The sequence below is a fragment of the Glycine soja genome, chromosome 14, assembly GCF_004193775.1.
Source record: "Glycine soja cultivar W05 chromosome 14, ASM419377v2, whole genome shotgun sequence".
Lineage (NCBI taxonomy): Eukaryota > Viridiplantae > Streptophyta > Magnoliopsida > Fabales > Fabaceae > Glycine > Glycine soja.
Window position 1 is genome coordinate 16,913,502 of NC_041015.1, and position 72,089 is coordinate 16,985,590.

The following is a 72,089-nucleotide window of genomic DNA, read 5'->3' on the forward strand; positions in this document are numbered from 1 at the left end:
GATAGGGTGCAGGTGACGACGTTAGTCACTGCTTGCAAACTTAAGGATAGAAAATGAGACTTTTTCGTAGTGTCGATCGAAAGACGTTGACATCTCCGGATAGGGTTCAAGTGACGATGTTAGTCACTACTTGCAGTCGTGCTTTAAGTCTTACGGATAGCAAATGCGACTTTTTCGTATTGTCAGTCGAAAGACGCTCACATCTCCGGAAAGGGTGCAGGTGATGACGTTAGTCACTGCTTGCTATCGTGCTTTGAGTCATATGGATAGCAAATAAGACTTTTTCATAGTCTCGGCCGGAAGACGCGGACATCTCCGACAACGGTGCAGGTGACGACCATAGCCACTACTTGCTATCGTCCTTTGAGTCTTACGGATAGCAAATGAGACTTTTTCATGGTGTCGGTCGGAAGACGCTGACATCTCCGGAAAGGGTGCAGGGGACGACATTAGTCACTGGTTGCTATTGTGCTTTGATTCTAACGGATAGCAAATGAGAATTTTTCGTAGTGTCGGTCGGAAGACCTCTGACATCTCCGGAAAGGGTGCAGGTGACGAAGTTAGTCACTGCTTGCTATCGTGCTTTGAGTCTTATGGATACCAAATGAGACTTTTCGTAGTGTCGGTCGGAAGACGCTGACATCACCGGAAAGGGTGCAGGTGACGACGTTAGTCACTGCTTGCTATCGTGCTTTGAGTCTTACGGATAGCAAATGAAACTTTTTCGTAGTGTCGGTCGGAAGATGCTGACATCTCCGAGAACGGTGCAGGTGACGACGATAGCCACTGCTCGCTATCGCGCTTTGAGTTCTACGGATTGCAAATGAGACTTTTTCGTAGTCTCGGCTGGAAGACGCTGCATCTCCGGAAAGGGTGCAGGTGACGATGTTAGTCACTGCTTGCTATCGTGCTATGAGTCTTACGTATAGCTAATGAGACTTTTTCATAGTCTCGGCCGAAAGACGCTGACATCTTCGGGAAGGGTGCAAGTGACGACGTTAGTCACTGCTTGCTATCGTGGTATGAGTCTTACGGATAGCAAATGAGACTTTTTCATAGTGTCGATCGAAAGACGCTCATATCTCCGAAAAGGGTGCAAGTGATGATATTAGTGTCGCAACCTACCCTTCGGCGGGAGGGCGACGCGAGACTCGCGGGATGCGTGTTCCATGAAAGGAATACGCGCGGAGTCGCCACCAACGTTTATTTGAGGAAAACGTCGGAAAAACCGGAAAAGACGCGATCTACGAACTTTTAAGTGAAAGGCTCGGGAGTTGTATTTACGCGCGGGGAAGGTATTAGCACCCCACACGTCCGTCCCAAGGGACGGCAGCCTTTAATCGAATGTGCAAACATGACTTTAATTTTTTATGTTCCCTTTTTATGTCTCTATATCCTTTATACCCTTTTTATATTTTTCTCTTTTTGTGGTCGACAAGGGTGTTTCCCTTTGCTCCTATGTATTCCTCATTTGGGATGAGAAAATCAGACCTACGTAGTTCTTTCGGAACAAAGTGTTTGGTTAAGTTGTTTTTGTCTTTTTTGCAAAATATGATTTTATTGAACAAAAGGTCATTTAAGGTGTTGGACCATTAAACGGTCTTTTGATTTTGAAAGGAGAGAAACGTTAAGGCGTTGGACCATTGACGATCTCTTGTTTTTGAAACGAGAGAAACGTTAAGGCATTGGACCATTACCGATCTCTTGGGGTGGTCGACAAAAGCGGGGCTTTTGCTCCTACGTATCCTCAATTGCGATGAGGAAATCAGACCTACGTAGTTCTTTCTTATCAAGTAATTCTTTTTTTTTTTACCTAAGAGGTGATCATTTTAAGGCGTTGGACCTTAAAAATGATCTATTTTACTTAGCAAGAAATTGAAATGACAAACTTCAAAAACCTATTTTTATGGACGAGCTTGACTAGGCGAGTTAATTTTAGCCTTAGTTTCACTTTAGTTATTAGTCAATTCGGTTTAAGAATGAGAAATCCCAAAGAGAAAACGTCCGATTGATTTTCCGCTTTATTTTACTAAAAATATGTTTTTTTTATTATTATATTATTTTTTACCTCTTTTTGATTTCCAACGTGGTTACGGCACGACCGAACGGTCGGAATTCATTTTAACCGAAGTTAACGGATAATACAATTCAAACGATCGGTGGAAATTTATTTTATTTTTAGTTTAAGCGAGAAATGACTTAAATAAAATGGCTTAAGCACGTCAAAAGGGGGTATAAAAAGTAAACGAAACGAGAATAAAAATACACGAAACACAATGTGGACCACCACGGGTACATAGAATGAATCGAAAAGCTTGGTTCGAGGTACTTACCCGTTGAAGATCGAAGAACGATGAAGAACGAATGAAGAACGTCGAAGAACGGTCGAAAACCTTCGCGAAATTCCTCACGGAAAACGTTACGGAAACGTTTCGGAAGCGCCTCGGCTTAGATTTTCTTCACGGAAACAATTTTTCCAAGCAAATTCGAAAGAGAGAGAAGTGCCTAAGGGGCTGAACCCTTTTCTTTCTCACTTCCTCCCCTATTTATAGCAAAATAGGGGAGATGCTTGCCGCCCAGCTCGCCCAGGCGAGCAAGATTGCTTCCTCCAGAAGCAACAGCCTTCTGGAGGAATATTCTGAAGGGCCCAAGTGGGCCTGGGTGCTATTTGCACCCCGATTTTTACTAAGTACACCCCCCTCTGCTTTTTTTTGTGATTCTTTTTTCGTAAAGTTACGGAAACTTACGAATTTCGTAACGATACTTGTTTTCCTTCCGTAATGTTACGGAACCCTGTGGATTACATAATCATTCCCTTTTTGACTTACGGAATGTTACGAAACCTCACTTAATTGTGCAACGATGCTTCCATTTGACTTCCGGTGTGTCACGGAACCTTACGGATTGTGCATCAATATTTTCTTTTGTTTTCCGGCATGTCCCGGAATTTCACAAATTGCCTAATGATGGGTGCCAAGCACCTTACAAGGACCAAATAAAAGTCGCATGTCATCAAGCAAAGGTCCCCAGACGAAATTAGGGTATGACAGTTGCCCCTCTTTACTTGTCTTTTATTGGAGATAAAAGGAAAGTAAAGATAAGACACTAATTTCGTTCCTCTCGGTTGACGAGAGTCGCGGGTGACCATAAAATCTCCACATGCAAATGACTTGTTGTTCCCGAGGGAACAAAAGGTGCAGAAGACGATGTCAGTCTCTGCATGCTATCAAGCGTTCTGTCTTACAGATAGCAAAAGAATGTTTATACGGATAACCACTCGGGTATTTCCGCCCGTCAGCGTGACTCAAAAGTCAGTATGACAGATCTTGTGAGTGCGGAAGATGATGTAAATCTCCGCGTGTCAACGGGCTTGTCGGCCGCGATTGGCGAAGGGTGCAGAATGACCAAATTTTGTCTCTGCGTGCCATCGGACACGACTGTGTCTGAATGGCAAAGGGGTGCGGAATGACCAAATTTTGTCTCCGCATGTCATCGGGCCCGCCGCCTCTGGATGACAAAAGGGTGCAGAATGACCAAATTTTGTCTCTGCGAGCCATCGGACACGACTGTGTCTGAATGGCAAAGGGGTGCGGAATGACCAAATTTTGTCTCCGCATGTCATCGGGCCCGCCGCCTCTGGATGACAAAAGGGTGCAGAATGACCAAATTTTGTCTCTGCGAGCCATCGGACACGACTGTGTCTGAATGGCAAAGGGGTGCGGAATGACCAAATTTTGTCTCCGCATGTCATCGGGCCCGCCGCCTCTGGATGACAAAAGGGTGCAGAATGACCAAATTTTGTCAGCGCATGTCATTGGGCCCGCCGCCTCTGGATGACAAAAAGGTGCATGTCACATGACCTCAGGGTCAGTATGACAAAGATTATGGGGCGGCCGACAAAAGCAAGGCTCTTGCTCCTACGTATCCTCCAATGAGGAACTCAGACCTACATAGTTCTTGATAACTTGTGAGACTTGAAAAAGTCTCCACCGGAAGATGTTGACATCTCCGGAAAGGGTGCAAATGACCACACTGGCCTTTGCTCATCAATCACACTTGGGGTCACTGAATGACGAGGTGCGGATAACCGTAAGGTGTCTCCGCGGGCTACCAGCTCTTGGGTCAGGGCAACAAAAGGTGGTGTGGGCGACAAAAGCGAGGCTCTTGCTCCTACGTATCCTCCAATGAGGAACTCAGACCTACGTAGTTCTGGATAACTTGTGAGACTTTAAAAAAGTCTCGGTGTTTTCTCCACTAAAATGCAAACATGCTTTAGCAAAGAGACAAATATTCCAACCGATTAGAGCAGCATATGCTTTTTTTTTTTTGAGTGAAAAACAATGCGTCTACCAGGGAAAGAGAGTCCGCTGATGGAATCCCCCATAACCATAAATGAGATTTTGGATGTTAGCATTTCGTTTCTAAATGACCATTTAGAGGAAACACTGGGTTCGACAAACATAGAAGAAATCCACTCAAGGTGTATCAATCTCGCACAGGTAAGTGTTTTATCCTAATTCCGAACCATAGATATGTCATGACTTAACCTTGCAAATTATTTCCTATCAAATCAAAAATTACATGCGTGATCATGGATCAATAGGGCTTCCCTTGGGAATGGGTTCTTTTGGTGGGTTTTTTCGGCTTTTGGTGTGTTTTGGCTTTTCCTTTTTGGTTTTGTTTTGCGCGGGGCGAACAAGTCACCGACGCACAGGATTTTGGTTGGTAATCAGAGGGAGAAGACCACTTTAGGTCATGGTTTCCTTTCCTTCTTTTTTGTTCATTTGGTGACAATTCTGTATATGTTCAGATATTGTCTGGTCCAAAGACCTTTCTGCATATTTCTTCTGTTTTCTTTCGATCCTTGATCAGGAGCTTTCTTCCTTTTTACTTTCTCCCATTCTTTGGTTGGGAATTTTCTTTCTTTTCTTTTTTCTTTCTCCCACTCTTTGATTGGGAATTTCCTTGCTTCCTTTTTTCCTTTGATTGGAAATTTTCCTTCTCTCCTTTTTTTGGCTTTCTCTTTGATTGGAAATTTTCCTTCTCTTTTCCTTTGATTGGAAATTTTCCTTCTCTTCTTTTTTGCTTCCGAGGGTAAGGATTAACATTCTCACCCTGGGTCAAGGTTTATGGTGAGTCAGGATTTTGGCTCAAGACTTGTAGAATGGCTAGGCATGATACATGTCAGGGTTTGGTTTGGTTCAAGGATAAAAAGGGATGCCCCACATTATTTCCATGACACAAATGCAAAAATGATGATTTGGAAATTTTATGCAAAACTGGTCATGCATGCACCTATGCGGACGCTCAAGTGTCAAATTTTTATGGTCATGTGATGCTAGGGCTCAGGATTCATTTCCTTTATTTTAAATCAACCCAATGTTTCCAAAATATGTTCTTTTATCAATTTGTGCATTCATCCGAGTCCATTTCGGGTACTCGGGAAAATTTCACAGCATTCACCCTTCAGGTGTACACACATTTTTTTTTTCAAAAACTAGCTATGATCAGCGAATTTTCTTTTCAAACAAGAGTTGGAAGTCATCTCTTTTCAAAAGCATGTTGGTTTTTCAGCTAGACAACTTATTTTTCTTTTTTTCTCTCTTTTTTTCTTCTTTTATTTGTTTATTTCTTTTTCTTGTTTGTTTTTTTTTTCCTCTTTTTTTTCATGAGGTATTTTGCTACCTAAACATGTGTATATTTTTGTGAGGTATTTTTGCTATATACATGCATATCCAAGGTATCTTGCTACCTAAACATACATATATATATTTTGTGAGGTATCTTTTTGCTACATACATGCATATCTAAGGTATCTTGCTACCTAAACATACATATATATATTTTGTGAAGTGTGTTTTTGTTTACATACATGCATATCTAAGGTATCTTTCTACCTAAACATACATATATATATTTTGTGAAGTATTTTTTTGTTACATACATGCATATCTAAGGTATCTTTCTACCTAAACATACATATATATATATTTTGTGAAGTGTTTTTTTGTTTACATACATGCATATCTAAGGTATTTTCACTACCTAAACATACATATATATATTTTGTGAGGTATGACTACCTTCCGAGCTTGCGCTTGTTTTATTTAAATTCCCAGGATCATGAGCAACTAGGTGCGTCCTACTATAAAAAGTGATCAAATAACAAGCATAGATTCAAAAGGTACTAGGTTGCCTCCTAGTAGCGCTTCTTTAACGTCTTGAGCTGGACGCCTAATGATTTGTCGGTCATGGACCTTGTACTTTGCTTACCTTTGGCTTTGGACTTGGTCGCCTATTGGTCGGCCATGTGTCGTAGGCAACGCTCTAACCTTTTTATGGATGAGCTGAGGTGAACTTTAGAGGTGGTGGCGGTGTGTCTATTGCCCGCTACCGGCCATCCCAATGCTGCTGTGGTGTTTCGCCCTGCGCCTGCCTGGAGACACAGTACTTCTTGATGAAAGATCGATTAGTAGGGGGCCTGATGCCCTTGCTGGAGGTGACAGGTACTCCGTAGAACTGACAGAGACCCGTAATTAGAGCTTGACAACTCCAAGACCCTGTTGGACTTCTTCGGGTCCACTGGGTGTCTTGCAGGCGCGATCCCTGCAAACAATAGATGAAATCAGAAATCAGTTGAGCGATGTGCATACTTACCTATGATGACGTGACCTTGCCGGGGGGGTACGGGCACCCTGTAGGACTGATAGAGGCCCGTAACCAGAGCTGGAAACCCCAGGGCCCTGTTGGACTTTTCCGGGTCCACTGGGTGTCTTTGTGGGTGCAATCCCTGCAAACAATAGATGGTATCAGAAATCAGTTAAACCATATGCATACTTACCCATGTCGGGATGACACAGACCAACTGATACTTTTGCAGGGGGAGATTGGCATTGCGGTTGCTGGGCAGAATGTTGCTAAGTAGCAATGTCATCTATATCTGTGTAAGAGTGGTCATATTGGTGCGCATGATCCGCACTCGTCTCTTTGCAGCGGCACGGGTGAAATCTTGCCCCGGTATGCATAGTAGTTGTGTGATAGCCTCCCTCTCTGGTTGTGCTCGCACAGTTGGCCCTCCTCCAATATCAGGGGGTGGCCCAGGAACCGTTAAAAGGAAACTACTGGTCCCTTAACCGGGAGTGCAAGTCTCGGTTAAGCATTTAAGGACAGAGGACCTTAAATTCTCTTAAGGTGCAGATGTGGAGCACACTGAAAATGAGGACACGTAGCCCTCTAAAGGTGAGGGCGTGCAGCCCTCTCAAGGCGAGGATGTGTAGTCCTCTGGAGGTGAGGGTGTGCAGCCCTCTGTTGGCGAGGACGTGTAGTCCTCTCAAGGTGAGGGCGTGCAGCCCTCTGTTGGTGAGGACGTGTAGTCCTCTAAAGGTGAAGGCGTGCAGCCCTCTGTTGGCGAGGACGTGTAGTCCTCTCAAGGTGAGGGCGTGTAGCCCTACGAAGGTGAGGACATGCAGTCCTCTGATGGTGAGGGCGTGCAGCCCTCTGTTGGCAAGGACGTGTAGTCCTCTAAAGGTGAGGGCGTGTAGCCCTACGAAGGTGAGGACATGCAGTCCTCTGATGGTGAGGGCGTGTAGCCCTACGAAGGTGAGGACATGCAGTCCTCTGATGGCGAGGGCATGTAACCCTACGAAGGTGAGGACATGTAGTAAATGCAGGCTTTGTATGCAATAATGCAATGCTATGGGAAATTGTACAATGTTCATGACATTCTTTCCCTATTTTTTGATTTTGATTTTGATTTGATTTTTTTTGGAAAACACAAATTGACTGTCCTTTTGAAAGAGGTGATAGTCCATGCAACCTTATCCTATCTTTTGCAAATCTCTCCGAGAACTCCCTCAGAGTGTGTGTTCTGTTTGATTTAGTCATTTGACCATTTTGGAGTGACTGCAATGGAGTCGTTTGATGTTTAATCAATCCATTGAAATCCTAGGGTTTATCCCCCTTATTTTTGTTGAAAACATCGATGGGTGAGAACTTTTGATCGGCCCCTATGTTCACTTGAGGCTCATGCACGGTGCCCCTCATTGCCCCAGTGTAAGGCTTTGAGGTACCAATCGTTGTCTTTCATCATGACCTTGTAGGAGGGAACCTATTGGGGGAGAACTTCTAATCTGCCCCTAGGTTCACTTGAGGCTCATGCACGATGCCCCTCATTGCCCCAGTGTAGGGCTATGAGGTAACCATCATTGTCTTGTTTTCACAACCTTGTAGCAAGGGAGAATGAAAGAAGCAATTGATTTTTGCAAAAAGAATTTTCCAAGGACGAGAAATAGTTGAAGGATTTTTTTTCAGTTGATGGATTAAGTCAAATGACTCCTATGTAGAAGCAAGATATTTTGATGTTTTGATGATGCCGAAGGATCAAGTGCTTCTAAGTTTTATTCGAGACAAGAAATCAAGATATATGATCAAGTTGATCTCTAGAATCTTAGGAAGAAGTTTCCAAATTGAAAACAAAAGGTTTGACCAAAGAATTCTATCATTTCAAATTGAGATTTGCTCTCTGGTAATCGATTACCAGCAGTTGAAAATGTTTTAATTCAAATTTTTAAAACCTGTAATCGTTTACACAAGTCTTGTAATCGATTACTAGAGGGGATTTTCGGAAAATAATTTCTAAGAGTCGCATCTATTCAAATGGTTTATGAATGGGCATCAAAGGTGGCTTGGAAGCACGAATTTAAAGAGAGTTTTCATTGCCCACAAAGTTTATCCTCTCAAAAGATTAAGAGTTTTTCTGAACTGAACTGTCTTATCCTGTCAAAAAGATTCCTTGGTCAACCACTTGCATATTCAATAAGGAATTTTGATTGGTCTTCATTGTACAATCTATCCCTTTTAAGAGAGATTTCTTCTTCTCTTCTTCTTACTTCTGAAAAGGGATTAAGAGACTGAGAGTCTCTTATTGTAGAGGATTCTTGAACACAAGGGAAGGGTTGTCCCTGTGTGGTTCAGACTTTGTAAAAGGAGTTTTACAAAGAGAGTGGAAAATCTCAAATGGGTTTCTTGAGGACTGGACGTAGGCGCGGGAAGTGGCCGAACCAGTATAAATCAAGTTTGCATTCCTCTCTTCCTTTAAACTTCTTTTATTGCTATTTATCTTTTGCTTTAAAGAAGTTTATTTTGATTTGTCTTTTGAGTAATTCATGTTAAGGGTGCATTGTTAATCCAAAAAGAAAGAGTGATAGTCCAATTGGGGAATAGTCTTTGTATCTTAATTCAACCCCTTTTTTTCTTAAGGTAACTGAGGCCATTTATCCAACATCCTATTCTTGATAACTCACTTCTCTCTAAAAAGACAAACTTTCCGGAATGATATAATGAGGTCACATGAATGTCTTGAAAACACAGTCAATCAAATGCTTTTTTTTTTCTTTTTGAACTCCCTTTTTTATTTTTAATTTGAAACTTATTTGTTTTGAGCTTTATTTGTTGTTTTACGGCAGCCCCGCCAACGTGCAAGACGAGTAACCTCTGATTGAATGGTCACAGGTCGCTTGAGCAAATAGACCAATGGCTTGCACCCAATTCCGGTGAAAGTTGAAAATCCTGGTGAGTCATTAGAGACATCTAACAACAGCTTTCAAAATTGCCCCATGTGAGGCATCTCTTGTCAATGTCAGGATTTACACACGATTCTCCTCAAATTTCAGCCAGCATCAATTAGACCTCGCACCTTACACTTCATGGTCATACAGTGCTCAATGAAATGCCCCAGGGCTCCTCCACGATATGCACATGTTGCGTTCGAGTCGTATTCTCGGAGAAATGGAGGTTGATGAACCTTGACTAGGGTTATGGCTACCATTGAATTGTCGAGTGGATATGGGATCAAGTTTAGCATATGACAACGGAATTTGGGGTGAACCCTACAGGCTTTTTGCTGCAAAATTCCTTTTTGTTGGTGTTTTTTTGGTTTGTGCTAAAGGTGGTCTTCGTCATTGGAAGTGCGGTAGACAGACTTTGCGGTTGATTTAGGGATGGCCTTTGTGGATAACTGGGTGGTGGGTAAGGAGGAGGTTTGTTATTGGCTGAGTAATGACATTGTTGGGTTGGTGGGAAACTTGGCCGTATAGGAATGGCAGTCACAACATGGGTTTCTCCCTCTTTCTCACCCTCTTCATTTGCCCCAGTTTTCTCAGTCGTCCTAGTAGGATGATCAAATTTGCCTCTTTTCGGACCCACATTGATCCTTTCACTGGCGAAGACCAAATCTGCAAAGCTTGGAGGGTGCATAGCCCACCATCTTTTCATAGTAGAGTACCGATAATGTGTCTACCATCACGATTATCGTCTCCCTTTTTGCACATGTTTTGTAGTTGCATCCTATCCGGAACCATATCAGAATAGTACTGATACTGCCTAACGAAGGCAACCATTAGGTCCTTCCACGTATGGACTCGGGAAGGTTCCAAGTTAGTGTACCAGGTAACAGCTACCCCAGTAAGACTTTCTTGGGAGAAATGTATTAGCAGTTCCTCATCTTTGCGTATGCCCTTATCTTCCGACAATACATCTTTAGATGGTTCTATGGAACAAGTAGTCCCCTTGTACTTGTCAAAGTACAACACCTTGAACTTGGGAGGGGTGATGATATTGGGTACTAGGAACAACTCTTCTAGGTTAGCAAAGGCATAATCTTCACCTCCTTCAATGGCCCTGAGCCTTTCCTTTAGATGATCCACCTTTCCCTTTTCAGCCATAGCAGGAGGGGCTTTTCCCACCGCAAAATGCAAGGGTTATGGTTGTGGGCGAAACTGAGGGCCCTCCAAAGTGTTTGGCATGGGTATACCACCAAATGCTTGCCTTTCAGTGGTATATCCGAGGCAAGGCTCGAAGTCGGCTAGATTGTGGTGGGGCATTCCATGTGTCTCCTCCATGGGTCGAGAGACATGTGCATGATCAGATTGAGGTTGTTGGCTCTTAATGAGTATGAGAGTGGAGTTATTGAGATTTTCATTGAGAATGTACGCCACATTGGGTGGTGTATAGTTTGGGAGGCAAGCCATATGATGGGAAGGCGTGCTTGTTTTGAATTTGCACGTCATGGGGTCGTCCGTACTTCCCAAATCTTTGCCTATCATATTTGAGGTTGGATGATTCATTTGGTTGATGCCGGATGGGGACGTCGGGTTCACCTTAGCAACAACGTTGGTAGCGGCAACTGCAACCATATCGACTTCCCTTATCTTTTTCATGCTCATCATGGCCTCCATCATTGTGGCCATTTGCTCTTTCATGGCCTCCATGTCGGCCTTCATCTTCTCTTGCACCTCCTCTGCTTCACCCATTACTCTAGCTCTAGCACGAGTTCGGTAAGGGTGCCGTAAAGCGTGTCCTTTTCTTTTTGATAACAATGATTAAGTTCATTTTATTTTATTTTTCAAGGAAAGAATGCAATGAGCAATGCAACCAATGAAAAGCATAGATGTATGCGAATGATGTACAGTTTGAAGTATTGCGAATTTTTACGCAGGATATGAGGTTGAATCAATTTAGATTTTCAACATGGTCCATGACATCTTTGTCAAGGTGAAACTGGAAGTAACAAGGACATCAACAATCCTAAATATGTTTGGCAGTAGACGAAGCAGTGATGTGACTCGATTCATCTTTTGCCCCAATTTTGCAAGACGGTTACTTCCATATTTCAACTTGACTTGATGAACCTTTTTGTAAAAGCATGAGCTTGGTTCAACCCTATAATCCAAGGAATGGCAATTCTGATCGCCAATACTTCAACAACATCTCATAGGGATGAATGACTCGGGCATACTTTAAGCTATGCATGAAAAATGTAATTATGAAATTGAGATTCCCGAAGAAACATCCTTCTTAGTTAACCATGCATTAGGTACCATGTTCAATTATTTTGTTTTGTTGTTGTGTTTTTTTTTTTTTTTAGAAATGGGTTTATGATCCCAACATGGTTGGCTCATGGTACCGAATATATGCAACCAAGAATGCATCATGAATTTTCATGCTTCCTTTTTTGTTTTTGTTTTGTAGAGGAAAATGCATGGATCACGCATGAGCAAACATGAAAACAAAAGGTATGCAGTTTGTAGAACAAAAAGTATGTTGAACGCATATGCATGATGATGCAATGACTCATGCAAAATGTGATGCTGGAATATGATAACGGACAAATGCAGGAACGATATGTTCATTATGATGCCATGAAGAGATGCTTATGTCATGCATGATATGCATGCGTGCTAGAGATAAAATGTGGGAGTGATTTGATTCGCACTGATCTTTGGAGTAAAAAAAACGCGGGATACACTCATTTTATTCAGAAAGTTATAACTAGTCAAGATTTGAGCGACAATACAAACTTCCTAGCGTTTTCTAATCATATGGTCCCTTAAGTCTATCATATGCTGACAATAGCTGAGAAGTCCGTGGATCTCCTCGGGGGCGGAGTAGGTGTCCGCCACTGCTTTGGCCTTGGCTAGCAATCGGGAAAGTTCTTGGTTTCCGTTCAAAGTAAGAGCAAATCGGTCCATCCACATTGTCGCCTCTTGGTGCAATGAATCAATTACCCTTTCCCTTGCTTCCCTTTCTGCTGATATCTTAGCGTACTCATCCTCTAGCCTTTGCTCGTGAGTCGCCGCTAGATTTAGCTTCTCTTTGCACTCATCGATGATGGCCCACATATTCCCTTCAGTCTCACTTTAACTGTTGGGACAAATTTCTTTTCGACCTAAGGCAAGCCTTTAGCTCGTCCTTCAAGATCATGCCTTTGACCCGTGATGATTCCTTTCACCTCTTTGGAGCTTGAGCTCACTATTGCTGCCCTATAAAGCCCCTCAAAACTTTGTTTTGGTCATGTTCTTCCTTTCGGGCCTTCATGGTTTCTCATTCCAAGGCTTCAGCGGTGGCCATATTGACGTCCCTTAGTTCATCATACTCTCTTCAGACTTTGATGGCTATGGACTTGAACTTCTCTTTGACTACCCGGGCTCTTTCAAGCTCTGCCTTTAGGGCTTGTACCTCATCACTTTCTTCCGAAGCTTTAACCTCATCGTCTCTCACAGTCTTTAGATTTGGGAGCCAATCCAATCCTTGTGTCCGGACTCTCAGCCACTTATGATAGCCGCCGATGATCCCATTACTGCTTCGCCTAAGCTCTCTGTCCTTTCTTCACACCGCATCACATGCCTTGTGAACTCCTTGGAGTACCCTTGCATTGGGGTCACTGAAACCCCGTGTAATGAAAGGCGTGATGCTTTCGTCTAATGGCGCTCCTCTCATGGGGTAGCCAAGTTGTCTTATGGCGAGGACGGGATTATAATTAATACAACCCCTTGTTCCATCACGGGAACATTTGGACATCCTTCGTATGAAGATAGAATCCTAATTCTTCCTTCCTTCTTGGAGAAAAAGGTGTGAAACCAGCCACACATAGAGAGCTAGTGCACAACAAACAATTCTTGCGCCACTCTTTTCACCTCCCCGGTCGAACGTGTCATACATGGCCAAAATGGCGACGACCGGGCTTTCCTTGCCATGATGAAAGGCGAGGAAAGCGTCAATCATTGCTAGGTCCACTAACCCTTCCATATTCGGAAAGAGGACAACTCCAAAGATCAAAAGCGCCAAGATGTCAATAAAAGAAAGCCCATTTGCCTTGATTTTCCAAGGCCTTTGCCCTTTCCTCCAAATACTTCCTTGGTACTCCGACTACCCCATTCCTGTTTTGCTTTACCCGGTCCAACTCTTGTGCTGAGATTTTCACTACCTTGGCAACTCTTGTCGTGGAAGGATAGAACCTAGAGAAAAGATATGGCTTCCTTCCTCCCAGTGGGCATCCCAGGATTTCTTCAAACTCTTTCACAGTCGGCACTAGCTGGAAGTCCTCAAATGTGAAGCACCTTAGGGGCTGGTCATAATACTGGGAAAGGGATGCAATTGGTTCCATGGAGACTTCTACCATAGCTAGGTCCCAAATCTTACCGTAGGCTTTGCAGAAGGCTTGCCGTTGAAGTTGACCCATTAATTGCCCCAACTCTCGTAAACTAGTGACCTCTAAGCTCTTGATTTTGACTTGATAAAACCTCTTTTTAAGCGAAGGCTTTTGACTCGATCCCATGTTTTACTAAAGTGAAATAAAATCTAGTGCGAATCAAAACTCTGACATCTATCATGGGTGGAATGGATGAATGCATGAAGAAATGCATATGACACAGATGCAATTTACGAATACGGGAGCCCGAGAAATTGTTTCCTTCTTAGATACAACGTTTGGGCAGCATGGCACCCAACGTATGTTTTTAATAAGGCGACACGGACCCTCCGTCGGTTTGCTAAAGTGAGGGGATCAAAGACGAAACCCACGCATGATGCATATGCGAAAGGCACAACACGGGGATGTACATAGTAGGACAATATTCACAAAGAAATATAAGCAAAAGGGTATATGATATTTATGCATGGTAGTGTGAAAAATGGCACGCAGCGTGTTTGCTCCGTGCCCCTATTTAAGGGACCTATAAGGGAGAGAGCTAACTAGGCTTTTAGTGATAACCCCCAAGGTAGTCATATCTCTCTTGATGGTTTCTAGAGGTATCATCCCCTTTGAAGAACATACTGCAGCAGTAGGGACTACTAGCAACAATATGTTTTCAAAGAGAAAAACTCTAGATGAGGGTTCACTGTAATCAAGCAAGTCGAAGACCTAGCATGATCACGGATTCACCTCCACTCCCTATGTTCCCATGAACCCGGGTATAGGGCCCTTTTTCAACTCACCGTGTGTGCAAATAGTGTTAGTGTTTGTGTGCATTAAATGAATAAATATTTACCTCATGCATACAAAAATGCACTAAAAGCATCAAAGAGTTATATATACAAGAACATAATAAAGGGAAACCAAAAAAGGAGTAAGTCATGGCAAAACTTTGCACAAGATTAAATGGCCTAACTCTCTAAAAACAGTCCCCAGTGGAGTCGCCAACTGTCGCAACCTACCCTTCGGCGGGAGGGCGACGCGAGACTCGCGGGATGCGTGTTCCACGAAAGGAATACGCGCGGAGTCGCCACCAACGTTTATTTGAGGAAAACGTCGGAAAAACCGGAAAAGACGCGATCTACGAACTTTTAAGTGAAAGGCTCGGGAGTTGTATTTACGCGCGGGGAAGGTATTAGCACCCCACACGTCCGTCCCAAGGGACGGCAGCCTTTAATCGAATGTGCAAACATGACTTTAATTTTTTATGTTCCCTTTTTATGTCTCTATATCCTTTATACCCTTTTTATATTTTTCTCTTTTTGTGGTCGACAAGGGTGTTTCCCTTTGCTCCTACGTATTCCTCATTTGGGATGAGAAAATCAGACCTACGTAGTTCTTTCGAAACAAAGTGTTTGGTTAAGTTGTTTTTGTCTTTTTTGCAAAATATGTTTTTATTGAACAAAAGGTCATTTAAGGTGTTGGACCATTAAACGGTCTTTTGATTTTGAAAGGAGAGAAACGTTAAGGCGTTGGACCATTAACGATCTCTTGTTTTTGAAAGGAGAGAAACGTTAAGGCATTGGACCATTAACGATCTCTTGGGGTGGTCGACAAAAGCGGGGCTTTTGCTCCTACGTATCCTCAATTGCGATGAGGAAATCAGACCTACGTAGTTCTTTCTTATCAAGTAATTCTTTTTTTTTTACCTAAGAGGTGATCATTTTAAGGCGTTGGACCTTAAAAATGATCTATTTCACTTAGCAAGAAATTGAAATGACAAACTTCAAAAACCTATTTTTATGGACGAGCTTGACTAGGCGAGTTAATTTTAGCCTTAGTTTCACTTTAGTTATTAGTCAATTCGGTTTAAGAATGAGAAATCCCAAAGAGAAAACGTCCGATTGATTTTCCGCTTTATTTTACTAAAAAGATGTTTTTTTTATTATTATATTATTTTTTACCTCTTTTTGATTTCCAACGTGGTTACGGCACGACCGAACGGTCGGAATTCATTTTAACCGAAGTTAACGGATAATACAATTCAAACGATCGGTGGAAATTTATTTTATTTTTAGTTTAAGCGAGAAATGACTTAAATAAAATGGCTTAAGCACGTCAAAAGGGGGTATAAAAAGTAAACGAAACGAGAATAAAAATACACGAAACACAATGTGGACCACCACGGGTACATAGAATGAATCGAAAAGCTTGGTTCGAGGTACTTACCCGTTGAAGATCGAAGAACGATGAAGAACGAATGAAGAACGTCGAAGAACGGTCGAAAACCTTCGCGAAATTCCTCACGGAAAACGTTACGGAAACGTTTCGGAAGCGCCTCGGCTTAGATTTTCTTCACGGAAACAATTTTTCCAAGCAAATTCGAAAGAGAGAGAAGTGCCTAAGGGGCTCAACCCTTTTCTTTCTCACATCCTCCCCTATTTATAGCAAAATAGGGGAGATGCTTGCCGCCCAGCTCGCCCAGGCGAGCAGGATTGCTTCCTCCAGAAGCAACAGCCTTCTGGAGGAATATTCTGGAGGGCCCAAGTGGGCCTGGGTGCTATTTGCACCCCCATTTTTACTAAGTACACCCCCCTCTGTTTTTTTTTGTGATTCTTTTTTCGTAAAGTTACGGAAACTTACGAATTTCGTAACGATACTTGTTTTCCTTCCGTAATGTTACGGAACCCTGTGGATTACATAATCATTCCCTTTTTGACTTACGGAATGTTACGGAACCTCACTTAATTGTGCAACGATGCTTCCATTTGACTTCCGGTGTGTCACGGAACCTTACGGATTGTGCATCAATATTTTCTTTTGTTTTCCGGCATGTCCCGGAATTTCACAAATTGCCTAATGATGGGTGCCAAGCACCTTACAAGGACCAAATAAAAGTCGCATGTCATCAAGCAAAGGTCCCCGGACGAAATTAGGGTATGACAATTAGTCACTGCTTGCTATCGTGCTTTGAATCTTATGGATAGCAAATAAGACTTTTTCATAGTCTCGGCCAGAAGACGCGGACATCTCCGAGAATGGTGCAGGTGACGACCATAGGCACTGCTTGCTATCGTGCTTTGAGTCTTACGGATAGCAAATGAGACTTTTTCATAGTGTCGATCAGAACACGCTAACATCTCCGGAAAGGGTGCAGGGGACGACGTTAGTCACTGGTTGCTATCGTGCTTTGATTCTTACGGATAGCAAATGTGAATTTTTCCTAGTGTCGGTCGGAAGACGCTAACATCTCCGGATAGGGTGCAGGTGACGACGTTAGTCACTGCTTGCAATCTTAAGGATAGAAAATGATAATTTTTCGTAGTGTCGATCGAAAGACACTGACATCTCCGGATAGGGTGCAGGTGATGACGTTAGTCACTGCTTGCAATCGTGCTTTGAGTCTTATGGATAGCAAATAAGACTTTTTCATAGTCTCGGCCGGAAGACGCGGACATCTCCGAGAATGGTGCAGGTGACGTCCATAGCCACCACTTGCTATCGTGCTTTGCGTCTTATGGATAGCAAATGAGACTTTTTCACAGTGTCAGTCGAAAGACACTCACATCTCCGAAAAGGGTGCAGGTGATGACGTTAGTCACTGCTTGCTATCGTGCTTTGAGTCTTATGGATAGCAAATAAGACTTTTTCATAGTCTCGGCCGGAAGACACGGACATCTCCGAGAGCGGTGCTGGTGACGTCCATAGCCACTGCTTGCTATCGTGCTTTGAGTCTTACGGATAGCAAATGAGACTTTTTCACAGTGTCGGTCAGAAGACGCTGACATCTCTGGAAAGGGTGCAGGGGACGACGTTAGTCACAGGTTGCTATCGTCCTTTGATTCTTATGGATAGCAAATGAGAATTTTTTGTAGTGTCGGTCGGAAGACGCTGACATCTCCGGAAATGGTGCAGGTGACGATGTTAGTTACTGCTTGCTATCGTGCTTTGAGTCTTATGGATACCAAATGAGACTTTTTCGTAGTGTCGGTCGGAAGACGCTAACATCTCCGGAAAGGGTGCAGGTGACGACGTTAGTCACTGCTTGCTATCGTGCTTTGAGTCTTACGGATAGCAAATGAGACTTTTTCGTAGTGTCGGCCGGAAGACGCTAACATCTCCGAGAATGGTGCAGGTGACGACGATAGCCACTACTCGCTATCGTGCTTTGATTCTTATGGATAGCAAATGAGGCTTTTTCGTAGTCTCGGCCGGAAGACGCTGACATCTCTAGGAAGGGTGCAGGTGACGACGTTAATCACTACTTGCCATCGTGTTTGAGTCTTACGGATAGCAAATGAGTGTGTGCGGGTTACCGTCAGGTGTCTCCGCATGCCACCGGACTCTTGGGTCATGGTAAGAAAAGGTGGGGTGGTCGACAAAAGCAGCGCTTTTGCTCCTACGTATCCTCAATCTGTGATGAGGAATTCAGACCTACGTAGTTCTTGATTTTGTGATGTGTGAGACTAAAATAGTCTTGCTGTTCTTTTGCTAACATGCGAACATGCTTTAGTAAAGAAACAAAACCTCCAACAGATCAGAGCAACATATAATTTTCGTGAAAAACTATGTGTCTATCGGGGAAGGAGAGTATGCTAATGAAATTTTCTCGTAACCATAAATAAGATTTTGGATGTTAGAGTTTCATTTCTAAATGACCATTTAGAGGAAACACTGGGTCCAACAAAAATAGAAGAAAATCACTCAATGTGTATCAATCTCACATAGGTAAGTGTTTTATCCTAATTCTGAACCATAGATATGTCATGACTTGATTTTGCGAATCATTTCCTATCAAATCAAAGATTACATGCGTGATCATGGATCAATAGAACTTTTTCGGGAATGGTGTTTTTTGGTTGGAAATTTGGCTTTGAGTGTTTTGGCCTTTTCCTTTTCTGTTTTTTTTAGTGCGAGGCGAAAAAGTCACCGACGCACAGGATTTTGGTTGGCAATCAAAGGGAGAGGACCACTTCAAGTCATGATTACCTTTCTTTTCTAATTTTCTTGTGACAATTTTGTATTGTTCAGATATTGTCTGGTCCAAAGACCTTTCGGTATATTTCTTTTGTTTTCTTTCGATCTTTGATCGGGAATTTTCTTTCTTTTTTGCTTTCTCCCAATCTTTGATCAGGAATTTTCTTCTTTTGCTTTCTTCTGATCTTTGATCGGAAACTTTTTTTTTTTCTTGTGAGGGCAAGGATGGGCATTCTCACCCTGGGTCAAGGTTTACGGTGAGTTGGGATTTTGGCTCAAGGCTTGTAGGACGGCTGGACATGATATATGTCAGGGTGTTGGTTTGGCCAGCGGTTCAGGGATAAAGGAATGTCTCACATTATTTCCATGACACACATGCAACAATGATGATTTGGAAATTTTATGCAAAACTGGTCATGCATGCACCCATGTGGACACTCAAGCATCAAGTTTTTATGGTCATGTAACACTAGGGCTCAAGATTCATTTTCCCTATTTAAGTCAACCCAGTGTTTCCAAAACATGTTCTTTTATCAATTCATGCATTCACCCTTCAGGTGCATACACATTTTTTTTCAAAAACTGGTGTTATGATCGGTGAATCTTTTTCAAAGAAAAGCTGGAAGTTATTTCTTTCAAAAGTGTGCTGGCTTTTCAGCCGAAAGATATATTTTTTGTTCTTGTTTGCTTTTGTTTTTTTTTTTCATGAGGTATTTTGCTACCTAAACATGTGTATATTTATTTGAGGTATTTTTGCTATATACATGTGTATCCAAGGTATCTTGCTACCTAAACATACATATATATGTTTTGTGAGGTATTTTTGCTATATACATGCATATCCAAGGTATCTTACTACTTAAACATACACACACACACACACACACACACACACACACACACACACACACACACACATATATATTTTGAGGTATTTTTTTTGCCACCTAAATTACATACATGCATATCCAAGGTATTTTCGCTACTTAAACACACATACATATATTTTGTGAGGTATGACTACCTTCCAAGCTTGTGCTTGTTTTTTTTAAATTCCTAGGATCATGATCAACTAGGTGTGTCCTACTATGACTTGAGAAACAAAGGTGATCAAATAACAACCAGAGATTTGAAAGGTACTAGGTTGCCTCTTAGTAGCGCTTCTTTAATGTCTGGAGCTGGACGCGTGATGACTTGTTGGTCACGGACCTAGTACTTTTGCTTACCTTTGGCTTCGGACTCGGTTGCCTGCTGGTCGGCCACAGGTCATAGGCAAAGCTCCAGCCTTTGTAGATGAGCTGAGGGATTCTGGAGGTGGCGGCGGTGCGTCTATTGCCCACTGCCGGCCATCCCCGGGCTGCTGGGGTGTCTCGCCCTGCGCCTGCCTGGGGGACGCGGTACTTCTTGATGAAAGCCTGGTTAATAGGGGGTCTAATGACCTTGTTGGGGGTGACGGGCACTCCGTAGAACTGACAAAGGCCCGTAATCAGAGCTGGAAACCCCAAGAACCTGTTGGACTTCTCCGGGTCCACTGGGTGTCTTGCAGGTGCGATCCCTGCAACCAATAGATGACATCAGAAATCAGTTGAGAGAAGTGCATACTTACCTATGTCACGATGGCATGACCTTGCTGGGAGGGACGGGCACCCTGTAGGACTGACAGAGACTTGTAACCAGAGCTGGAAACCCCAGGGCCTTGTTGGGCTCCTCCGGGTCCACTGGGTGTCTTATGGGTGCGATCCCTGCAAATAGTGGATGGCATCAGAAATCAGTTGAGCCATGTGCATACTTACCTATGTCATGACGGCACAGACCAACTGACACTTCCGCAGGGGGAGATCCACATTGTGGTCACTGGGCAGAATGTTGCTATATAGCAACGTCATCCATATCTGAGTAAGAGTGGTCATGTTGGTGCGCATGATCCGCACTCGTCTCTTTATAGAGGCACGGGTGAAATCTTTCCCTAGTATGCATAGTGGCTGCACGATAGCCTCCCTCTGGTTGTGCTCGCACAGTTGGCCCTCCTCCGAGATCAGGGGGGTGACCAAGGGACTGATAAAGGGAAACTACTGGCCCCTCACCCGGGAGCGCAAGTCTCGGTTAAGCATTAAGGGCAGAGGACCTTAAGTCCTCTGAAGGCGCATATGTGGAGCCCTCTAAAAGCGAGGATGTGTAGTCCTCTAAAGGCAAGGGCGTGCAGCCCTCTGAAGGCGAGGACATGTAGTCCTCTGAAGGCGAGGACGTGCAGTCCTCTGAAGGCGAGGACGTGTAGTCCTCTGAAGGCAAGGACGTGCAGTCCTCTGAAGGCAAGGACGTGAAGTCCTTTCAAGGTGAGGGCGTGTAGCCCTCTGAAGGCAAGGACGTGTAGTCCTCTGAAGGTGAGGATGTGTAGTCCTCTGAAGGCGAGGGCGTGTAGCCCTTTGAAGGCAAGGACGTGTAGTCCTCTGAAGGCGAGGACATGTAGTCCTCTGAAGGCGAGGGTGTGTAGCCCTCTGAAGGTGAGGACGTGTAGTCCTCTGAAGGCGAGGGTGTGTAGCCCTCTGAAGGTGAGGACGTGTAGTCCTCTAAAGGTGAGGACGTGTAGTCCTCTGAAGGTGAGGACGTGTATTCCTCAAGGCGAGGACGTGTAGTCCTCTGAAGGTGAGGGTGTGTAGCCCTCTGAAGGTGAGGACGTGTAGTCCTCAAGGCGAGGACGTGTAGTCCTCTGAAGGCGAGGGCGTGCAGCCCTCTGAAGGCGAGGACGTGTAGTCCTCTGAAGGCGAGGGCGTGTAGCCCTCTGAAGGCGAGGATGTGTAGTCCTCTAAAGGCGAGGGCATGTAGCCCTCTAAAGGCGAGGGCGTGTAGCCCTCTGAAGGTGAGGACGTGTAGTCCTTAAGGGTCCACCCTTATGAGAAAGCAAGAGATTGACTCATTAAGAAGGCCGGTCATTCCAAATTCAAAAGGATTGGATAGTAGATGTAGGAAATCTATGTAGTTAACATGATTTTTAGGGATCCAGATGCATGTAACCTTTGTCTTGAAATGCGGTAAATGCGAACTTCGTATGCAACAATGCAATGTAATGGAAAGTTGTACAATGTTCATGACATTCTTTCCCTATTTTGTGATTTTTATTTTGATTTGATTTTTTCGGAAAACACAGATTGACTGTCCTTTTGAAAGAGGTGATAATTCATGCAACCTCATCCTATCTTTTGCAAATCTCTCCGAGAACTCCCTCAGAGTGTATGTTCTGTTTGATTTAAACACTTGACCATTTTGGAGTGATGACAATGGAGCCGTTTGACGTTTAATCAATCCATTGAAATCCTAGGGTTTGTCCCCCCTTTTTTGTTTAAAAACATCGATGGGTGAGAACTTTTGATCTGCCCTTAGGTTCGCTTGAGGCTCATGCACGTTGCCCCTCATTGCCCCAGTGTAGGGCTTTGAGGTACCAATCGTTGTCTTTCGTCATGACCTTGTAGCAGGGAACCTATTGGGGTGCAAACTTCTAATCTGCCCCTAGGTTCGCTTGAGGTTTATGCATGGTGCCTTCCATTGCCCCAGTGCAGGGTTCTGAGGTATCCATCGTCGTTTTGTTTTCATAACCTTGTAGCAAGGAAGAATGAAAGAAGCGGTTGATTCTTGCAAAAAGAATTTTTCAAGGACGAGAAATAGTTGAAGGATTTTTTCAATTGACGGGTTAAGTCAAATGACTCCTATTCTTGATAACTCACTTGTCTCTGAAAAAAGACAAACTTTCTGAAATGATAAAATGAGGTCACATGAACGCCTAAATTTTTACTTGAAAACACAGCCAATTAAATGCTTTTTTCCTTTTTCTTATTCTAAAACTTATTGTTTTGAACTTTACTCATCATTTTACGACACCCTCACCAAATGTGTAGCACGAGTAATTTCTGATTGAACGGTCTTGGAAGTCCAAACTCAGGAGCGCAGGTCGCTTGAGCAAACAAACCAATGGCTTGCACCCACATTCCAGTGGAAGCAAAGATGTAATTATGAGAGGATGAGGCACAAAGATGTCAAATTTATCCATTTTATTTAGCATTGTAATTGTTGTTTACAATAATGGCATAAACTTGAAAATCCTGATGAGTCATTAGAGACATCTAACAATAGCTTTCAAAATTGCCCCATGTGTGGTGTTGCTTTTCAATGTTAGGATTCACAAGCGATTCTCCTCAAATTTTAGCCAGCCTGCATTAATTAGACTTTGCACCTTACGCTTCAAGGTCATACAGTGCTCAATGGAATGTCCTGGAACTCCTCCATGATATGCACATGTTGTGTTCGAGTCGTATCCTCAGAAAAATGGAGGTTGAGGAACCTTGGCTGGGGTTATAGCAACCATTGAATTATCAAGTAGATATGGGAGCAAGTTAGCATATGATACCGGAATTTGGGGTGAATCCTATAGGCTTTTTGTTGCAAAATTCCTTTTTGGTTGGTGTTTTGGTTTGTGCTAAAGGTGGTGTTCATCATTGGAAGTGCGGTAGATAGACTTTGTGGTTGATTTGGGGATGGCTTCTATGGATGATTGGGTGATTGGTAATGAGAAGGGCCGATATTGGCTGAGCAATGACATTGTTGGGCTGGTGGTTTGGCCATGTAGGAATGGCAGCCACAACATGGGTTCCTTCTGTTGAACCTTGTAGCCTCAATAACTTACGAAGGGGTGAATTAATTTTCCACTAACAAACTTTTATCCCCCTTCTAAAAGAGATAGGCTCAGAATGCAGAAGAAGTAACAATCAATTTAATAATATTCTTTAAACATGCAAGATACAATTGATTGCAACAAAATAAATAAGATAAGGGAAAAGAGAATGCACACAAAGTTTTATACTGGTTCAGACACTTCCCGTGCCTACGTCCAGTACTCAAGCAACCCACTTGAGATTTCCACTATCTTTGTAAAATCCTTTACAACTTCTGAACCACACAGGGACAACTCATCCCTTGTGTTCAGGAATCCTTACAACTCAAGAGACCCTCGGTCCCTTAATCAATTTCATTGAGTAAGAAGAATGAAAGAAGAATTCTCTCTTCAAGAGAAGAATATTACAATGAAGATCCATGGATGAACTCTTAATGGATTTGCAAGTGTTTTCCCAAGAGTTCTTGAGAGAGCATTTGGCAATGAAGTTCTCTTGGAATCTCTCTCATTTTCTTTTGAGAGGATAAAACATTTTGGCCGAGCAAAACTCTCTCTAATTTCGTCCCAAGTCACACATATATATAGGCCTTTGATGGCCATTCAAAATCCAAATGATAAGATGTCACTGTTGGCGATATGCCTTGAAAATCCTCTCTGGTAATCGATTACAGCATTAGTGTAATCGATTACACAATTAATTTTCTTGAACAGTTGTGACTCTTCATTTAAAATTTGAATTCCCAATGTTCAGAGTCTCTAGTAATCGATTACATATGATGTGTAATCGATTACACACTTTCATGTGCCTTGGTAATCGATTACATGTGCCTTGGATGACTTGAAACCTTTTATTTTGAGGCAAGGCTTGATCTTGAAGAAATCTTAAATCAAGGCTTTGTTTGTTGAAACAATCTTGTATTAATCTTGAAGCAAATGAGCCTTGTTTTGATTCTTCTTTTGACATCATCAAAATCATGTAAACATACATTCACACCTTCCTCATTCTCATCCTCTTCATTTGCCCCAGTTTTCTCATTCATCAAAACAGGATGATCAAATTTGCCTCTTTTCAGACCCGCTTCGATCCTTTCCCCAGCGAAGACCAAATCCGCAAAGCTTGAAGGTGCATACCCCACCATTTTTCATAGTAAAACACTGGTAATGTGTCTACTATTATTGTGATCATCTCTTTCTCCGTCATTGGAGGTGCCACTTGAGCTGCCAGGTCTCTCCACCTTTGGGCGTATTCTTTGAAAGATTCGTGCCCCTTTTTGCACATGTTCTGTAGTTGCATCCTATTCGGAGCCATATCAGAATTGTACTGATACTGTCCAACGAAGGCAACCATTAGGTCTTTCCAAGAATGGACTCAGGAAGGTTCCAAGTTAGTGTACCAGGTAACAGCTACCCCAGTAAGACTTTCTTGGAAGAAATGTATCAACAGTTTCTCATCTTTTGCATATGCCCCCATCTTCCGACAATACATCTTTAGATGGTTCTTGGGGCAAGTAGTCCCCTTGTACTTGTCAAAGTCCGGGACCTTGAACTTGAGAGGGGTGACAACATTGGGTACTAGGAATAACTCTTAAAGGCATAATCTCTGCCTCCTTCAATGACCCTGAGCCTTTCCTCTAGATGATCCAACTTTTCCCATTCCTTCCGTAATAAGAGGGATTTTACCTGCTGTGGAATGCAAGGGTTGTGGTTGGGGGCGAAATTGAGGGCCCTCCAAAGTGTTTTGCAGGAGTATACCACCAACTACTTTCCCTTCAGTGGCATATCCAAGGCAAGGCTCGAAGTCAGCTAGATTGTGGTGGGGAATTTCATGTGTCTCCCCAACGGTTTGAGAGACATGTGCATGATCAGTTTGAGGTTGTCGGCTCTCAATGAGTATGGGAGTGGAGTTATTGACATTCTCACTGGGAGTGGAGTTATTGACATTCTCACTGGGAGTGTACGCCACATTGGGTGGTGTATAGTTGGGAGGCAAGTCTTTGGCGGGAAGGCGTGCTAGTTTTGAATTTGCGCATAATAGGGGCCGCCCGTACTTCCCAAATCATTGCCTACCATATCTGAGGTTAGATGATTCATTTGGTTGAGGCCAGATGGGGGCATCTGGTTCACCTTAGCAACAGCGCTGGTAGCGGCAATTGCAACCGCATTGGCTTCCATTATCTTCTTCATGCTCATCATGGCCTCCATCATTGTGGTCATTTGCTCTTTCATGGCCTCCATGTCGGCCTTCATCTACTCTTGCACCTCCTCTACTTCACCCATTACTCTAACTCTAGCACAGGTTCGGTAAGGGCGCCGTAAAGCATGTTCTTTTCTTTTTTATAACAATGATTAAGTTCATTTTTTTTCAAGGAAAGAATGCAATGAGCAATGCAACCAATGAAAAGCATGGGTGTATGCGAATGATGCACAGTTGAAGTATTGCAAATTTTTACACAGGACATGGGGTTGAATCAATTTAGATTTTCAACATGGTCCATGACATCTTTATCAAGATGAAACTGGAAGTAACAAGGACATCAACAGTCCTAAATGTGTTTGGCAGTAGACGAAGCAGCGATGTAACTCGACCCATCTTTTGCCCCAATTTTTGCATGGTGGTTACTTCCATACTTCAACTTGACTTGATGAACATTTTCATAAAAGCATGAGCTTGGTTAAACCCCATAACCCAAGGAATGGCAATTTTGATTGCCAATACTTCGACAACATTTCATAAAGATGAAAGACTCGGGAATACGTATGCTATGCATGGAAAATGTAATTATGAGATTGAGATGCCCGAAGAAACATCATTTCCTAGTTAACCACGCATTAGGTACCATGCTCAATCATTTTGTTTTGTTTTTTTTTTTTTAGAAATGGGTTTATGATCCCAACATGGTTGGCTCATGGTACCTAACACATGCAACTAAGAGTGTAGTGTGAATTTTCACACTTTCTTTTTTTGTTTTTGTTTTGCAGAGAAAAACGCAAGGATCAAGCATGAGCAAAACATGAAAACAAAAGGTATGCATTTTGTAGAACAAAAAGTATGTTGAATGCATATGCATGATGATGCAATGACTCATGCAAAATGTGATGCTGGTATATGATAATGGACAAATGCAGGAACGATATGTCCATTACGATGCCATGAAGAGATGCTTATGCGATGCATGATATGAATGCATTTACGGACACGAGAGCCCGGAAAATCATCTCTTCTTACTTGTACATTTGGGGGTGCAGTGCCCCATGTGTGCAGTTAGGAGGGTGTTATGGATTTTCCAGCTTCCCGTGACAAAAGACGAGACCAACATACAACGCGTGCGTGACGACATGATGCAGACGCGCAAAAGCACAACATGGGGATGTACACAGTATGGCAATATCCACAAATAATCATACAACAAATGCGTATATGACATTTAGATTATATGCATGGCAGTGTTTAAAACGCACGCATCGTGTTTGCTTCGTGCCCCTATTTTAGGGACCTAAACGGGAGGAACTAAAAGGCTTTTTGTGATAATTCCCAAGGTGTTCATATCTCTCTTGATGGTTTCTAGAGGTATCATCTCCTTCGAAAAAACATATTGCGGCAGTAGGGACTACCAGCAACAATATGTTATCAAAGAGCAAAACTCTAGATGAGGGTTCACTGTTATCAAGCAAGTCGGAGACCCAGCATGACCATAGATTCACCTCCACTCCTTATGTTCCCATGGACACAGGTATAGGGCCTCTTTCCAACTCACCGTGTGTACAAATAGTGTTGGTGTTTGTGTGCATGAAATGAATAAATATCTATCTCATGCATACATTTCAAAAAATACACTAAAAGCATCAAAGAGTTATATACAAGAACGTAAGAGAAATAAAAGGAAACCGACAAAAGAGGAAGTCATGATATTGCACGAGATTAAAAGGCCTAACTCTCTAAAAACAGTCCCCAATGGAGTCGCCAACTGTCGCAACCTACCCTTCGGTAGGAGGGCGACGCGGGGCTCACGGGTGCGTCTTCCAAGAAAGGAAAATGCGCGGAGTCGCCACCAACGTTTATTTGAGGAAAACGTCGAAAAAACCGGAAAGGTGTGGTCTATGAACTTTAAGTATGAAAGGTTCAGGAGTTGTTTTTATGCACGGGGAAGGTATTAGCACCCCATGCGTCCATCACAAAGGACGACAGCCTTTAATCAAGTGTGCAAATATGACTTCAAAATGTTTTATTTTCCCTTTTTTATGTCTTTTTGTGTTTTTATGCTTTTTATGTTTTTAATTTTGGTGTGGTCGACAAGGGTGTTTCCCTCACTCCTACGTATCCTCAATTGCGATGAGGAAATCAGACCTATGTAGTTCTTTGAGAACTAAACGTTGGTTAAGTTGTTTTGATCTTTCTCCGCAAGATCGATTTTAACCGCACAAAAGTCGTTTAAGGCGTTGGACCATTTAAACAATCTTTTGATTCTTTTGAAAGGAGAGAAACGTTAAGGTGTTGGACCATTAACGGTCTCTTTGTTTTTGAAAGGAGAGAAACGTTAAGGCATTGGACCATTAGCGATCTCTTGGGGTGGTCGACAAAAGCGGGGCTTTTGCTCCTACGTATCCTCAATTGCGATGAGAAAATCAGACCTACGTAGTTCTTGCAAAAGCGGTAAAGTCACATGTTGATTTTATGCTTTTGAACTGTCCATGTTAACCGATAAAAGCAAAGAGGACCGTTTAAGGCATTAGACCTTAAAACGGTTTTTAGTGATTTTTACAGACAAAGCTTGATTTGTGAGATGATTTTAGCTTTAGTTTCACTTCGGTTATTAGTCAATTCATTCAAGGAAACTTCCAAAGAAAAATGTCCGATTGATTTTTTTGATTATTTTATTCAAAGATATTTTGATTATTTTATTATTTTTTTTTTAAGATATTTTGATTATTTTATTATTATTTTGCCTTTTTTTGGTTTAACCGTGGTTACAGCATGAACGATCGGTTAGATTTTGCTTTAACAGTGATTAAATGAGATTACAACGCAAATTATCGGTGAAAATTCATTTTATCATTTATTAGGCGAGATAACGGCTTAAACGATCGGTTAAAGCTCGTTAAAAATGGAAGAAAAGAAAATCGAAAGTGAACGAAATAAAGATGAAAGCCAACAAAACAAGAAATGAATTGAAAGTCTCGGATTTGAAAACTTATCGGTTGAAGAACGAAGAATGAACGAAGAACGGATGAAGAACGGCGGAAAACCTTCACGGATTTGCTCACGGAAACATCTCAGAAGCGTTACGGAAGCACCTCGGCTAGGATTTTCTTCACGAAAACAATTTTTTTCACCCAAAACAGTCAAAATGCATAGCCAAGGGGTTAGGGACCCTTTGGAACAGCCTCCCTTCGCCTATTTATAGGAAAAGGGGAGAGGAGGTTGCTGCCCAGCTCGCCCAGGCGAGATGGGTTGCTTCCTCCTTAAGTAACCCAGCTGAAAATGGCTATTTGCACCCCATCTTGATAAGTTCACCCATTTTTTTCATAATTTACGGAAAAGTTATGGAAGCCTTACGGAAGCATATAGAACTTGATTTTCTTCTTTTTCCTCTTCCCTTTCAGCAATATCAAGTGAAATATGTTTACCGAAGGTTTTGGAAATTTTACGGAAGCATTACAGAAGTCCCAGAAGCCATTTTTTAACAAAACGGGGGAGGTGGTTGCCACCGAGCCCGCCCAGGTGAGTTGGGTTGCTTCCACCTTAAGCAAGGAAATTCCCAGAATCCTCTAGAAGGTCCCAGATATGATAATTGCTATTTGCATCCCCCGTTTTACTAAATACACCCCTTTTGTGTTTTTTTATTGATTTCTTTCTGAAACGTTTCGGAACTTTATGGATTATGTAACGACACCTATTTTCTTTCCGGAATGTTGCGAAAACTTACGGATTATGCAACAATGCTCGTTTTCCTTCCGGAATGTTGCAAAACTTTACGGATTACGCAACGATGTTTGTTTTTCTTCCGAAACGTTGCGAAACTTTACGAATTACGCAATGATGCTTGTTTCGAGGGTTCCGAAGGGAGCAAACAAGGTTCAAGGGCCAACTGCAAGTACTCCCGGACGAAATTAGGGTATGACACTTAGGTACTCAAACTTTATTGGGTCCTTGTGTGTTAGTGTTAACTGAAGATCCTTTTGGGATCCATATCATCTTAATATTGTTTCAATTTTTCTTAAAATAACATGTAGATGTGTCATGCCCTTTTCTTCCACAGTAAAAACAAGTGATGAAAGGAGAATTATATTTTTGTATGGAAGCAAAGAAATTTTTGTAAAATTTTTGTTGTTTTTCAGGTTTATATCCTATTCCTGCCTTATCAAAGACACATCTTTGTTTTCCTAATATGACATCTAGGTTATTTTTACCAATAAGTGAATTTTTCAAATCTTTAATTTCTTTTTCATACTTGCTACAACAGTTACATGAATTAGATATTACTTTTTCATCAGGAATAGTAGAAACATAAACTTTATCATTTGATTCAGAAATTAAAACTTCAGTTTTAAGATAATCTAATTCTTTATTTAATTTTGAAATTTCTTTTTCCAAATTTGAAATTTTTTTCTTAGAAGATGAAACTAACTTTGCAAGTTTGATTGATTCTCTATGCAAATCAGCAAATGCATCTTGTAATTCATCAAAAGAAATGGATAAGATGTTATTTGAAGATGTTACCTCTTCATCACTTTCATAACTTTTAGCCATTAGACACAAGTTTATCTCTTCATTTTCTGAATCCTCAGATGATTCCATATCATTGTCGTCCCATGTGATGTAGGCCTTCTTCATCTTCTTTTCATTAAAATTTTTCTTTTCAGATTTCTCCATTCTTTTCTTGAAGATCGGGCAATCAACCCTCAGATGTCCAGGTTGATTGCATTCAAAGCATTTTGGAGTAGAGGATGAATCTTATATCCTTCTTTTAGGTTTAAAATTTGGTCTCCTTTGATTTCCTCTGATTCTCTGGAACTTGTTGAACCTTTTTACAAAAAGGCTAAGATCATCATCTTCATTCAAATCAATTAAGTCTTCCTTATCACTTTCTTCTTGGATTGAAGATGAAGCTTTAAGAGCAATTCCCTTCTTTTTCTTATCATTTTCTTCGTGTTGATTTAATCTCAACAGTTCCATTTCGTGTTCCTATAATTTTCCAAATAGTGTAGCAAGAGATATGTTAGATAAATCTTGTGATTCAGTAATGGTTGTTACCTTAGGTTGCCATTCTCTGCTTAAACATCTCAATACTTTATTTATGAGACCTTCATTTGGAAAAAATTTCCCTAAAGATGCAAGATGATTTATTATATGTGTAAACCTTTCTTGCATGTCTTGTATACTTTCATTTGAATTCATTCTAAATAATTCATACTCATGAGTTAATGTATTTATCCTAGACCTTTTTACATTTGTTGTGCCCTCATGTGTTACTTGTAGGGTATCCCACATTTCTTTTGCACTTTTACAATTTGATACCCTAAAGTACTCATCCATTCCTAAGGCAGATGTAATTATATTTTTGGCTTTTAAGTTGTATTGCACTAATCTCCTTTCTTCTTCACTCCAGTCTTCCTTAGGTTTTTCTATGGTTTTACTTTCAGCCACCATAGTGGGAATATAGGGCCCTACCTCTATTGCATCCCAAACATTTAAATCTATTGCCTCTATAAAAATTTGCATACATGTTTTCCAGTAATGGTAACCCACTCCATTGAAAATATGAGACCTATTTATTGAATTCCCTTCAGGAAATAAATAGTTTGATGAGGCCACTATTCTTGAGGCTTCTAAACTTTATACAAGAATGAAGCTCTGATACCACTTGTTAGACAAGTGGCCTCAGATATCTTAAGAAGGGGGGTTGAATTAAGATATCACAAACTATTCCGTAATTAAAAATTCTATTTTGATTTTAACCCAAATCCCAAGATTCCTTTTAAAATGAATTCCTAAATAACTATTCAAATTAAACGTACTGAATAGAAGCAATAAGCAATAATAAATAAAAGACTTTAAGGGAAGAGAAAGTGCAAACTCAGTTTTATACTGGTTCGACCACACCCTTGTTCCTATGTCCAGTCCCCAAGCAACCCGCTTGAGAGTTCCACTAACTTGAAAAAACCCTTTACAAGTTTTGAACCACACAAGGACAATCCTTCCAGTCTCTAGAGATTATCTTGATCATATATCTTGAATTTCTTGGATTCTTGTCTTGAATTAAACTTGAGAAGCGCGTGATCCTCTTGAATTAAACTTGAGAAGCACATGATCCTTTGGCATCATCAAAACATCAAAATGCCTTTGCTTCTACACTTTTAAGAGCAATTTTTGAAAAGATGTTGGCACCATGCAACTCATCAAGAAAATCATCAAGTCTAGGAATGGGGGGCCTATACTTTGCGTTAATGTTGTTGATGGACATGCAATCTATACACATTCTCCACTTACCATCCTTTTTGGGCACCAACAACACTGGCACAACACAAGGGCTTAGGCTCTCTTGGACCCAGCCCTTCTCCAACAATTCTTTAACCTGAGACTTTATCTCCTTAGTCTCCTAAGGGTTAGTCCTATAGGCTAACCTATTAGGAAGGCTTGCTCCTGGGACTAAGTCTATTTGGTGTTCTATTCCCCTTAGAGGAGGTAGCCCAGCGGGTATCTCTTTGGGAATTATATCACCAAATTCATGTAACAGTTCTTGGACCTTTGGGGGTAAGGTCTCAAATGTAGGAATTGTGGCAGTGCTAAGGGAGGTTTCCCTTGATAGGAGAAGGTAGAAGGATTATTTAAGAAGGAGTGCTCTTTTGATATTACCTTTTGTTGCAAAATGAATTTCCTTCTTAAAAATCTACTTGGAGGAATCTTTTTCCTCTTTTTCCTTCCCCTTGGCCTTTGAAGACAAGGCCTTACTATCCTTCTTTTTCTTTTGTATTTCTAGTTTTTTTCCTCATCCCTCTTATTTTTCATAGTTAGTTGATCTTTGGCCACCAGTGAAGGTGTTTGAGGATGCAACATAAACTTTGTTCAAAGGTGGATGAGGGTTATCTCATTAGTTAGGCCATTATAGATGATTTTCCTATCATATTGCCATGGCCTACCTAAGAGAAGGTGTCCTGCCTCCATAGGAACTACATCACAAATCACTTCATCCTTATATGTTCCAATGGAGAAGGTCACTTTCACTTGTTGATTGACTATCATCTCCCCTTGCTCGTTGAGCCATTGAAGTTTGTAAGGCTTTGGATGCGAAGTGATAGCAAGGCTCAACTTAGAGACTAATCTTGTGCTGCAACAATTGCAACATGAACCACTATCTACAATGAGAGAGCATGTGTTATAAAAAATTTTACACCTTGTGTGAAAAATATTCTCTCTGAGATTGGGTCAAGCCATAAGATTGACCTCCTAGAAGCCTTCTGACCATTAAAAGGTCACCTTCTTCATGGGGGTAGACTTCCTCACTAGACTCTTCACCCCTTACTTCATCTTTACTTCCACTAGAGGAAGGGCAAGAAGTAGTCTCCTATTGACTACTATAAATGTCTTGACCCCTCATAATCATGGTTTTCTTTGTGGGGCATTCAGAGGCAATGTGACCTCTCCCAAGACATTTGAAGCATTTGATGTTGCTAGTCCTTTCTTGGGAACTAGTCTTAGGGATATGTTTCTCTATGGTCTTACCCTTATCTTCCTTGGGTTTTGAAGGTGCACCCCCCAAAATTCCTTGGGCTTGGTCCTTCCTTGGATAAGAGTGAAAGCCATAAGATTTTGAAGAAGACTTTCTTTTAAGTTGTTGCTCCACTCTTATACAAAGTTGGACTAGCTCATCTAGGTCCCTATATAGAAGGAGTTCAACCTTGTCCTTCACTTCCATATTAAGCCCACTAAGGAACCTAGCTATGTTTGTTCTTTCCTCCTCCCTAAGTCCAACTCTTAAAAAAAGTAGTTCCATTTGTTGTATATAGTCTTCAACACTCATACTCCCTTGTATAAGCCTTTGGAGCTTGTCCATAAGCTCCCTTTCATAGTAGGAGAGAATGTGCCTCTTCCTAAGGGCACTCTTAAGATCATTTCAATATTCTACTGGAGGATCCCCATGAATCTTTCGTTCCCTAACAAGGGAAGTCCATCAATAGAAGGCATACCCTTGAAAGCTAAGGGTAACCAATGGAACATTTCTCTCTTCTCTAATATGATGGCAAGCAAAGAGTTGCTCAACCTTCATTTCCCAATCTAAGTAGGCCTCAACATTATCTTTTCCATGGAAATATGGGAGGCTAACGTTAACCTATTGATGCCTTCTATCCTTTTTTCTTCTTTGGGAATGATGTTTAGTATGTGATTTATGGCGCCTTTTATAATAGTCGTTAAGTTCTTCACTTAAACTCTTGCAAGAGTCATGACTACTATAGGAGGCATGTTTTTCTCTTTTCATTTCTTTCATTATTTTTCTTCTTTCTTCCTCTCTTATTTTCTCTCTTTCATCTTAACTTATTTCTTCCACTCTTTTTTTCCTTTTTCTTTTCTCTCTTGTTTTTCTTTCCATAACTTAAGGGATCTCAGTTCATCAAATATCTTATACAAGGGGCCCTGGAGTAGAACCCTCACCATTAATATTAGATGAAGAATGAAGAGACTTATGTTGGTTCCTAAGTTGTGGTTCTTTCTTGTTGGGGGTTTGAAAACAAAAGGTAAAAGAAACTATGGTTGAAACTAGCCAAAATAAACACTAAAAGAGGTGTGAAAGATAAGGTAAAAACTATTTGGTAAAAGGCAAGCTATCTAGGCGGTTTGACAATGGAAGGTAAAGGAAATAAGCTATGAAAGTAAGCAAGAAATTAAAGCGCAAGAAATGTAAACTAGGCGAATCCTAAGAGTGTTTGGATGACCACATTTAAGGTTCCCGACAAAACACTCACAATCCTAAGGGAAAATTGCCTAAAAATATTACACACAAATGGAAGTAGGGTGACCTATTGGAGGCTCCCAACTTACTTTTAATGAAAGGCCTTTTTGTTACAAATTTTGAAAGCAATGAAAGTAAGTAAATTGTCAATTACAAAATTACAAAAAGGTCCTCAATTTTGGAGGTTATTCTCTCTTTGGTGATTCACTCAATTTGGAGTGCTTCTTAGTCCAATAGCTCTTAAGGTGGTTGGCCCCTTGCTTCTTGACTCAAATTCTTAAAGGGATGACACCAATCCTCCTTTGCAATTCCCTATATGGCAACTCACAAAAAAGGAAACAAAGACACAAGCAATAACAAAATACCAAAAACAATGAAATGAAAGTTAAACCAATAGAGTTTTATGAAGACAAGTTTTCAAGGATTATTCAACAATTAAAGCAATGACAAACACATAAAAGCAAGCTAGGACTCAAAGAGAAACCTAGAATGGCTCTAGAGTAGAGTAGAAAAACTAAAAAAAAAAGACTCAAGAAACCTCTAGTTTTGGCACTTGTTTTCACACTAATTTTCAATTTAAATATCAGAACTAAGATTGGTATAAAATAGGCATCAATTATAGAATAAATTTTGAGCCAAAACAACTAGCACACTTCCCTTTAACTTTTTTATCTTCTTGGATACTGATTTTTTCTTCCAACTTGTGTGATTTTTAGTATTTTTTTCCTTTTATCCAAATCACTTGCTTCTTTTTTTATAATTTTTTTCAGATGTCTATAAAATTTAGTAAAAGTTTAAGCTCAAAATTCGTATTGACCAATTCCCAGTAATTTATCCACGTTCATATGTTCAAGCTGCCAGCACCAGCAATTTCAACCTAGAAATCAAAAGTAGTGTTTATGTTGTTTAAGGCTTGGATAGTTACAATTTGTGTTTTCTTATGTTCAATTATCTTGAATAACACAATTCAAGAGAGCTTAAGACTTATTTTGATTCACAAATCCAGTCACAACTCAGAACCACAACTCAACTTCTTCATAGGCATCATGTAGGAAACTTAGAAAACAAAAAAAAGTTCAACAACAAGACTACTTCTAGGAATTGATTAATAACATGTTATGAACTAAATAACATGCATGAATTAGACTCAAAATTCAAAAGATACGCCAAAAATAAAAAGAATATATGAACAAATGTATCTAGAATTCAATCAACAAAATCAAAATTCAACACAAACTTAGAACGTAATGTAACAATTATTATGACTAAACACGACTCTAAGACAACATGGATTAAGTGATTTACACTTAAATTTTTTTGTTTTTTTTTTCTAATCAATATTTTGGAAGAAAATTTAGATCTAAAGGTTCAGCACAAGAATATTATGACTGAAAAATGATAGAACCTAAAATCAACACAAAAACATGATTCAAGAGTAGATCTATAAAATTTGAACCATAGAAATGCAAGAACAAGTGTAGATCTAACATTTAATTGATTTTTTTTAATCTACTCTAAATAGAACCAAACCTCAAGACAATGGAGGATGTACATGGAGAATAAGATGAATAACAAGGAATTAAAATGAATTGACCGAACAAAAAGATAATAGAAGCAAAAGAACATCACCTAGATGAAGATGCTCTGATACCACATGACGTAGCTCCATGTGGAGCTTGTAGGCCTTGGATCTTCTTCATCAATGGAGTCCTTTGCTTCTTGAAGATTAATGGCAGTGGAATGGAGATGGAAGAATGATGATTGGAGATGCCACTTCAAGGAGAAGATGAGTCAAGAAGAAGCTCATAACCATAAGAAACCATGGATAAGAGCTTGAAGGTAGGAGAAGATGAGAGGAGGGGGATGATGCAATCCTACCCCCCAAGGGCATTGGATAGAAGACTCCGAGAATATTGGGCCAAAAATGCAAAAGAAGGCCCTAGGGTTCTCATGAGCCTTAGGGTAGATTTCAGGCCCATGGGCTAAGTATGAGCCCACTTATCTTTGTACATATTAGATTAAGGTTTCATTAAATTTGGGCCTTGTATTTAGGGCTCCATAATGTAGGTAGGGTACCCTAGAAATATAGGATTTTTCAGCCTTTGAATTTTAGGGCACCTAGACTAGTTTATGTATTAGGGGTAGTTTTGTAATTTCACATACACTAAGTGAATATTTGATGTGTGTGGTTGGAAATAAATTTAATTGAATTGGTAGAAGCCCAATCCAATTAAATTTTAGAGGGGGAGGTGAGCCATTTGCTTACTACACCCCATTGCCACATCATATAGTCACACTTTGTGCATGTCTTTCATGCTTTACATGCCTCATGACACCTAAGCACACTTAGTGGAGAATCTTGGAATTGATCTTGGATTAGTGGGCTGAACCATAACTAAAATTCACTAATCATAATTAGTGAAATTTTGGCTCCAAAGTTTGGCTCCACAAATTCAATTTCAAATTCAAGTAAAATTTGAATTGAAATTCAAATTTCCCTCCAATTTTGTGTGACACTTAGGCTATAAATAGAGGTCATGTGTGTGCATTTTTTTTTAACTTTGATCATTTGAATATTAAAATTTAGATTTCAAAGCTCATTTAGAGCACAAAATTTCTTGCTCTTCTCTTCCTCTCCCTTCATTCATCTCCTTCTTCCTCCAAGCTCTTATCCATGGCCTCCTATGGTGGTGAGCTTCTTCTTGAATCATCTTCTCCTTGAAGTGGCATCTCCTCTCTCTCTTCCTTTCTCCATTCCGCTGCCATTTATCTTCCAAGAAGCAAAGGAATCCATTTATGAAGAAGATCCTAGGCCTACAAGCTCCAATGGAGCTTACATCATGTGGTATCAGAGCATCTTCATCTAGGTGATGTTCTTTTGCTTCCTCTATCTTTTTGTTTGGTGAATTCTCTTTAATTACTTGTTCTTCATCTTATTCTCCATGTATATCCTCCATTGTCTTGTGGTTTGGTGCTGTTTAGAGTAGATTAAAAAAAAATAAACCGATTAAATCTTAGATCTACACTTGTTCTTGCATTTCTATGGTTCAAATTTTGTAGATCTACTCTTGAATCTTGTTTTTGTGTTGATTTTAGGTTCTATCATTTTTCATTCATAATATTCTTGTGCTGAACCTTAGATCTAAATGTTCTTCCAAAATATTGATTAAAAGAAACACAAAAATCTAAGTGTAAATCACTTAATCCATGTTATCTTAGAGTCATGTTTAGTCATAGTAATTGTCACATTATGTTCTAAGTTTGTGTTGAATTTTATTTTGTTGATTGAATTCTAGATACATTTGTTCATGTCTTCTTGTCATTCTTAGCCTATCTTTTGAATTTTGAGTCTAATTCATGCATGTTATTTAGTTCATAACATGTTCTAAATCAATTCCTAGAAGTAGTCTTGTTCTTGAACTTTTTTTTGTTTTCTAAGTTTCCTACATGATGCCTATGATGAAGTTGAGCTGTGGTGCTGAGTTGTGGCTGGATTTGTGAATCAAAATAAGTCTTAAGCTCTCTTGAATTGTGTTATTCAAGACAATTGAGCATAAGAAAACAAAAATTGTAACTATCCAAGCCTTAAGCAACATAAACACTACTCTTGATTTCTTGGTTGAAATCGCTGGTGCTGGCAGCTTGAACATACGAACTTGTATAAATTACTGGGAATTGGTAACTACGTTTTTTGAGCTGAACGTTTTACTGAATTTTCTAGACATCTGGAACAAAATTATAAAAAAAGAACCAAGCGATTTGGATTAAAGGAAAAAATAAGAAAAATCGCACAAGTTGGCAGAAAAATCAGTGTCCAGGAAAAAAAAAAGTGAAAGGAAAGTGTGCTTGTTGTTTTGGCTCAAAATTTGTTCTATAATTGGTGCCTATTTTATACCAATCCTAGTTCTGAAATTTCAATTGAAAATTATTGTGAAAACAAGTGCCAAAACTAGAGGTTTCTTGAGTCTTTTTTTTTAGAGTTTTTCTACTCTACTCTAGAGCCATTCTAGGTTTCTCTTTGAGTCCTAGCTTGCTTTTTTGTGCTTTTCATTGGTTTAATTGTTGAATAATCCTTGGAAATTTGTCTTGTTAAAACTCTATTGGTTTAGCTTTCATTTCATTTTTTTGGTCTTTGGTTATTGCTTGTCTCTTTGTTTCCTTGCTTGTGAGTTGCCATATAGGGAATTGAAAAGGAGGATTGGTGCCATATCTTGAAGAATTTGAGTCAAGAAGCAAGGGGCTAACCACCTTAAGAGCTATTGGACTAAGAAGCACTCCAAATTGAGTGAAATACTAAAGAGAGAATAGCCACCACAATTGAGGACTTTTTTTTTGTAATTTTGTAATTGGCAATTTGTTTTGCTTTCAAATTTTGTAACAAAAAGGCATTTCATTGGAAGTAAGTTGGGAGCCTCCAATAGGTCACCCTACTTCCATTTGTGTGTAATAATTTTAGGCAATTTTCCCTTAGGATAGTGAGTGTTTTGTTGGGAACCTTAAATGAGGCCATCCAAACACTCTTAGGATCCGCCTAGTTTGCATTTCTTGCACTTTAATTTCTTGCTTACTTTCATAGCTTATTTCCTTTACCCTCCATTGTCAAACCGCCTAGATAGCTTGCCTTTTACCAATTAGTTTTTACCTTATCTTTCACACCTCTTTTAGTGTTTATTTTGGCTAGTTTCAACTATAGTTTCTTTTACCTTTTTTTCAAACCCCCAACAAGAAAGAACCATAACTTAGGAACCAACATGAGTCTTAATTCTTCATCTAGTGTTAATGGTGAGGGTTCTACTCCTAAGGACCCCTTGTATAAGATATTAGATGAGTTGAGATCCCTTAAGTTGTGGAAAGAAAAACAAGAGAGAAAAGAAAAAGGTAAAAAAAGAGAGGAAGAAATAAGTCAAGATGAAAGAGAGAAAATAAGAGAGGAAGAAAGAAGAAAAATAATGAAAGAAATGAAAAGAGAAAAACATGCCTCCTATAGTAGTCATGACTCTTGCAAGAGTTTAAGTGAAGAACTTAGTGACTATTATAGAGGGCGTCATAGTTCACATACTAAACATCACTCCCAAAGAAGAGAAAAGGATAGAAGGCCTCAAGTAACATTAGCCTCTCATATTTCCATGGAAAAGATAATGTTGAGGCCTACTTAGATTTGGAAATGAAGATTGAACAACTCTTTGCTTGCCATCATATTAGCGAAGAGAGAAAAGTTCCATTGGCTACCCTTAGCTTTCAAGGGTATGCCCTCTATTGGTGGACTTCCCTTGTTAGGGAACGAAGGATTCATGGGGATCCTCCAGTAGAGAAGGTTGAACAACTCTTTGCTTGCCATCATATTAGCGAAGAGAGAAAAGTGCCTTTGGCTACCCTTAGCTTTCAAGGGTATGCCCTCTATTGGTGGACTTCCCTTGTTAGGGAACGAAGGATTCATGGGGATCCTCTAGTAGAGTATTGGAATGATCTTAAGAGTTCCCTTAGGAAGAGGCACATTCCCTCCTACTATGAAAGAGAGCTTATGGACAAGCTCCAAAGGCTTAGACAAGGGAGTATGAGTGTTGAAGAATATAGACAACAAATGGAACTACTCCTTTTAAGAGATCCACTTAGGGAGGAGGAAAGAACAAGCATAGCTAGGTTCCTTAGTGGACTTAATATAGAAGTGAGGGACAAGGTTGAACTCTTTCCATATAGGGACCTAAATGAGCTAGTCCAACTTTGTATAAGAGTGGAGCAACAACTTAAAAGAAAGCCTTCTTCCAAATCTTATGGCTCTTACTCTTATCCAAGGAAGGACCAAGCCCATGGAATTTTAGGGGCTGCACCTTCAAAACCCAAGGAAGATAAGGGTAATACCATAGAGAAATACACCCCTAAGACTAGTTCCCAAGAAAGGACTTGCAACATTAAATGCTTCAAATGTCTTGGGAGAGGTCACATTGCTTCTCAATACCCCACAAAGAAAACCATGATCATGAGGGGTCAAGACATTTATAGTAGTCAAGAGGAGACTACCTCTTGCCCTTCCTCTAGTGGAAGTGAAGATGAAGTAAGGGGTGAAGAGTCTAGTGAGGAATTCTACCCCCATGAAGAAGGTGACCTCTTAATGGTTAGAAGGCTCCTTGGAGGTCAATCTTGTGATCTATCTTAATCCCAAAGAGAGAACATCTTTCATACAAGATGCAAAATTTTAGATAAAACTTGTTCTCTTATTGTGGATAGTGGATCTTGTTGCAATTGTTGTAGCACAAGATTAGTTTCCAAGTTGAACCTCACTATCATTCCCCACCCAAAACCTTATAAACTTCAATGGCTCAATGAGCATGGGGAAATAATAGTTAACCAACAAGTGAAGGTACCTTTCTCCATTGGGACATATAAGGATGAAGTTAATTGTGATATAGTTCCCATGGAGGCAGGACATATTCTTTTAGGAAGGTCATGGCAATTTGATAGGAAGATCATTTATAATGGCCTAACTAATGAAATTACCCTCACCCATCTTGGCACTAAATTTGTGTTGCATCCTCAAACACCTTCACAGGTGGCCAAAGATCAACTAACTATGAAAGATAAGAGGGATGAGGAGGAAAAACTAGAAAAAAAAAAAAAGAAAAAGAAGGATAGTAAGGCCTTGTCTTCAAAGGCCAAAGGGAAGGGAAAGGAGGAAAACGATTCCTCCAAGAAGATTGTTAAGAAGGAAAATCATTTTGCAACAAAAGGTAATATTAAAAGGGCACTCCTTCTTAAACAATCTTTCTACCTTCTCCTATCAAGGGAAAAATCTCTTAGCACCGCTATACCTCTTGAGCTTGAGGTTATTCCTCAAGTAAAAGAGTTGTTGGATGAGGGTTTGGTTCGCAAGAGCTTAAATTCTTGAGCTTTGTTGGTGCCTAAAATAGGTATTATTAGGCACCAAATCCCTATGATAGGTGGTATGATTAATATGTTGGGTGGTGCAACACTCTTTTGTAAAATCACTCATGCACCCAACATCTTCAAGGTTTGTGTACATAGGGACTCATTAGGTAGGTTTGTTCTTATTTTTTGTTTCAATGCAAACTTAGGTGCTCATGTGGGACATCTTAGGTTTGTCATAATATTTTGTAGGAATAATCAACATGAAAATAAAGAAAAAATTATGTTTTATTCCATTACTTTCCTTAAATTTTTAAATAGTGATCAAGGGCTTCCCATGGACCCTAAGAGAATAAAGGTCATTCTTGAGTGGCCTACTCCACCAAGTATAAGGGAAATTTGACGCTTCAATATCTTAGCAAACTTTTACAAAAGGTTTGTCCCATATTTTTCTATACTTGTAGCACCACTCATTGAGTGGGTGAGGAACTATATTCTCTCATGGGAAGATGGTCAGGAAAGGGGTTTTCAGTCCTTACCGTACTCTAACATACCCAACATCACAAATACATATGTTTTTATTCTTTTTACAGGTGTTGAGGAAAGAATCCATGAGTTTCAAGAACCCCTGGATTTGAGGTCAAATCCTTTTCAAGGGGTAGGGAATGATGCAATCCTACCCCCCAAGGGCATTGGATAGAAGACTCCAAGAAGATTGGGCCAAAAATGCAAGAGAAGGTCCTAGGGTTCTCATGAGCCTTAGGGTAGATTTCGGGCCCAAGGGCTAAGTATGAACCCTCTTATCTTTGTACATATTAGATTAAGGTTTCATTAAATTTGGGCCTTGTATTTAGGGCTCCATAATGTAGGTAGGGTACCCTAGAAATATAGGATTTTTCAGCCTTTGTATTTTAGGGCACCTAGACTAGTTTTTGTATTAGGGGTAGTTTTGTAATTTCACATGCACTAAGTGAATATTTGATGTGTGTGGTTGGAAATAAATTTAATTGAATTGGTAGAAGCCCAATCCAATTAAATTTTAGAGGGGGAGGTGAGCCATTTGCTTACTACACCCCATTGCCACATCATATAGTCACACTTTGTGCATGTCCTTCATGCTTTACATGCCTCATGACACCTAAGCACACTTAGTGGAGAATCTTGGAATTGATCTTGGATTAGTGGGCTGAACCATAACTAAAATTCACTAATCATAATTAGTGAAATTTTGGCTCCACAGTTTGGCTCCACAAATTCAATTTCAAATTCAAGTAAAATTTGAATTGAAATTCAAATTTCCCTCCAATTTTGTGTGACACTTAGGCTATAAATAGAGGTCATGTGTGTGCATTTTTTTAACTTTGATCATTTGAATATTAAACTTCAGATTTCAAAGCTCATTTAGAGCACAAAATTTCGTGCTCTTCTCTTCCTCTCCTTTCATTCATCTCTTTCTTCCTCCAAGCTCTTATCCATGGCCTCCTATGGTGGTGAGCTTCTTCTTGAATCATCTTCTCCTTGAAGTGGCGTCTCCTCTCTCTCTTCCTTTCTCCATTCCGCTGCCATTCATCTTCCAAGAAGCAAAGGAATCCATTGATGAAGAAGATCCTAGGCGTACAAGCTCCAATGGAGCTTACATCTGGGGAGGGAAAGAAGGAGCACAAAACTTTGTGCCTCAAAAGAGGTCTGAACTTTGAAGTGTAATTCTCAAATGATCAAAGTTGAAAAAATGCACATACATGACCTCTATTTATAGCCTAAGTGTCACACAAAATTGGAGGGAAATTTGAATTTCTATTCAAATTTTACTTGAATTTGAAATTGAATTTGTGGAGCCAAAATTTCATTAATTATGATTAGTGAATACCAGTTATGATTCAGCCCACTAATTCAAGATCAAGTACAAGATTCTCCACTAAGTGTGCTTAGGTGTCATAAGACATGTAAAGCATGAAGGACATGCACAAAGTGTGACTATATGATGTGGCAATGGGGTGTAACAAGCAAATGTTCACCTCTCCTTCTAAAATTTAATTGGATTGGGTTACTCCTAATTGAATTAAATTTATTTCCCAACACACATCAAATATTCACTTAATGCATGTGAAATTACAAAACTACCCCTAATACAAAAACTAGTCTTAGTGCCCTAAAATACAAGGGCTGAAAAATCCTACATTTCTAGGGTACCCTACCTACATTATGTAGCCCTAAATACAAGGAACAAAAATAATGAAATCCTAATCTAATATGTACAAATATAAGTGGACCCAACCTTGGTCCAAGGGCTCAAAAATCTACCCTGAGGTTCATGAGAATCCTAGGGCCTTTTTCATCGGCTCTAGCCCAATCCTCTTGGAGCCTCTTGCTCATGGCTCTCGTAACTAGTCCCTTCCTAGGGAGGATTACATCAAGTTGGGGCAAAAGATGGATCGAGTTTACATAGCTTCTTTGGCTACTGCCAACACATGATTGAGCTAAATAATTTACAAAATTAGGGATTGTTGATGTCCATGTTTTATTTCCAGTTGCACCTTGACTCTAACAAGATGTAATGAACAATGTTGTTTTAATGAAAATCTGAATTGATTCGACCCTATGTTCTACTAAATGTCCTGTTCAAAACTTGCAATACTTCAACAATGTATCATTCACATGCATCCATGCTTATTTTTCTTTTTGGTTTCATTGCTCATTGCATTCTTTCCTTGAAATCAGAATTGTAATAATTGTAATCAAAAGGAAAGAATGCGCTTTATGGCACCCTTACCGAACGCGTGCCAAAGCTAGATTGATGAGTGAAATGTACGAGGTGCAAGAGGAGATGAAGGCCGACATGGAGGCCATGAAAGCCATGAAAGAGCAAATGAAAACAATGATGGAAGCCATGATGAGTATGAGAAAAATGATAGAGGTCAACACGGCTACAGTCATTTCTGCAAGTACTGCCACTGAGGTGGAACCGACTCACCCTTCTGGCCTCATCCAAGTAAATCGCCCAGCCTTGGATATGGTAGGTCAGGGAGGCGAAGCGTTAAGAAGTGCGGGCGGCCCCCATTTTGTGCAGGTCCAGAGCAAGCATTCCTTCCCACCTATACACCACCCAATGTTGCACACGCTCCCGATGAGAATGTCGATAACTCCGCTTCCATACTCATTGAGAGCCAACAACCCCAATTTGGTCAGGCACAGGTCCCTCAACCCATGGGGGAGACACATAAAGTACCCCGAGACCATACTCTAGCCGACTTTGAGCCTTGCCTCGGATATGCTACTGAGGGGTAGGCGTTTGGTGGCATACCCCTGCCAAACACTTTGGGGAGCCTTCAGTATCGCCCACAACCACAGCCCTTACATTTTGTGGTGGAAAGACTGCCTCCTGCCATTGTGGAAAAGGGAAAATTTGATCATATAGAGGAAAGGCTAAGGGCCATTGAAGGAGGTGGAGTTTATGCTTTTGCTGACATGGCAGAGTTTTGCCTACTGCCTGAACAATATCAATACTCAGCCAATATAATCCCTTCTCATTACCCACCACCCTATCAGCCAAGAACACCAAATCATCCACAAAGGACACCTCTAAATTAGCCACAAAACCCACCTGTTGCACATCTGATACCAAACATCACCCTTAACATGAACCAAAACACCAACCAAGGAAGAATTTTCCAAAAAAATAAACCTATAGAATTCACCCTAACTCCAGTGTCGTATGCTAACTTACTCCTATATCTACTCAATAATGCAATGGTAGCCATAATCCCGACAAAGGTTCCTCAACCTCCATTTTCCTAAGGATACAACTCGAATGCAACATGTGCTCATCGTGGAGGAGTTCCAGGGCATTCTATTGAACATTGTATGACCCTAAAACATAAGGTGCAAAGTCTAATTGATGCAGGCTAGCTAAAATTCGAGGAGGATAATTGCTTGTGAATTCTGACATTGTTAAGTGACACTATGTGTGGGGCAATTTGAAGGTTGTTGTTAGATGTCTCCAATGACTAATTAGGATTTTCAAGTATATGTTATTACTGTAAACAACAGTCACAATGCTAATAATATGGATAAATTTGATGTCATTGTCTCTCATTCTCTCATAATTACATCTTTTCTTATTTAACTTTCACTGGAATGTGAATGTAAGTCGTTGGTTTGTTTGCTCAAATGGCCTGCCCTCCTGAGTTGATCTTCAAGTCTGTTCAATCAAAAAATGCTCATTCTATACATTTGGTGGGGGTGCCGTAAACGATGAGTAAAGTAAAAAAAGAAGAAAAAATGTTTGATTGACTGTTTTTCAAATCAAAATAAGAAGTACAGACATTCATGTGACCTCATTCTTAAAAGTTTTCTTTTTTAGAGAAAAGTGAGTTGTCAAGAACAAAAGTTGTTCAGCTTAATCTGTCAATTGAAAATCCTTTAAATATTTCTCGTCCTAGAAAATTCATTTTCGAGAACCTGCACAGTTTCTTTCATTTTTCCTTGCTACAAGGTCATCATAAAAGACAACAATAGATACCTCAGAGCCCTACACTGGGGCAATGAGAGGCACCGTGCATGAGCCTCAAGCAAACCTAGGGGCAGATCAGAAGTTCTTACCCGATAGGTCGAGAACCCGAAAGGACGACCTAGGAAAAAATTAGGGTGATAAAAAATAAAATAAAAAATAAAAAACAATCAAGGGCGTGTTATTAATGTTTTGTCCCAAAATCAAAACTAAAAGTATCTAGTCAAGATTTGAAATGACACATGGCCATGTTTCAACATCCCAAACACTAATTTATCCCTTGCTACCTCCTCTGAGCCATAGCATATTTGTTTTCTAAAGACAACACCAAAAAAAAAACAACAAAAACAAAATAGGAACCCTGAGTAGGAACCACCACTAAAATGGCGGGAAGAGCAATGCAAACAATACATGCATGAAGTTGGGCAACAATGAAAGGAAAAAGAAAATAAAATCCGCCAAAGGTGAGTGAAGAAAAAGAGAGACAAAAGATCTCCAGATTTTACATGAAAGGCACAAAAATGCAATAAGGATTAATGTATAAGGCAAAAGGAATAGAGCCCAACCCGAGTTGAAATGAACAAAGTACAAGCAAGACTCTCAAGCTTCTTACTCAATGTAACCCTTAAACACTCTTTGAGCCTCTCTAATATTTTTTCATAGCCCTCTTACCCCTGACCATGTTACGAGCCCAATAAAGCCCATGTGGATCAAGCAATGAATAATTTTCCTTTTAGGTTTGGATTCTGGAATGAAACCCAAACACACTTGTTATTGTTGAAAAAAATATTTAAAAAACCCTAAGGTTCGCACTTGCACGTTTGAGAGGAAAACACATTTGACCATGAGCTCGTGGAAGATGCCCAAAGACAATTGTGATAGTCGAGTACATTTGATGTTAGTCGCTCATGCCGACTCCTTAGGATTCCTTTTGAATCCAAGGGTGGCCTTTTGTTGTATAAATTATTTCGGGATCAACTTATGTCATCAAGTTTCAGCGGTATCGACAGACCCTTGGCATCACTCTACGATCTTAAATCGGGAAAGTTTCACTTGGTCACATACCAAAGTGTGACAATCCATTGTCATCCTTCAATGGGGCGCATGATCGATCCCAAAGCCTTATGTTTCCTTGTTGTGTAGAATAATAGAAGGTTTTAAAACAAAAAAAAAAGGGATAAACCTTAGGATCAACATTTCAATTGATTGATTAAATGTCAAATGGCTCCACTACTGTCACCCAAAATTTTCAAGTGGCTAAATCAAACAAAACATACACTCTGAGGGAGTCCCCGAAGAGATTTGCAAAAAGATAGGATGAGGTCTCGTGAGTTATCACGTCTTTCAGAAAGAGACAGTCAATATGTGTTTTCCACAAAAAGAAAAAAAAAAGCAAAAAAAAATCAAATCAAAATCAAAATCACAAAAATAGGAAAGAATGTCATGAGCATTACACAATTTTCATGATTCAAAACCTTTCACATTACTAGCATTTCAAGATGAAGGTTGCATGCATCTGCATCCAAAAAATCATTTTCATATTAGGCTATAAGTGTGTAGATTTCTCTTTATATACCAATTTCCCAAATATAATGTCCTATCTTTTAAGTTTAGGATGAGAGGTCCTCTCAAAGAGTCAATCTCTTGCTTTCTCATAAGGTTGAGCCCTTTGGTACTAGTGCCTATTGGCTTGTGTCATAGGTCTCAACGTCCTTTGCTTTATGATTTCATAGGACTCAAAGTCCACATCTTTATCTTGCATAGGACTCAAAGTCCTCACCTTTATATAGCATAGGACTCAAAGTCCTCACCTTTATCTTTCATTGGACTCAAAGTACTCTATCTTTATCTTTCATAGGACTCAAAGTCCTCTGTTTTTATGCTTTCATAGGACTCAAAGTCCTCTGTCATTTACATTTCGAAGACTTCAATGTCTTCATTTACATTTCAAAGACTTTAATGTCTCCAGCCATTTAGGCTTTCAAAAGACTACAATGTCTTCATTTACATTTCAAAAACTTCAATGTCTTCAGTCATTTACGCTTTCAAAAGACTACAATGTCTTCATTTACATTTCGAAGACTTCAATGTCTTTAGTCATTTACGCTTTCAAAAGACTACAATGTCTTCATTTACATTTTAAAGACTTCAATGTCTTCAGTCATTTACGCTTTCAAAAGATTACAATGTTTTCATTAACATTTCCAAGACTTTAATGCCTTTAGTCATTTATGCTTTCGAAATACTACAATGTCTTCATTTACATTTTGAAGACTTCAATGTCATACCCTAATTTCATTCGGGGACTATCATTCATTGATCTTTTAATCCATGCTAGTCGACTTACAATGTTGAACGTGAGTTACAGTGCAAAACAGATGATCATTCAATGTTTTGATCAAGAATGCAAAAAATACCAAAAAAGGGGGCAAAAGGGTCTTTCCCTTGGTTTTCCTGGACCCTAGCTCGCCCAGGCTAGCCTCTGGCTCACCTGGGGCAACAAATAACTTCATGGTGAAGAAACCAACTTGCCTGGGCGAGCTCATTGCTTCAGCATTAAGTTTCAACTCACCTGGGCGAGCTGCAACTGCCCCAAAGTGACCCTTTGCCTATAAATAGGCTTCCTAGAGGTGCTTTAAAGGGTTCCAAGGTTCAGAAGCTGAGGGAATTGAGAGAAAAGAGAAAGAAGAGGAAATGAAGCCGAGGCATTGTCGAATCGCGACTGTGATCAATCTCTACATCATTCCTTGTTCGGTGTTCTTCATGTGATTGTCGGTTAGTTCTGTTTTTTAGGATTGAATGTGATCTATGTACCCTTAGGGGTCCCCCTTGTTATTATGTGCACATCCATCTCGTTTTCCTTTGTAAAGTTCAATCTAAACCGATCACTAGTGTTGTAAAGTTGTCTTTAAAGAGATTGAAAGTTAATAGACAAATCCAAGATAAAACCAACTCTTAACTAATTTCTTTTTATCATATATTAGTTTAGATCGTTTCAAGGTCCAATGCCTTAACGATTCTCTTCGCTTTTCAAAGTTTAAAACATTGTTTCAAGGTCTAACGCCTTAAATGACTTTTTTTCACAATTAAAATGAATCTTTCAAAAACATAAAAATCAATTTAACACATAAACATTCTGACTTAAAGAACTTCGTAGGTCTGAATTCCTCATCGCACCTCAGGATACGTAGGAGCAAGGGCAACACCCTTGTCAACCCCAAAAAATAAAAAGGGAAAATACACAATTTTGAAGTCATGTTTTGCACACTCGATTAAAGGTTGTCGTCCCTTGTGACGGGTACGTGGGGTGTTGATACCTTTCCCATGCGTAAACAACTCCCGAACCCTTATTTTCAAAAATTCACAGACCTCTTTTTTGTTTTTCTAGCGTTGTTAGCAACTCCACACGTTTTCTTCATGAGAAGAGACACTTTTTCTTTTCACCCCGCACTCCCGTCGTAGGGTAGGTTGTGACAGTTTCCAACTGTTACTAAAGAATATAACACTCATAATTTCATAAGTCTAGTGAATTAGAACATAGGATTACCTTGACTATGTAAGCATCATTTACAAATGCTGGACTTGAAGCCTCCAAATTCTATTTTAATGAGTCATTTTCTTTATTCAATCTAACAATCTGATCTTGTGAAGTTGAAAGGGTCAGATAGTTAAACTTAAGAAAGGGAAGTAATAAAATATCTAAAACTAGTAAGTTACACAAATTGTTAATTAATTCTTTATGGAACCTCTGCACTGCCTGAGATAGATATCAAATAATGAAATATAATCCAACAATATATTTGTGAAAATAAAGAACCTTTTGTTTGGGCATATAGGATAAGGGATCAGAGTCTTAGAAAATAACTAAGGTCCAGTTCCAAATTTCCTATAGATATCATATATTGTTCAAATAGTGCCTTACACTGAGTTCACCTTATTTTATACAAACACAAACATAAAGTCCAAATTGGGGATTGCAATGTGCCATGGATCCATCTTACAATGTGCTGGAAAGTATGATTAATCATGAAGAAAATAGTTGTAACACCCAAAGGCCAAAGCAACTACCAATGCCAAAGTTCGATAGTTAGGATGAGCATCAATCCAAATTCTAAAGCCTAGACACGAAGAAAATAGTTGTAACAGCAAGAAAGATCATTCGAACAATCGACAACATAAAACACAAGATGTGGGACATATCACAATAAGCACCCATGTACATCCATTGTTCAATTCAAGAGAGTAAATTTGTCAAGATACCATGTGCACCACTCACTCACTTACACTAACTCATGAATTATTGTCATAACTCAAACAAAATCAGCAAATTTCAGCACAAGAAAAATGTATATAACTTTCACATTCAATGAATCAAACTTGAGAGCAATCAGCAGAGTCATAAAAACAACTAGACAGACAAAAGAGGATGAAGATGAAATAATACCTTTGGAGTTTCCCCCTCCAGTTTCACTATCACATTCAGAATCTAAATGTGAAGACGATGACTCATCATTGTTACTCCATGGCAGAGTCCTCTTCATAGTACGAACCAAACACTATAAATACACAAACAATGCCATGGATCAGTGACTACGAATAAAACAAAGTGGTTCAAGCCCCAATAATGCTACTATGCAAATAAACAGTGAAAGATTCCATGCTCAAATATCGCTCAACAGAAACAACATCTTCAATATGAGCATAAAAATTTGATATTTAAAAAGAAGAAGAAAAAAAGTGATGAATTATTAAGAGTTGAGGTTGCCATCAAAGACGCGGACAAACCCACGAAAATTTTTCTGAAACTGTACAAAAACAGAGAACTAAACTTGAGCGTGCTACTATAACAATAGGGAATTAGAGGGTCATGAATTTTGAAAAAATGGAGTGAAAAAACGAAAAAGAAAAAGAAAGCAAAAAGCTGAGAAGAGATAGAGTACAAAGGATAGGGAAGTAATAGAGAGAGAGCAGCAACATCGGTTTGTATAAAATAAGGTAAATGGACCCACCACTCTTGTGTCTAAAACTGTGAGAAAATATAGAGCGGTGGGAGGGACACTCTCCTTGTCTTTTCCAAACGTGTCTTCTTCAGAGCCTTGGGAAGAGAAGAGAAGGCATTAGGAAGAGGGGATAGTGCATTAGAAAGAGTGAAACGAGTGAAAGGAGAGGAATAAATGCACATTTAAATTTAAAATTGTCCAAATTCAAATACGGTTTCACGAATACCATCTTTGAAATGTTGACAGTATTTACAAAATTGTCGCTGCCCCCTAAACAACAATAGTTTTGCGACAGCCAACTTTAAATACGCATCATAAAATATACTTTTTTTAGCAGGCCAAGACAACCAGGAAATGACATCGATGTTTATCTAAGTCCCTTGATTGAAGACTTGAGAAAGTTATGGGACAAGGGAGTTGATGTGTTTGATGGGAATAGATATGAGACATTCAAGTTGCGTGCGATGATATTTTGTACCATTAATGACTTTCCAGCATATGGGAATTTGAATGGATACAACATTAAGGGCCATCATGCATGCCCTATCTATGAAGAAGACATAAGCTACGTACAAGTTAAACATGGAAGAAAAATAGTGTACACTCGGCATCGACATTTTTGGAAACCTTATAACCCTTACCCGCAATTGAAAAAAGATTTTAATGAAGTCAAGAGCATGAAATTGTGTCGATACCCTTAACTGGTCAGCAGGTTCTTGAGCATGTTGAGAACATCAATTCTATATTTGGAAACACCCAAAAGAAGCTGACAAGCAAAACTTACATATGGAAGAAGAGATTGATATTCTTTGATCTTGCATATTGGTCCGATCTAGATGTTAGACATTGTATTGATGTTATGCATGTGGAGAAATATATGTGTGATAGTTCCATTAGCACACTTCTTAACATTCTAGGCAAGACAAAGGATGGTTTGAATACTCATCAAGATCTAGCTGAGATGGATATACATGACCAGTTACATCCAAGGTAAGAAAATACACTTGCTTCTAGCATGTCATACTTTGTCAAGAAATGAGAAGATAAGTTTTGGTTAGTGTTTGTGCCATGTGAAAGTGCCACAGGAATACTCTTCAAATATTAAGAGCCTTATGCAGGTGAAAGATCTGAAATTTGTTGGCTTAAAGTCTCATGATTGCCACATTTTGATGCAATAACTCTTGGTCGTGGTGATACAAGACATCTTGCCTAACAAACTCGCGTGTGCTTTTTCTTCAATGCCATATGTAGCAAAGTCATTGACCCTCTAAAGTTAGATGACTTAGAAAATGAGGTTGTTATTATCTTGTGTCAGTTGAAGATGTATTTTTCTCCTTTATTTTTTTACATCATTGTTCACTTAATTGTTCATCTATGAGGGAAATTAAATTGTATGGTCTCGTTTATTTACAGTGGATGTATTTAGTTGAGCAATACATGAAGATCTTAAAAAGGTATACAAAAAATATACATCGTTCTGAAGCATCCATTGTTGAAAGGTACATTGCAGAAGAAGCTATTGAGTTTTGTTCATAGTACATTCGAAAGGAAAACTTGTTGGGCTTCCCAAATCTCGGCATGATGAGGAGTGGTAGGTAAGGGTTCACTAGGGCTGCATGTTATAACTTCGGGTCTAAAGGAATTGAAACAAGATCATTTGTATATATTGAATACCAATATTGAAGTTGTGCCATACATAGTTCATCACAAAGACTTACTCAAGGAAAGTAACCCAAAAATGACCAAGAATGGGGTGTTGAAAGAGCATAACAAGATTTTCCTGAATTGATTTTAAGATACAATCTTTGGTGACGATAATGCTTCTGAAACATTGAGGAAGTTAGCAGATAGGCCTAAAAGAAATTTTAGAACTTGGTAGGGATATGATATCAACAAGTATTCGTTCTACACCCAATCACAAGACGACAAGAGTACAATGCAAAATAGTGGAGTTAGTCTTAAGGCTGAATCCCAATACTTTGCTACTGTAAATGATGACAATCCTCGTTTGGTGTCTATGCCTTACTTTGGAATCATTGCATAAATTTGGGAGCTTAATTATCTTAAATTCATTGTGTGTGTTTTTAAGTGTAAATGGATTGATAGCAATCTCGATGTGCAAACTGATGATTTCATATTTACTTTGGTAGGTCTGAAGAAGCTAGCTTACCAGAATGAGCCTTTCATCATGGCAGAGCAAGCTAATCGGGTGTTTTATGTTCAAGATCCTTGTGATGAAAGGTGGTCAGTGGTTCTACATGAAAAACCATTGGTGTTAATCTTAAAGATGATGATTCAACCCTTGATACTTGTCACACTCCTTTCTTTGCACACATGCCTAACGTTAATGGAGAAGAAGTTGACGATGTCCATGCAAATCGTAATGACCATGATAAAGGACAATTAATTAGCATCGTATAATGTAATCATTTTTTATATATACTTGTTTCCATATTTACAATTACATAACTTACTATACTTTTCAGTTGACTTTAATTAATATTGTTTTTTAACAGGCACATGGTTACACCACCAAGCTCCCTTCCTCTTGAGTCAACATATTCACCGTCTATGTCAAAGAGGACTACAAAAGCCACACAACTCAGATCATTGTCTGCCAAACTCGTGGAGGTGGAGAGACCACTAGTTCATGTGGATCCTACCACTAGGAAAGCTGATGGTCCACACAAAAAGAAATTAAGGACCTATTTGGGGGGTCATTGCTCGAGACAAGGTGGATGTTACATATGTTAACTAAAAACAGGTTCCTGCAACTTAGAAGGATTTGATTTGGGAGGACATTCAGGTATTTCAATTGAAACTTGTATGTTATGGTAATTGGACATATTAAACCAACACATTTTTGTTATTTACTAACTCTTACAATTCATTTTGTTTACAAGGCTAAATTTGATATTCCTGAAGCGTCCGATAAAAGGATGAAGAAGAAAATCCTATAGAGTGTAGGAGAGCACTAAAGGAAATTTAAGTACAATTTGACCTCCAAATAGGCTTTAGTAGAACGCAAGGAGGACAACGATGACAAAGTCTATGAGAAGTACAAAATTGGCAAAGAGAAGTGGAACCAATTTTGTCAAAGTCATAAAGACCCTTCATGGGAGGTTAGTTGTGGTCCTTCAACTGTTTGAAATTGAGATTTACAATTGATTTAAGTATTTTTTATATATATTGTCTAGTTCTCACATGATGTTAGAAAGAAGGCACAATCCATCCAGAAACAAAACATTGCCCATCATGTGTTGCCTCGTGGGGGTTATAATTTTCTTGAACAAAATTTAATGGAGGAAAAAAAAGAAATGATTGGAGCAAGCAACCCAATCTGGGAGCACTAAAACAACCATTGATCCTCCATCTCCCATTAGACGACACATGAAGTGGAAGATGACTCGCACAAAAAAATCAGGTCAAATGACATCTGAGGTGACACGCCAAATTGCTGATAGAATTGTAAGTTAATTTTTAGTTTCAATTTTCTCTATATATAATAACAACAATAGTCCGTAAACAATTTCATATTTTGTTGATTGTAGGATTTCCCTAGAAGAGTAGTCTACACATGATAGTTTTGTAGCCTATGGCCATCAAGATGTACTGACTGTTGCCTTTGGGTGACCAGAGCATCTTGGCCATGTCCATGTTGTTGGAGCCAGTGTGACAATTAAGCAATACTTTGGACCAGCTTTAGCAGGCTCTCGCACATATATGTCGATCATCCCAAAAAAGCTGGATCGACTCAAACAAAATATTAAGGAGGAGTTGACATAGAATATCAGGGACGAGCTGGAGCAGACGATCACTAAAAAAGTGAGGACCAATACACGAATGCATCAGACAAGCGTGGGTTGTATGTTGTTAACAATCCTACCCGCCTAGTTGCCCTTGGAAGAGTTTATAAGGGGTTGACAATTGTGCACCATGTACCTTTGGGAATTGATCTGGTGAAGGTGGTTGCTAACCAAGTTTTAGACGTTGATGCTTGCATTCCTATACCCACTAAAGAAATTCAGTTAGTGGGGCAGACCCTTAATACCTTCCTTGCTTGGTCGACACATCTTGTACATCTTTTTTTCAGAAAAGGTATTTCCTTTTTGTTCTATTTATTATTTTTTAAAAAAATATTTTTTTACAAATAAAGTGTTGATTGCCATTGACTTATGTTTATTAACTGTGTGGGATAAACAAGTACCAAAGGAATTGGCAAAGCTTGCTGATAACCTAAACCTGATGACGATCCCATATACCAGATGACATTGATAATCCCACAACTTTTGTTGAACACAGACCAATTATACTAATCAATGCTAGGCTTAGGGTTCTGTTTCTAGCTCCTATATTTAGTTCAAATTTATTTCATGAAATAGTTGTATGATTTATAGCTTGTTATTGAGATTGCAAATACAAAAAATTCTGATTGGACATGTCGTGATTAGAGGCAATTTCATATTTTGATAGAATTGGGCAATATGACTTTTAGACCTCCTATTAAGAGTGAGTATATAAAGGAAAAAAGGAAACAGGACTGGGCCTTATTTAAGTTGATCCAAAGCTGAAGAAACATTGGTAGGAAGTTAAAGTTGTTACAAGTACACAACTACTATAGGTAGGAGTTTGTTATGGGGGAAAGGGAATTTTTTTTGGATAAGTGACATTTGCTACTTTTTTGCTAATCTATTATACATTATTACAGTTTTAAGGTGGTCAAACCAGCAATTAGACTAACCTTCCAAGTATAATATATATTCAGAAAGTTTCATTTTAATAGAAGCATGGACTCAAGTATGCAACATCATTTGAAAGTTGCTACTTCTTTAGGCTTCTGTATTATGTAGGAACATGTATCCCATAGTGGGAGCTATCAGGTTACACAATAACATATTTGCATCATTATTTTTTTTTGTAATCTTATGTGTCATTGCCTAACTTGGACAAGATAACATTGAATTGGCTGGCTTTTCATGGATAGCTTCAATGAATGTATACTCTCAAAATTTCAAATGAGATTATATGATCAGCAAAAAGGCTTTTTGGGAACTACAGAGAAAAAAAATAATGACAATGCTTCCATATGTTCATAAAAACAAATCAAATCAAATTGATTCATGTTTCTTCAGGCTGGTTCTATTAGAAAACATTAACAATTAGCATATTCTCTTCCTTCTGTGCAAGAGGTGTCTGTGTGATGAAATTAACAATGTAGAAACTAAAGCATCATTACCATGATTAGAGTGTTTTCAGAAGCTCCTTCCTATTTTAAATAACCAAACTAGATATTTAATTGTTTGATATCCTCAAAAATACACAGACATTCTCTATCTTCTACCAATAGTAGTTATGAACTAGTATTGTAAATTAATTTCTTGTGATTTAGGATGACTTATCCAAACCAATATGAGTTGTACAAGAGGGTAGATGAATCGCCTAGAAAGGAGAAGTATGTAATTTTGTCTACCTTTCCAGAGAGATCTAGTGAAAATGAAATTAATGATGCTTTTCAAGGAAAACCAAGGTAATTGATATTTTTTTTTTTTTTTTGTAGCTAAAAGTTACAATCCCAGTCCATATTATCTAACCTTCTGATGTAGCATTTAAGCTTGACAATATACAATTCCATTTAATTGTTTCTCTGACAATTTTGCAGCAAGGATCCTAGGAAAACCTCAAGGATTTGGTTAGTAGCTTTATCCTCACTCCATTATTAGTCTTACCCCTTTATGGTAAGTAGCTTTATTCTCAATAATGCCTATTATACCTCACAATTACTACTTAGATGACAAAACCACTATATATAAATGTACAAAATGAAAATCATAGAGGCATCAAAAAGAGGACTACTATTTACTACGACAAATCACTCCATGAATTGCACAAAATGAAATGAAACGAAAACCACATTACAAGTTTAGCCACAAAGAGAATCTAAGAACAAATCTGGTTCGAGATGCGGTGGCGGTGACACGATGGCAAGCACGCAACGACGAGGTGGGCAAAGAGAGCTTCTCAACAATAAAGTGAAGGCCCATGAGAAGGGTTACAAAAGTGAGCATGAGAGAGTAAGGCGCCAAAGAAAGAGGATTAGAAATGTTAAAAAAGAGTCAACATCAGTTTTATTTAAAAATCGATGTTAATGATGGATTTGACAACATCAATTTTCAAAAACCGATGTTAATTTCTTACTAACAACATTGGTTTTTTGAAAACCAATATTAACATTGTACTAGCAACATCGATTTTCAAAAAACCAATATTGTTAGTAAGAAGTTAACATCGGTTTTTGAAAAATCAATGTTAAGAGGCTCTATTTTTTTACGGAATTGCCACCATGAATAATTTAACATTAGTTTTTCTTGTAATCAATATTAAATTGGTAATGTTGACTGCATATTTGTAATAGTGTTAGGATCATTGTATAACAAAAATTACTTTTAAAATATTTATAAAAAAATCAAAACAATTTGTCATATCCTAAATTCGTCCGGGGACTACCGTTCATTGATGTTTTGATCCTTGCTAGTTGACTTACCATGTTGAAAACCAGTTACAATGCGAAACAGATGATCATTAAGTGTTTTGATCAAGAATGTGGATAATACCAAAAAAAAAGGGGGCAAAAGTGTTTTTTCCTTGGTTTTCCTAGACCCTAGCTCACCCAGGCTAGCCTCTGGCTTGCCTGGGCGAGCTACAACTGCCACAAAGTGACCTTTTGCCTCTAAATAGGAATCCTAAGGGGGTTTCAAGGGGTCAAAAGTGGAGATAACTGACAGAAGAAAGAAAGAAAAAGAAGAAAGAAGCGGAAACAAAGTCGAGGTGCTACCAAATCGCGATTGTGATCGTCCCTACGTTGTTTCTTATTCGGTGTTCTTCGCACCAGTCGGTTTGTTTTTATTTTTTGAGGATTGAATGTGATCTATGTACCCTTAGGGGTCCCCCTTGTTGTTTTGTGCATATTCATCTTCTCCATCTATCATCGGCAATCTCTTCTTCTTTGTAAAGTTCAATATTAATCGATCACTAGTGTTGTAAAGTTGTCTTTAAAGAGATTGAAAGTTAATAAACAAAACCAAGATAAAACCAATTCATAACTAACTTCTTTTTATCAAATATCACTCCAGATCATCTCAAGGTCCAACGCCTTAGCGATTCTCTTCGCTTTTCACATTTAAAAGATCGTTTCAAGGTCCAACGCCTTAACGATTCTCTCCGCTTTCCAAAATTTAAAACATTGTTTCAAGGTCCAACGCCTTAAATGACTTTTTGCTCGCAAATAAAATGAATCTTTCAAAAACATAAAATCAATTTAACACACAAACATTTGGACTTAAAAAACTACGTCGTCACACTTGAGGATACGTAGGAGCAAGGGCAATACCCTTGTCGACCCCAAAAATAAAAAGATATAAAAAGGGAAAAGTAAATAATTTTGGAGTCACATTCCACACTCAATTAAAGGTTGTCGTCCCTTGTGATGCGCATGTTGGGTGCTAATACCTTCCCCATGCGTAAACAACTCCCGAACCCTTCTTTTCAAAATCCGCATACCTCTTTTTGGTTTTGCTAACGTTTTCCTCAAATAAACGTTGGTGGTGACTCCATGTGTTTTCTTCATGAGAAGATGCACCTTTACCTTTCACCTTGCCCTCCCGTCATGAGGTAGGTTGCGATAGATTGTGACTCCACTGGGGACTTGCTAGAGAGTTAGGTCATTCGATCAGTGTGCAATGTTTTTATCATGATTTCCTTTTTTATTTTTGTTCCCTTTTCCCTTTTACCTTTTGTTTTGTCCATATTTGTATATAACCTTTGCTATGTTGTTGTGTTTGCTGTGTGTCTGCCTATCTATTACATTTGTAGCTAGAAATATTTTTGTTATATGCACACATGGTACCTACATCTTTGCACACATGTTGAGATATTAGGCCATACACTCAGGTTTATGTGAGCCATAAGGAGTGGAGGTCGATCCATGGTCATGCTGGGTCTCCGACTCACTTGATAACAGTGAAGCCTCATCTAGAGTTTTCCTCTTTTGGTGATGCATTGTCACTGTTAGTCCCTATCACCACAATGTATTACCTAAGAGAATGATATCTCTAGAAGCCAATAAAGTTACATGAAAGTACCCTTGGGAGTTATCACTAGAAGTGGACTTTTGGATCCTTTCCATTAGGTCCCTGAAATAGGGGGCACATAGAAAACTCACTCTGGCTTGTTCCTTGATTGAATCATGCATCTCTTCATGGCATCATAATGGACATATCATTCCTGCATTTATCATTTATCATATTTATGCATTGCATTTGCATAAGTCATTGCATTACCATACATCTTCATTTAGCATGCTTTTGTTCTGCCAATTGCATACAATTTATTTTCATCGTTCGCGTGTTATTTTCACTCATGCATGATCCTGGCACATAGTTGTTCATGCCTTGCATTTCCCTCACAAAAAAAAGGAACAAAAAAGAACAAAAAACAAAAGAAAGAACAAAAAGAAAGTCATAATGAAGAATGAAGTTTACACCATATTCTTAGTTATATGTGTTGGGTACCATGATGATAGCTATAAACATACCATGTTGGGATTCTACACTCATTTCTCTTTAAAAAATGATTCAAAATCATGTGAACATGCTACCTAATGCATTGTTAACCAGGAAATGATGGTTCTTCGGGCGTCTCATGTCAATCTCATAATTACATTTGTCATGCATAGCATGAGTATGCCCTAGTCATTCATCTCTATGATATGTTGTCGAAGTATTGACAATCAAAATTTCTATTCCTTGGATTATGGGGTCAAACCAAGCACATGATTTTAAGAAAAGGGTTTCATCGAGTCAATGTCAAGTATGGAAGTAACCAAGCACCATGTTGTTTTAATGAAAATCTGAATTGATTCGACCCTATGTTCTACTGAGTGCCCTGTGTAAATTTGCAATACTTCAACAATGTATCGTTCACATACATCCATGCTTATTTTTCTTTTCACATTGGTTGCATTGCTCATTTTATTCTTTCCTTGAAAGCCAAACTGTAATCATTGTGATCAAAAGGAAAGAACGCGCTTTATTGTGCCCTTACCGAACGCGTGCCAAAGCTAGAGTGATGAGTGAAATGGAGGAGGTGCAAGAGCAGATGAAGGCCGACATGGAGGCCATGAAAGAACAAATGACCACAATGATGGAAGCCATGATGAGTATGACAAAAATGATGGAGGTCAACACGGCTACAGTTGTTGCCGCAAGTACTTCCACTGAGGTGGACCCAACTCATCTATCTGGCATCAATCAAGCAATTCATCCATTCTCAGATATGGTAGGCCAGGGAGGCGAAGCATTGGGAAGTACGGGTGGCCCCTATTTTGTGTAGGTCTAGAGTAAGAATTCCTTCCCACCATATGGCTTGCCTCCCAACTATACACCACCCAATGTTGCACACGCTCCCGATGAGAATGTTGATAACTCTGCTCCCATACTCATTGAGAGCCAACAACCCAATCTGGTCAAGCACAGGTCCCTCAACCCATGGGGGAGACACATGAAGTACCCCGAGACCACACTCTAGCCGACTCTGAGCCTTGCCTCGGATATGCCACTGAGGGGCAGGCGTTTGGTGGGATACCCCTTCCAAACACTTTGGGGGGCCCTCAATATCGTCCATAACCAACACCCTTACATTTTGTGGTGGAAAGATTGTCTCCCCCAATGATGGAAAAGGAAATGATAACTATGAAAGTGGACACACTACCAGTGTTCTAGTATGAGAAGATGGTAGGTTACATGCCTTCGAGCTATGCCGATTTATTGTTCGCTGGTGAAAGGATCAAAGTAGGCTTAAAAAGAGGCAAATTTGATTATGGTACTTTGATGAATTCTAGTGATAGGAGGCCTGGGGAAAATGGAGGCAATAAGAAGGAGGGAGAAACCCATGTTGTGGTTGTTGTTCCTACATGGCCAAATTTCGCATTAGCCCAACAATATCAATACTCGACCAATATTAGTCCTTCTTATTACCCACCACCCTACCAGCCAAGAACTCCCAATCACCCACAAAGGCCACCCCCAAATCGGCCATAAAATCCACCCGATGCACATCCAAGACCAAACAGCACCCTTAATACCAATCAAAACACCAACCAGGGAAGGAATTTTCCAGAAAAGAAGCATGTAGAATTCAGCCCAATTCCAATGCCATATGTTGACTTACTCCCCTATCTGCTCAATAATGCACTGGTAGCCATAATCCCAACAAAGGTTCCTCAACCTCCATTTTCCCGAGGATACAACTCGAATGCAACATGTGTTTATCGTGGAGGAGTTCTGGGGCATTCCATTGGCCATTGTATGACCTTGAAACATAAGGTGCAAAGTCTAATTGATGCAGGTTGGCTAAAATTCGAGGAGGAAAATTGCTAGTGAATTCTGATGTTGTCAAGTGACACCATGCATAGGGCAATTTAAAGATTGTTGTTAGATGTCTCCAATGACTCATTAGGGTTTTCAAGTTTATGCCTTTATTATAAACAGCAGTCACAATGCTAATAATATGGATAAATTTGATGTCCTTGCCTCTCATTCTCTCACAATTACATCTTTGCGTATTTATTTAACATTCACTAGAATGTGAATGTACGTTGTTGGTTTGTTTTCTCAAGTGACTTGCGCTCCTGAGTTGATCTCCAAGTCTGTTCAATCAAAAATTGCTCGTTCTACACGTTTGGTGGGGGTGCCGTGAATGACAAGTAACGTAAAAAGACGTTTGATTGACTGTGTTTCAAATAAAAAATAAGAAGTACAGACATTCACCCGGTAGGTCGAAAACCCGAAAGAGCGGCCTAGGCAAAAATTAGAGTTAATAAAAAAATAAAAAGAAGAAAGAATCAGGAGCATGTTTATCAGGGGTTTGGTCCCAAAATCCAAACTACAAAAGTATCTAGTCAAGATTTGAAATGACACATGGTCGTGTTTCAACATCCCAAACACTAAATTATCCTTTGTTACCCCCTCCGAGCCAAAGCATATTTGTTTTCTAAAAACAACACAAAACAAAAAAACAACAAAAACAAAATAGGAACCCTGAGTAAGAACCACCGCTAAACCGGTGGGAAGAGCAATGCAAACAACACATGCATCAAGTTGGGCAACAATGAAACGAAAAAGAAAATAGAATCCGCCAAAGGTGAGTGAAGAAAAAGAGAGACAAAAGATCTCCCGATTTTTACAAGGAAGGCACACAAGTGAAATAAGGATTAATGTATAAGACAAAAAGAGTAGAGCCCAACCCAATAGTTGAAAGGAACAAAAGTACAAGTAAAACTCTCAAGGTTCTTACTCCATATAACCCTAAAACACTCTTTACGCCTCTCTAATCCTTTTTTTCATAGCCCACTTACCCTTGACCACGTTACAAACCCAATAAAGCCCATGTGGATCAAGGAATAACTAATTTTGCTTTTAAGTTGGGATTCTGGAATAAAACCCGCACACGCTTGTCTTCATTTACATTTCAAAGACTTCAATGTCTTCAGTCATTTACACTTTCAAAAGACTATAATGTCTTCATTTACATTTCAAAGATTTCAATGTCTCTAGTCATTTACGCTTTCAAAAGACTACAATGTCTTTATTTACATTTCAAAGACTTCAATGTCTTCAGTTATTTATACTTTCGAAAGACTACAATGTCTTCAGTTACATTTCAAAGACTTCAATGTCTTCAGTCATTTACGCTTTCAAAGACTACAATATCTTCATTTACATTTACAAGACTTCAATGTCTTCTGTCTTTTACATTTTACAAGACTTTAATGTCTTCTGTCTTTTACACTTTATAAGACTTCGACGTCTTCTGTCTTTTATAGGACTCAATGTCATTGCCTTTGGCTTCTTAGGATTCAACCTACTCCGTTTCTATGCTTTGGAAAAAAAACTTCAAAAGTCTTCTGCTCTACAGAACTTCAATGTCCTCCATTTTACGTTTTATAAGACTTCAATATCCTCTTGTTTTTTCAGTTTCACTTCCTTGGTTTTTGTCAGTTGCCCAGTCGAATAGCAAAGTCGCCCAAATGAAATTAGTGTCCTTATCTTTACTTCCCTTTTATTTCCAATAAAAGATAAGTAAAGAAGGGCAACTATCATACCCTAATTTCGTCCGGGGACTACCGTTCATTGATCTTTTGATCCTTACTAGTTGACTTACGGTGTTGAACGTCAATTACAGTGCGAAACAGATGATCATTAAGTGTTTTGATCAAGAATGCAAAAAATACCAAAAAAAAAGGGCAAAAGGGTATTTTTCTTGGTTTTCCTGGACCCTAGCTCGCCCAGGCCAGCCTCTCGTTTGCCTGGTCCACCAAATATCTTCATGGTGAAGAAACCAGCTCGCTTGGGCGAGCTCATTGCTTCAACACTAAGTTTCAGCTCGCTTGGGCATGCTGCAACTGCCCAAAAGTGACCATTTTCCTATAAATAGGCGTCCTAAGGGGGTTTTAAGGGGTTCCAAGGGGTCAGAAGTGGAGAGAATTGACAGAAGAGAGAAGGAAGAAGAAGAAAGAAGAGGAAACGAAGCCGAGGTGCTACCAAATCGTGACTGTGATCGTCCCCACATCATTTCTTGTTCGGTGTTCTTCGCACCAGTCGGTTAGTTTTCTATTTTTTGAGGATTGAATGTGATCTATGTACCCTTAGGGGTCCCCCTTATTGTTTTGTGCATATTCATCTTCTCCATCTATCATTGGCAATCTCTTCTTCTTTGTAAAATTCAATCTTAATCGATCACTAGTGTTGTAAATTTGTCTTTAAAGAGATTGAAAGTTAATAAACAAAACCAAGATAAAACCAACTCATAACTAACTTCTTTTTATCAAATATCACTTGAGATTGTCTCAAGATCCAATGCCTTAATGATTCTCTCCGCTTTTCAAATTTAAAAGATCGTTTCAAGGTCCAACACCTTAACGATTCTCTCCGCTTTTCAAAATTTAAAACATCGTTTCAAGGTCTAACGCCTTAAATGACTTTTTGTTTGCAATTAAAAGGAATCTTTCAAAAACATAAAATCAATTTAACACACAAACATTTGAACTTAAAGAACTACGTAGGTCTGAATTCCTCATCGCACCTGAGGATACGTAGAAGCAAGGGCAATACCCTTGTCGACCCCAAAAATAAAAAGATATATAAAAGGGAAAAGTAAATAATTTTGGAGTCACGTTGCACACTCGATTAAAGCTTGCCATCCCTTGTGACGGATGTGTGGGGTGTTAATACCTTCCCCATGCATAAACAACTCTCGAACCATTCTTTTCAAAATCCGCATACCTCTTTTTGATTTTTCTAACGTTTTCCTCGAATAAACGTTGGTAGCAACTCCATGCATTTTCTTCATGAGAAGACACACATTTACCTTTCGCCTCGTCTTTCCGTCATGAGATAGGTTGCAATTCAATTAATTATATATTTATAATTAATTAATCTGAATGATATTTAATTTGATTCCTTTAAGAAAGATCTAGAATTCAAGTCCTATGAATAAAAAAATAATTGAAAAGAGAGAATCCATTAAAAATGATCAGTTATGATCAAATTTTCCAGCGAATCATGAGCAAAGCTAGTGTCAATGATTAAATTATTCTATATAAATTTATTAATAATATAAGCATTGATTTGTATAGCTGCGTAAGTTCATCTTTCGTCTCTATATATAACGGATCAGATGTCCTTATGGCACAGTCCAACTATGATGTTTTGATCATAACAATTAGCTTGATGTGACTGTATGGATTATATATAGTGATGCATGCATCAATGAGTGAGTGATTGTTATCATGGAAGGAGAAGGGTGAGAAGGCAAGAGGAAGCTCGTGTCCCAAAATGATGTCATTTCATGCATAACCATGCATCTCCCAAGATCATATCTCACCTGCACAGACATATACGCCAACCCTTGGGTCGAAACAAAACAAGTGATGCATTAAACACAACCTGCCGCTTCCCTCTTTCTCTATCTCACGCAGCAGGAGGGACAATTTACTTGTTTTGAGATGGGAAAATCTTAGTGGGGGACCTTTTTATTCATGAGGACTTGTTAGCATCAATTGTGCTAGAATGAACTGTGGCTAACAACTACACAACGTCTATGGGTTCAGTCTCACAGCACATATTCCCATTGTAAATTCCCTTCACGTCTAGATTATAGTAATTTTCAATTTCATATTTCGTATGCATATATGGATCAAATTATTGTTGGTTGCATGCTATGAATGATGTTAAACCATATATAATATATGTTGATTTAATTTCATTCTATTGCATATTAGCAAACTTGATGTTACATATATGTTTTAAATTGTTATCATCTTGCACAAGTTAGCATGCGACGTCAATGATTGAAATGGACCAATGTAAGGTCATGGCATTTATGATATAAATTGTTTTTTAAGTATCCATGCATATTTGTGATGTTCTTGTGCATACAACTTAGATTTAAAAAAAAAAAAAAAAAGAGGTTGCAACATCAAAAGTTGTGGAGTCATCATGTCATGAATAACACATAAGGAAACTTAACACTACATTTCAATCCAAAACCTTAAGGTTTAAGTTTATGAGTCTTCTTCTCAGTTATATAGTGTTCTAACTTTTTCATTTCTACTCGATGTGAGACTTCATATCACACTTATACTCCAGTATTAATCACATTTATTTATAATTTTCTCCCTATCTTCAATTTTCATTTATATTTCTTTTTTATGTTTTGTCTTATTCTTTGTTTCGGTAGAAATTGCAAGTATTTTTTAGGAGAAGTCATAATCTCCCTCGAATTTTTTAAGATCATTATAAGGCGGTAAATTCTTTCTCTAAATGTTTAAGTTGGTTAAACTAAGCTCTATTTTATTTTAAATCGATATTTTATTTAAATATGTGTCTAATCCTTACAATTATATCCACCTTTTTTACTTTAATTCTTGCTAAAATATTTCATTAGTTTTGTTTCGCATATATTTATTTTTAATGCCTCTATCAATTTTTAGTGATAATCTAATATAATCTAAACTGTCCTGTCAATTGTTATGTTAAAGTGGCATTTGAGATATAATTTATTTATAATTTTCTTCCTCTTAGTTATGAATTATAAATTGGGAGTACATGATTCATATCAATGAATCAAGATCAATAGGTCATATATACCTCTAAAATTCACACCAGTTATCATCTGGATCAGAATACTTATTATTGGATCAAACATTGAATTAATGGATCTCTAGTTTAATCATATTAGTACATATTAAATAGATAAATTTATATGTTTTGTCTTGTATAAAAATTAAATTTGTGATCCATGTAATAAATTAGTAGTTCTTTGGCATAATTGGTAAAGTGGTCTTGTGCACTTATAAATTCACACCTCGTTTTTCTCTTCTTTCTTCTTCTTCTCTATGATTTCTCTCCAATTTCTCTTAACGTTGAAGGTCCCCCCCTTCCTCAGCCTCCCTCACGCCTATTTATAGGAAATGAGGGGGCTTGGTGGTCTTGCAGCTCGCCCAAGCGAGCTGTTGCTTCACTCTAAAGTAACCTTGCTCGCCCAATCGAGCTAGTTACTTCACCCCTAAGCTATTTGGAGCCCAGATGAGCAAGAGGCTAGCCTGGGCAAGCCAGGGTCCAGAAAAATGCTTGAAATGACCTTTTTGCCCCTCCCCTTAGGTATTTCCTGCATCTTTGACCAAACCAATGAATGATCTTTCGTTTTGCATGGTAACTGGTGTCGAACAGCTCAATTCAACTAGCGAGAATCAAAATATCCATGAATGACAGTCCCCAGACGAAATTAGGGTATAACAGTTGTCCCTCTTTACTTATCTTTTATTGGAAATAAAAGGAAAGTAAAGATAAGAACACTAATTTCGTTCAAGTGATCTTGCTATTCGACCAGGAAACTAGCGAAAACCAAGGAAGAAAAAACCTGTAAACAAAAGGACATTGAAGTCCTATAGAGCACAAGACTTTTGAAGAGTTTTTTATTTTTTTAAAAAAAGCATAGAAACAGAGGTCGTCGAGTCCTATGAAACACAAAGACAAGGACAATGACCAAAGACTTTGAAGTCTTATAAAGTGTAAAAGACGGAAGACATAGAAGTCTTTAAAATGTAAATGAAGACACTGTAGTCTTTTAAAAGCGTAAATGACTGACGACAATGAAGTTATTGAAATGTAAATGAAGACATTGTAGTCTTTTGAAAGCGTAAATGATTGAAGACATTGAAGTCTTTGAAATGTAAATGAAGACATTGTAGTCTTTTGAAAGCGTAAATGACTGAAGACATTGAAGTCTTTGAAATGTAAATGACAAAGGACTTTGAGTCCTATGAAAGCATAAAGACAGAGGACTTTGAGTCCTATGAAAGATAAAGGCGAGGACTTTGAGTCCTATGAAACAAGCCAATAGGTACTAGTACCAAAGGGCTTAACCTTATGAGAAAGCAAAAGGTTGACTCTTTGAGAGGGCCTCTCATCCTAAACTCAAAAGATAGGACATTAGATTTGGGAATTTGGTATATAAAGAGAAAATTTACAGCCTAATATGAACATGGTGTTTGGGATGCAGATACATGCAATCTTCATCTTGAAATGCTAGTAATGCAAAAAGGTTTTTGAATCATAAAAAATGTGTAATGCTCATGACATTCTTTCCTATTTTTGTGATTTTGATTTTGATTTGATTTTTTCGCTTCTTTCTTTTTTTCTTTTTGTGGAAAGCATAGATTGACATTCTCTTTCTGAAAGACGTGATAATTCATTAGACCTCATTCTATCTTTATGCAAATCTCTTTGGGGACTCCCTCAGAGTGTATGTTTTGTTTGATTTAGTCACTTGAAAATTTTGGAGTGACGGCAATTGAGGGCCCCCCAAAGTGTTTGGCAAGGGTACACCACCAGCTGCTTGTCCCTCAATGGCATATCCGAGGTGAGGTTCAAAGTCGGCTAGATTGTGAGGTCTCGGGGTGCTTCATGTGTCTTCCCCATGGGTTGAGAGATTGTGCATGATCAGATTGGGGTTTTTGGCTCTCAATGGGTATAGGTGCGGAGTTGTCGACATTCCCATCGAGAGTGTGTAAAACGTTGGGTGGTGTATAGTTGGGAGGCAAGCCATATGGTGGGAAGGAATGCTTGTTCTGAACTTACACAAAATGGGGGCCGCCTGCACTTCCCAACTCTTTGCCTCTTTGACCTACCATATTTGAGGTTGGATGATTTATTTGGTTGAGTCCAGATGGGTGAGTCAGGTCCACTTCTGTGACGGTACTTATGGCAACAAATGTAGTCGCATTAACCTCCATCATTCTTCTCATACTCATCATTATGGCCATTTGCTCTTTCATGGCCTCCATGTCGGTCTTCATCTGCTCTTGCACCTCCTCTATTTCACTCATTACTCTAGCTTTGGCACGCATTCGCTAAGGGCATCGTAAAGCGCATTATTTCCTTTTGATTACAATTCTGATTTCAAGGAAAGAATGCAATGAGCAATGCCACCAATGTGAAAAGAAAAAATAAGCACGGATGTATGTGAATGATGCATTGTTGAAGGATTGCAAATTTTACACAGGACATAAGGTTAAATCAATTTAGATTTTCATTAAAACAACATTGTTCATCACATACTAGAAATAAAACATGGATGTCAACATTCCTTAATTTTTGTAAATTATTTAGCTCAATCATGTGTTGGCAGTAGCCAAAGAAGTTATGTAAACTCAATCCATCTTTTGTCCCAACTTTTACAAGCTGGTTACTTCCATACTTGACCTTGACTTGATGAACCTTTCCTTTAAAGCATGTGCTTGGTTCAACTCCATAATCCAAGGAATAGAAATTTTAATTGCCAATACTTCGACAACATATCATAGAGATGAATGACTAGGGCATACTTATGCTATGCATGACAAATGTAATTATGAGATCGACATGAGATGCCTGAAGAACCATCATTTCCTAGTTAACCATGCATTAGGTACCATGTTCACATGATTTTCAATTATTTTTTAAGAGAAATGAGTGTATAATCCCAACATGGTTGGTTTATAACCATCATCATGATACCCAACATATGTAACTAAAAATGTGGGGTAAACTTCCATGCTTCATTGTGACTTTCTTTTGTTCCTTTTTTTTTGTTTTTTTGTTTTGTTGTGTTTTTCTTTTTTTTTTGCAGAGGAAAATGCAAGGATCATGCAAGCGAACTATGAAAATAGAATGTATGCAGTTGGCAGAACAAAATCATGCTAAATGAAGGTGTATGATAATGTAGTGATTTATGCAAATGCAATGCATGAATATGATAAATGATAAATGCAAGAATGATATGTCCATTATGATGCCATGAAGATATGCACAATGCGATCAAGGAACAAGCCAGAGTAAGTTTGCTATGTGCCCCCCTAATTTAGGAACCTAATGGAAAGGATCCAAAAGTCTCCTTCTAGTGACAACTCCCAAGGGTGGTTTCATGTAACTTTACTGGCTTCTAGAGATATCATCCCCTTAGGTAATACATTGTGGCGATAGGGACTATCAGTGACAATGCATCACTAAAAGAGAAAAACTCTAGATGAGGCTTCATTGTTATCAAGCGAGTCAGAGACCCAACATGACTATAGATCGACCTCCACTCCTTATGGCTCACATAGTCCCGGGTACAGGGCCTAATATCTCAACGTGTGTGCGGGGTATTGGTGTCATGTGTGTGTAGAAAAAAAACTTCTAACTATGAATGTAATCGATAGACAAACATGCACCAAACACAACAACATAGCAAAGGTTATAAACAAATATGGACAAAACAAAAGATAAAAGGGAAAAAGGGAACATAAATAAAGAAGTCATGATAAAAACATTGCACACTAACTTAATGGCCTAACTCTCTAACAATTCCCCAGTGGAGTCGCCAACTGTCGCAACCTATCCTTCGGCGGGTGGGCGAGGCGGGATAAAAAAGTGTGTCTTCTCATGAAGAAAATGCGTGGAGTCGCCACCAACGTTTATTTGAGGAAAAACGTTAGAAAAACCAAAAAGAGGTCTATGGAACTTGAGAAAAAGGGTTCGGGAGTTGTTTACGTACGAGAAAGGTATTAGCACCCCACGCACCCGCCACAAGGAACAACAACCTTTAATTGAATGTGCAAAACATGACTTCGAAATTATGTGTTTTCCCTTTTTATGTTTCTTTATTTTTTTGGGTCGACAAGGGTGTTGTCCTTGCTCCTACGTATCCTCAAGTGCGATGAGGAATTCAGACCTACATAGTTCTTTAAGTTTGAAAGTTTGTGTGTTAAATTGATTTTTTTTTTGAAAGATTTATTTTTATTGCGAACAAAGGTCGTTTAAGGCGTTGGACCTTGAAACGATGTTTTACATTTTGAAAATTGGAGAGAGTCGTTAAGGCATAGGACCTTGAAACGATCTTTTTGATTTTTGAAAAGAGGAGAGAGTCATTAAGGCGTTGGACCTTGAAACGATCTCAAGTGATATTTGATAAAAGAAATTAGTTATGAGTTGGTTTTATCTTGGTATTGTTTTAATTAACCTTCAATGCTTTTAAAGATAACTTTACAACACTTAGTGATCGATTAAGATTTACTTTACAAAAAGAAAATATTGCCGATGATAGATGGTGGAAATGAATATGCACAAAAACAACAAGGGGGGACCCCCTAAGGGTGCATAGATCGTATCCAAATCCTTAAAACAAAAACTAGCCGGATGACGAACAAAGAACGATGTAGAAGTCGATTACGGTTGTAATTCGGTAGCGCCACGGCCTCATTTTTCTCTTCTTTCTTCTTCTTCTCTATGATTTCTCTCCAATTTCTCTTAACACTGAAGGTCGCCCAAGCGAGCTGTTGCTTCACTCTGAAGTAACCTTTCTCGCCTAAGCGAGCTGGTTACTTCACCTGTAAGCTATTTGGGGGTCCAGGCAAGCTAAAGACTAGCCTGGCCTAACCAGGGCCCAAAAAAATTCCTGAAATGACCTTTTTTTCCCCTCCCCTTGGGTATTTGTTGCATCCTTGACCAAAACATCGAATGATCTTTCGTTTTACGCGGTAACTAGTGCCTAACAGCTTAATTCGGATAGCAAGAATCAAAATATCCATGAATGACAGTCCCCGGACAAAATTAGGGTAGGACAAATCTTATCTTTTTAAAAGTTAAATTATAATTTTAGTTCTCTTATAATTTTCATTTATAATTTTAGTCTCTTATTTTTAAATATTCAATTTTAATCCCTTGTTCTTTGACCATTAGGAACGAATGATGTGTATACTTATTTGAATTAATGATGTGGCAAAGTAGTTTAAAATTTAAAAATCATTTAAAAAAATAGACATAAAGCAAGAACTCAAGTTACTTTCTTTCACCACTTAAATCACTAAAGGTATGTTTGGATACGCTTGGAAATGCAGTTGAGCAGAGAAATTATGCATTCCAATGAAAAATACCAAAAGATATGTTGGGGTGGCTTTTTTTAATGCCGGTTGCATTCTCCTCAACTCGTATGCAAACACACGCTAAAGCAATTCACTAACTTGAGTTACATTGTAAATATTATATTATATATTATATATACATTACTAAATGAGTTAATTCCTTTTTAAATATATTTATTTAATATTAAATCAGGTTTGTAAACAATAAATTTATCCAATAAATATACGTAACATTTAATAAATAAATTCTATAATTTCTATTTAATATATTTTTTCATACAATCACTTGTCTTTCATATATTTTATATCACATCATCATATTGAAGTAATTTATATGCATTCAAAATATAATACTACGTACATAAAATATAAAGTAATGTGGTAAATTTATAACTTTGTAATATTTAAGTATGATATTATAATTTAATATACGTAATATTATAAATATTATAATATTATAATTTATATTATAAATATTGTAACATTATGATTTTATAAATATTTAACAGAAACATTACTTAATATTAAAATAAATTAGTGATGTGATAAAAAATGAGAAAAATAAGATAAAAATATAAAAATCAAGTGATTGAATGAAAGACATATTAAATAATGAATGGAATTATTTATTAATTAAATATTTTAATATTATATTTATTGGATAAATTT